The 60,948-nt window shown below is 42.5% G+C and overlaps 1 protein-coding gene and 1 pseudogene across 1 annotated transcript; one reads left to right on the forward strand and one right to left on the reverse strand.

The window, feature by feature from the left end:
• Positions 1 to 12,424: 12,424 nt before the first annotated feature.
• C9 (complement C9) lies at positions 12,425 to 60,142 on the reverse strand. The gene is made up of 11 exons (XM_075542645.1): positions 60,054 to 60,142; positions 51,175 to 51,280; positions 50,056 to 50,200; positions 49,657 to 49,804; positions 36,680 to 36,818; positions 33,752 to 33,919; positions 33,506 to 33,613; positions 32,071 to 32,311; positions 28,810 to 28,935; positions 26,139 to 26,317; positions 12,425 to 12,643 (listed from the first exon to the last, which is right to left on the reverse strand). Exons 1-11 carry the CDS (start codon positions 60,140 to 60,142, stop codon positions 12,425 to 12,427), a joined length of 1,668 nt encoding a protein of 555 aa, XP_075398760.1.
• LOC142440756 (NADH dehydrogenase [ubiquinone] 1 beta subcomplex subunit 3 pseudogene) lies at positions 60,141 to 60,449 on the forward strand (annotated as a pseudogene).
• The last annotated feature ends 499 nt before the right edge of the window (positions 60,450 to 60,948 follow it).

Below are 60,948 nucleotides of genomic sequence, written 5' to 3' on the forward strand. Positions count from 1 at the left end.
CCAACAGCAGAAGACCCACCAGAAAGGCAGCCTTTGGTGGGCAGTCCACCATTAGCCAATATGAGGTCCAGCATTGTGTTTTGCTGGTTTGTTTAGACTAGTTAAGGGCTCTTTGGACTTCTTTTCCCATGCATCCCCGCTTCAATAAACTCGCTCTTTTTGTTCGTATCTTTGGCTGAGGGTCGGGAGAGCAGGAAGAATTTTATGAAAACAATATACAATTTGCTCACATCGTTTCATGTTTATAGCCTCCCTGGAGACCCAGCACCCATTTTAAACCCTTTTCTAAAACATTGCTGAACCTCATAAGATAGTCACGACATTGCTGCTCTTTGATGATGAATTTAAAGAACAAAGTTGTTAAGTGACCCTACCCTTTCAAGTCCCCAGACCAGGAATGAGATAAGCTAAAAACCTCATTATTTTGTAAACTTCTTTCTTTGTACTACAAGCATTTGAACTGCACCAGCAAAGAACTCAGCCTCCCAAAGTCGGTTCATAGAAATTCAAGGGAATTATAGTCTCCCTGCTTGGCTAGATATGGAATAGCCTGGCCTCCTGAAGTCTCTGATGGAAAACAGCAGGAAACAAAGCACAACAAAATTAGGCAATACTGGTGTAGATTTTGCCGCAGGAAATGGGCAGTTCCTTGGCTCGGCGTATTTCTCTTTCACTTTTAATTTTAAAATCAACATGGATTTGTTCACTTTTCATTTTAAAAGCAAAATGGATTTGTTCACTCTGATACTTGTTATTTTTGTTGACAGAAGGCCCTAAGTCCTTCACAATATCCATGCTCTGGAGGAAATAACTTATTAATCAACTTTCGTGAAAAATTAAACCCACCTTTTAGTAGAAAGAGAGTTCTCAAGGTATTCTCAATAGGATGCGTAAATTGTATTTGAACTGGGCTGAGAGCAGTAGTATTTTCCATTTCAACTTAATTGTAACCAAATGTTTACTAAACTCTAAAGGAGGTGTTGTAACACTACAGAGGAAACCCCCCAAACTTCACTTATAGAATCTTCTATCAAAATGAATAACTTGCAGGCCTGGTGGGGAATGATCAAGGGTAAGGTTGCCTAGAGAAGAGGTATAGCTGTAGCCCAGGTGGGGACGGAGCATCGTGGTGGGGCAGGAGGAAAGTCAAGGGAGAGGGAGGAAGGAGCTGGGAGTCAAGAGGGCATTTATGGAGGTCTAGACAAAGACATGTACATGCAAATATATATATATATATATATGAGGGTGGGGAAATAGATCTATGTGTCTATATAGGTTTAGTATTAAGGTGGCGGAGGGACCTTGGCCTCTACTCAAGCACTCCCTCAATGCATGAATACTTTCTTTTATTAAATTTGCACTCTACGATGCTCACCATCCTGACACAACTGCTGAAGCCAAAGTGGGTGAACAAATAAATGTGGTGAAGAAAGCGGATGGTGCCCAACTATCAAAAGAGATAGTTACTGGGGTCTTAAAAGCTTGAAGACAAACAAGCGGCCATCTAGCTCAGAAGCAACAAAGCCCACATCGAAGAACACACCAGCCTGTGTGATCACGTGGTCCTGAAGGGATCAGTTAACAGGCATCAAAGAACAAAAAATCATATCATTGGCAGCACACCTCCATGATACGATCGCCGAAGACAAACGGGTGCATAAGCAAATGTGGCGAAGAAAGCTGATGGTGCCCGGCTATCGAAAGAGATAGTGTCTGGGGTCTTAAAGGCTTGAAGGTGAACAAGCGGCCATCTAGCTTAGAAGCAATAAAGTCCACATGGAAGAAGCACACCAGCCAGTGTGATCACGAGGAGCCAAAGGGACCAGGTATAAGGCATCATGCTAAAAAAAAAAAAGAATATATATATATATATATATATATATATATATATATATATATATATATATACCATAGTGAATGAAGGGGGAAGTACAGAGTGGAGACCCAAGGCCCATGTGTCAGCCATTGGAGATCCCCTCATAGAGTGGTTTAGGAGAGGAGATGGGTCAGTCAGGGTGCGATGTAGTACCAATGAAGAACACAGCTTTCCCCCAGATCCTGGATGCTTCCTCCCCTCAACTACCATAATCCGAATTCTACCTTGCAGGACTGGATAGGGCAGAGGTTGTACACTGGTGCATGTGGGAGCTGGAGGCACAGGGAACCCAGGGTGGATGATACCTTCAGGACCAGGGGTGTGAGGGGCGATGCTGGGAGAGTGGAGGGTGAGTGGGTTGGAAAGGGGGAACTGATTACAAGGATCCACATGTGACCTCCTCCCTGGGAGATGGACGGCAGAGAAGGGGGGGAAGGAAGGCTCCGGATAGGGCAAGATATGACAAAATAACAATCTATAAATTATCAAGGGCTCATGAGGGAGGGGGGAGCAGGGAGGGAGGGGAAAAAAAAGAGGACCTGATGCAAAGGGCTTAAGTGGTGAGCAAATGCTTTGAGAGTGATTAGGGCAAAGAATGTATGGATGTGCTTTATACAATTGATGTATGTATATGTATGGATTGTGATAAGAGTTGTATGAGCCCCTAATAAAATGTAAAAAAAAAAGAGAGAAAAAAGAAACATAGAGAGATGCACAATACATTCTTATCAGTTGAAACTAAAAAAATGAATACCTTAGGGAACAAGCATCAAAGAGCAGAGTTTATCGTACAGTTTTGCTATTTGTTCACTTTTATTGATTATTATTTTGCTATTTTGACTCTCATTTGTATGTTACCGTATCTTTGAGGGCTGGGCATTCATCATGAGGATCTAAAGGATCTGCTGAGTGTCCCTTTTTATTTCTCATGACTTCGAACTGCTTTCAGTCCCGTGTGTTCTTTCCAGAAGCAGAACCCCGGTCTTTAATTCTTTGGTCTCCACCACAAGGAGATTATTTAGCTGACATGATGCAGTGCACACTCTTATTTCATTGGCCAGTGCTCTTGCCAATTCCTAACAATAATCTGCCCTTTGTTTCAGGGGGGAAATACCCTAAGATACAAGTGTATGTGATAGAGGAACTCCCCTTATGAAATCTTAAACAAAACAAAGACTAATCATCTGGATGAGGCAGACTGTTCAGCACGAAACCACCATGGTACCCAAAGGATTCACTGTTAGTGGTTTATGTGTAGAACACAAAGAGAATCACACAAAATCACGGTTGGTGGCTGATCTATTCGTCACTGTTGCATGTGAGGCTAGAAAAGCTGGCAAAGGATCATGGTTAGGATATATATATACCATTGTACATTAGAAAGTCTACAAGATTGATTCTGGGATCCTCTAACCAAGTTGTTTGGGGTATGGTTCATGACCATTCATCCCTGATACCCAATTTCTTGTGAGGGCTTTCCAAGGAAAGTCCTCTGAGGACAAGAATGCCCCTTACTGGGCTGACATATTCACTGCTTTTGAGTTGTTTCTGACTCATGGTAGACATGAGTACTGAGTAGAACTACTCCTTTGAATTTTTGAGACTGCAAATATTTATGGGATCAGAGAGTCTCCTCTTTCTCTAAAGGAGTGATTGGTGGGTTTGAACCGTTGACCTTTAAGTTAGCAGCTCAACACTTATTCCACAGCACCATCAGAATTCCTCTCAGCTGGGGGTAGTCACAATATACTTTTAAACACTCTGCCTGATGATAATATTTTTCACATTGAGTATTGGTCAGAAAGTACTCAAATGGAAGCTGAATTTATGTCAGGACTGAAAATGGAGTTAAAGACCTCACTGTAAATCACAGTTTTGAGCAAATGAAAAGGTTAGAATTTTAGATGTAGTACAACCTGAATGAATGAATGAAATTGTATCACATGAAAAGTTATAATTTCTAATTTTCCCTTTGCTATTCTGTTCTAATTGGTCTTCAGAAAAATTTATTTGATGTATTATCAATGATATTGTTCTAGAATTTATACTTCTATTGGCGACCTTTCTTTGGGATGGGTACAAATATGGATCTCTTTCAGTCAGTGGGCCAAGTAGCGGTCTTCCCAATTTCCTGGCTGAGATGAGTTAATGTTTGCAGTACTTCTTCAACTTGCTGAAACATTTCAGTTGGAATTCTATCAATTCTTAGAGCCTGATTTTTGGCTAATGCTTTCAGTGCTGTTTAAACTTCTTTCTTCAGTACCATAGTTCCTTCTCGTGTGCTACCTCCTGAAGTGGTTGTCTGTGAATTCTTCCCATCATATTTTTATCTTCCTGCATCATTCAATATTTTCCCCACACAATCTTAATTTGATAACTCAGGGTTGAATTTTTTCTCAAGTTCTTTCAGTTTAAGATGTGCTGAGCATGTTCTTCCTGTTTGGTTTTCTAACTCTAGATCTGTGTGTTGATTACAACTTATAGGGTTTCTGAGACTTTGTAAATCTTTATGGGGGTAGACAGCCTTATCTTTCTCCCACATAGTAATTAGTTGTTTTGGACTCATGGTAGACACTATAGGATAAAGTAGAACTGCTTCTCCGGATTCCCGAGACTGCAAATCTTCATGGGAGCAGACAGTCTCATCTTTCTCCCAAGGATGGAGTGGTGGGTTGAATTGTTGACCTTAAGGTTAGCAATCCAACCTTTATTTTAAAAAGCTATCTAGAGTCCATATACACATATAAGATTTCAAATTGAAAGGGTACATAAGCAAATGTGATGAAGAAAGCTGATGGTGCTTGACTTTCAAAAGGATTAGCATCTGGGGTCTTGCAGGCTTGAAGTTAAACAAGTGGCCATCTAGCAGAGAAACAACAAGCTCACATGGAAGAAGCACACCAGCCTGTGCCATCATGAGGTGTTGATGGAATCAGGCAACAGGCACCAGGAGACCCCAAACAAACAAAAAACATAGTTGAGAATGAGGTGGGTTGGAGCAGACACCCCAAATCCATTTGTAGACAATCAGACATCCCTCAGAGAAGGGTCACAGGAAGGGATGAGTCAACCAGGGTGCAGTATAGCACTGATGAAACACAATATTTCTCTGGTCCTTTGAGTCTTCCTCACCCCCCACTATCATGACCCCAGTCCTGCCTTTCAGTTCCGGCTAGACTGGAGCATGTACGCTGGGACAGATAAGAGCTCATGCCACTCAGAATCCAGTCAGATAAACCCCTCAGGAACAGAAATAAGAGTAGTCATACCAGAAGGTTAGGGAAGGTGTGGGGGAGGAAGGGAGGAAGGGGAACCAATTGCAATGATTGATGCATAACCACCTCCTGGGGAACCAACAACAGAAACATGGGTGAAAGGAGACAAGTAGTCAGTGCAAGATATGAATATAATAATAATTTATCAAGACGTCCGAGGGTGGGAGGGGAGGGAAGGAAGGAAAAACCAAGCATGATACCAAGGGTTCAAACAGAAAGTAAAAGTTTGTAAAATGACCATGACAGCATATGTAAAAATATGCTTGATACAATTGATGTATGGAATGTTATAAGAGCTGTTAGAGTCCCCAATAAAAATTTTAAAAACAAAAAAGGATTTCAAATTTACTTTTAATAATCAACTTAAAAAGATGTCCAGATTTTATTCTTTGTGTTTTTCTTCTCTCTTTTTTTTTGATACCTTGGAATCAACTTGTCAGCTTGTTTTGCTCATGGTAAAAGTTATTCATATTTAGTCTTTTTTGTACCTTATTATTCAATTTAGGAAGTTTTAGGCAGGAAGCCTACCTACCTGCCAGATTGCCTGACCTCATACAAAAGTCTTTTCTTCCCTCAAACTCTTTATACCTGGGCAAGGATACTGACTCACACTTCAAACACTCAAATTGGGTGTGACCTAGTGATCATCTCCTTTTGGTCACAGCACAAAAATGCTCTTTCTCTTAATTCTGTAGAACATTTTGAAACTTAATGCTATCAGAATACTAGGAGTACTTGTAATATCATTATGAAAACAAATATATTAGAACCTAAGTTGTGAAATGATTCAATGTCAGGTTTATCTTCTTTTGTGCCTATCTATTCCAGGCTGATTCACTACAGTAAGCTAGCAGACAGTTAAAAAAAACATACACACAATTTTTTGAGTCTATCAGTTATTTAGAGGAAAGTAGTAAGCTACTATCTCAAATACAGTTATTTTTAATTTTCATAGTTAATCTTCTTAGCTGCCTAATCTCAAGTGTTAGAGCCATATTAGGAAGGATTTAACCAATAACCTTGCATAATATTGGTGGTAATAGCTTTCTTTACTTTTCATATGTGTTCGCTCAATTTATCAATATAACAATTCTATGAAAGAGATACTATTATGTCTGAGCATATCTTGGGGCTTAAGGATTTAAAAGTTTGCTTTCCCCTCCTCCCCCTGATAAAACCACCTCATTTACAATTTGCTGCACATAGCACGGTTGTGAGTAATGGGGTTGGAATAGGGGGTTAGGGTTCAGGGGGAAGAATGATAGTTATCTGACTCTTCTGTGATATATGTATGAAAATTGTTTCCTTCCTTTTTAAAAATCCAGATTCATCTGAGCTCAGGTTTATTTACAAGGTTTTGGTTATTTCATAAATAACTACTGGAGACTATTTCCGGAGGCTTTCTTTCTGGGGCCATGGACGTGTCACTCTGCAATGCAATAAAAAGACTTTGTGGGAATCAATGGTATAAAGCCAGGCGAAGATGCTGACTCACACTGCAAGCATCCATTAGCCAACAGGGATATAGTGGCGGACTACTCTGTAATCAGTGGAATGATCATTTATCAGTCTAAGTGTTGAGTCTATAAAGGGGTAGCTAGCAAGATTCTGAAGCTCCCCTCCCATCAATCTCAAGTGAACACAGCTGCCTACCCAGCTTCTCTGTGTCCTTTCAACACTAGTCATGCTTGAACCTGATGACTTGGGTGTACAACTTGAACTTCAAAGCACAATGTCCCTTTAGAAGTAGTGGGTTAGCGCAGTCTGGTGATAGGGTAGTGTGTTACAAGTTGGGTTGCTGGCCACAAGTTCAGCAGTTTGAAACCACCAGCCACTCAAGAAGCAGAGATGAAGCTTACTGCTCCCATAAAGATTGACAGCCTCAGAAACTGGGGCAGTTCTGCTCTGTCCTAGAGGGTCACTATGGGCCAGAATCAACTCGATGGCAATGAGTTTGATTGGGGGTGAGTGGGGTAAGGGTGATGTTTGGTCATATGTTTCCCCAGATAGCGTGCGAAGCTGGGGGAGCAGGTACATGGCACTCTGTCTGCCTGGGCAAAGCTATGACTTTCTTTCTATGAAATTGGCATTGTCCAAACCACGTTCTGACAGAGCCATGTAATTTCTTTTTTCGCCACCAGGAGGTGCTGGTCACATCGCATATCTGGTGGTTCTTAGGCCTATGTATGTCCTTCCAGGTGCTGATCCTCCTAGGCAGCAGCGTCTGGTGTCTCAAGGGTGCACCCTGCTGGAAAGGATCTTCCACAAACACCAACTCTGACAGAAAGTCGGGGCGCGGGGAGGGGGGTGGTGTCTCGCCATCATTAATGGAACCTAAACTGCGTTCCTATTTCCAGTACAAGAACCCAAGTCAGTGATGTCGAGTGGCTGCCACTCAGCGAGCCCCTACAGAGGCTTTCTGCAAGTGTACATCTTTCCAGGGGCAGACAGCCTCAGCCCGCTGCTGGGCAACCCAGTGTCGAGAGTTTTTCATGTAGAGTGTTTTTGATGGATCACTGCTGTAATAACTATTAAGCATTCTATTTACCCTTATGAATTCAAAATGTCAAATCAGATCCCCAAAGATCATCTTAATGATTTATCCAGGTCTAATGGAAGGCACCCAGTGAAACAGACTCTCATCAATCGCTGAGCTCACCGTCGACGGTCTAGGTTGATATTTTCAATTCAGAAGCACGATGAACTTAATAATGACAACAGCAGTAACCCACCTGCTCTCCATGAAAAACTTTCAGTGCTGGGTGGTCTAGAATCAAGGGTTGGCATTTATACACATATAAAAATTCCTAATTCTTTCTGATTTACCAGTATTCCTGGGAACAAGGAACAGCATGTATCTCAACTTCCAAGAGTTTTTAAGATCCTGAAGAGCCTTGGGCCTTATATTTTCAGAGCTCCATCTTCACATTGGGAGAGAGATGGAGCTTTCCGCTCCTGTAAGCAGCTACCGTTCAGGAGTTCACAGGGACAGGTCTCCCCTGTCCCACTAGGTTGCTGTGTGTCGGGATCAACTCTATGGCAGTGAGTTTGTGGTTTACATCGTCCATAGCCTATTACAATGCATCCCATGCCTTTTTCTATTTGTTATTATGAGTTAAAAAAAAAACCTTGAAAAACATTTGTAGAATTTTACTTTTGAAATGCTTTGCCTTTATTTACTTCATGATCCTATGGGTTCTTGAGAATTCCTGTGATGTAAGAAGAACTATTTTAAAATTTGCTTCTCCCATACCAGAATGCTTATTATTAATGAAACTAAGAGTTCATCCAGTTGACATGATTGAACATCTGTTAACTTTGAACTTGCGTGTCTCCCCATTGTATTTTGAGCGCTTTTCTACAGAGAGTTCTGCAAACCTAATATCTGAAACTCACATACCTTCCGCACAATGCGCATAGCACAGGGTGGACGCTAACAGCTGTAGAGCCAGCCCCGTCATCAGCTTCTGAGGTGAGCGCCTCTGCCGCATGCACTCAGGAGGCTAGGTATTAGGTTGGACCGAGCCGTGCTGTTGGATTTTAAAAAGTAATATCTGATGGTATAGAGGCAGTTTCCCATGATTTAACCTAATAGGTTTTGGTTACAATATAGACCATAGACTTTTCCCTTGGACACACACAGTTAAGCTGGAGAGCTAGCAACCAAATGCCAAGCAGTGGGAAATATACAGGGTTTTCCATGAGGATTTGCCTTTTAAATGTGCATATGTATAAAGGGATGCCCAAACAAGACACAACTATGAAAGTCAGAGTAAATTACATGGTACAAGCTTGTGGTAGTGGTTCTGGTGGGATATATTAATTGTACAAAAACCATGTGGCAATTGCTTTAAATTTTTTTAGTCCACATTCTCTTTTTATTTGATTTTCTTATGTTAGCCAAAGATCGGCATTGCCCGTAGGAGAAAGCAGTCCTGGCATATTTCACTGATGAGTCTGCTCATTAGGGAAAGAAAAAAATGGAAACCAAAGAGTACAATGAGAAAAAGAAGGGTAGTGACCTCAGAAGAAGAGGAAACTTTGGAAGTGGGCAGGCTCTGCATCTGCAGTGTTTCGCTTGGCAGCAAGGATGGCTCCAGGGGCACCGCGGGCTTGTTCATGTTTGGCTTTTGGTTTGTGCCCTGCATTCTTTCATTCACGGAGAGCTGAGGGAAGCCAAACATCCAATTTGCTTTTGTGGCAATTCTAGAGAAAACAAAAGATTATCAATCTTCATGCTTAATACGACTTCAACTCTGGCTCTATCCAAGCATCCACCTATCCCATTGTGATGTGCAAGATGATAGGAATAGAATGATGTTTAAAATAGAACCTTTCCTTGTGTGTAGGAAGGGACACCGTGATGAGAAGGGGGAGAGAGGAATGACATTCCTGGAACAATCAGAGAAGGTTTCTTCAAATAAGTGATCATTGAACTGCGTCAACAATAGAGGTTTTCTCAAAACAATGATGCGATATCATCACGCACCCACAATGGTAGGCCACTTTACAAAACAACAAATCAGCTGCTGGACAAGATTTGGAGAGCCTGGAACTCTTATACACTGCTGATGGACTGGTCAATATGTGCACCACTGCAGAGAACAATATGGCATTACCCAAAACCCTGGGCATGGAAATACCACCAAACATTTAAAATAAAACCTCACTGACATCGAGTCCATGCTGATTCGTAGTGACCCTGTCGAACAGAGAAGAACTGTCCCCGTGGGTTTCCCAAACTATAACTCTTTGCAGAGTAGAACGCCCTGTCTTCCTTCTGAGGCTTAGCCCAACCCCTAACCGTTACAGCAGCAGGGTTTTACAGCACAAGGCGTGCCTTTGGTGGGCGCAGACCCAAAGCAGCCAGAGAAAGGAACAGGCGTGTGCTCTTCACAACAGCAAGAAGTGGAAAACAGCCCAAATGTCCATCAACAGAAAAACAGAAGGAGCTGTGGTGGCTCAGTGGTTACAAGTTGGGCTGGTAACGGCAAGGTCAGCAGTTCCAAACCCCCAGCTGCTGCACTGGAGAAAGACAAGGCTTTCCACTCCCAAAGTAGTTATAATCTTGGAAACCGACAAGGCAGTTCTACTCTGTATCTGAAATCCAGGATAGGTAGAGCTATTGAGACCGAAACTGGGCTGATAATTGGCTGGGCGCCTGGCAGGGGAGGATGGGACAAATGAGGCACTAACAATGCGTACTAGAGGAAGGCGTTCTGAAACTGAGCATGGTGGTAACTGCACATATCTTAATGCAATTGAATGATCGATTGTATGATGTATGAAGTATATACCCAAACACTATTATGAAATAAATAAAGAATCGAGATTTTCCACGTGGACCACTGAATCGATTAACTTGGGGGATTATAACAACACTGCAGTGCCCAGGCTCCGCAGTAGTGAGTCTGGCTTACTTGACTTTGGATAGCTATCTTTGTATTTGTATTTAAAACGGTACATCTAAACGTCAAGCAGGGTTGCCAACCAGTGGCCCAGAAGGGGCAAGAGACCCTCAGTGTACGAGGGAGACAGCCTGGGTGGATTGCAGAGGAAGTTAGAAGGCAGTGGAGGCTAAGACAATAATGTGGTGTGTGTGTGGGGTTTGTTTTACGCTGACGTAAAATCTGTGACGTGGTTTATGAATCCGGAGGTTTGATGTGCGGGTTGGAGGGGGGTCTATGAAGCTAGAAAGTCATGCCATCAGAATTCTGCAGAGGGAGTGCCATGCCAACTTCAGGAGCTGGTGCTTCATCAAAAACGTGAAAAGCGGGTGAGTAGCGCCCTCGATTGATGGTTGAGACCCTGGGGTAGTCTGTCTTGGGCACTAACAGCAATCTCTGGACGCTGTGACTATAATTCCCTACGGCCAAAGAGAGTTCGCAGGACGGATGAAACCATGAATTTTGAAATGGGGAGACGAGCCTGGATTCTCTAGGCAGGTGGAGGAGGTCCTCGATCTAATGCCCGGTGTCCTGCTGAAAGGCGGGGAGAGGGCCATGTCGCAAAGAAGAGGCGAAAGGGAAGTGAGGCCAGGGCTCTCCGTGAAGGCGATGGGTGATGGGCAGGGACGAGGACTGCACGCAATGCCGCCCCATAGGCTGCACACGACAGGGAAACGGATTCTCCCCAAAGGCTTTGAGACCTCGCGGACCTGCTGGCAGCGTTCTCAGTCTAGGGAAACCGCGCCTGGACTGCTGGCCTCCGGAATCTTAAGGGAAAGCATTTCTCACGTTTGAAGCCACTGTTTGTGACGGAGGAGCCTTGGTAGCGTGGAGGATTAAACATTCAGCTGCCACCCGAGAGATGGAGGATTTGGATGGAGAAACACGGGGCAGTCGGCTTCCCTCACATTGACGCAGTCCTGGAGACCCCGTGCCATCACTCCACTGGTCCTCCAGGCCTGCTGAGAGTAGGACGTCACTTACCGCAGGCAGGGGTTGTTTTCAATGGTGTCATATCTTGTCGCAGCCATCGTAGCACAAGAGTAAAGATCGAGATTTCAGTCTCAGAAGGCAGGCCTGGTTTGGGTGGCCAGCTGGACTGAGTGTCCTACAGAAATCTGAATGCCTAGAGGAGCTGCCTTAAGGGACAGATTTGGTCTGGAAGATTCCACCCGGATGCAGTGCCGCAGCAGGGAACGGGTGGGGACCACCTCAGGCCAGGTGTTAAACATCACCCCCACTCCCCGCCACACACACACAGAAATCAACCAGCACCTCTGCAGTTGGTTTTCTGTGTTAGGTGCCATCCAGTTGCTTCTGTGACCATAGTGTCTCACTGTGACACTAGGGACAACAGAACAAAACGCCACCTGGTGTCCTGCAAGCGTCCTCACAAGTGTTACGCTTCTGTGCACTGTTGCATTGTTGCAGGCCGGTGCCAGGTCATCTCCTTGAAGGGCTTCCTCCTCTATTTTACCAAACACCACACCCTGTTGCAGGGACTGGTCTCTCCTGACACATCCAAGTCTGCGCTAGGAAGGCTCCCCAGCCTCGAGTCTAAAGAGCATTCTGGCTTCTTCCAAGACAGATGTGCTTGTTCTTCAGGCAGTTCACAGTGATTCAACGTTCCTCCACAACACCACAACTCAAGGGAATCCATTTTTCTCTGGCCTTCCACGGGTAATTTAGAACTTTAACCAAATTAAATGAAGAACTCATCTTCAAATTAAATAACCCAAGGTGTAGATTTTTCCCCCTTAACAATGAATACCAGAAAGAAGTACGAGAAAGAAAAGAAAAAGGCATTTTTTTTTACCTTGAAGAATTTATGATTTCTGCATTTCACAGGCTAGTCCTTTAAATGCCAGTGGGCAGGTGCACAGACATTGCCCATTCAGCAGGACGACCGTGCCGCCATTTTGGCAAGGATGGCATTTGCGCACGCTGAACTCGTTGGTGTAATCTTCGATAGAGCGTTCCAAATTTTGCCTCTTTTGGTGCGCATCTTTCATTTTCACTGGAATCAGATTATATATAGGAGACAGCTGAAAGAGAGGAAGAGATGTCATTTTAGGTTTTTTTTACTCTGTTTCTGAAACTTATAAAATTACCATCCTTCAATAACTTCTTCACCGATTCAGTAAAGATTTATCGAATGATTATTATTATTAGATCTGGCATTAGTTTAACAGACTAAACTGATCATCAAGTCCAGCTGTAATCGTGGCGATCACGTTATGGGGCAAGGCAGTACAATAATTACAGAGAGAAATTTTAAAGGGGAGCTGTGATAGGCGTTACGAAAGACAAGGGATGTGTGTTTGTGCATATGTTGTCATCCGCATTTTCAAAGCATTTTCTTTCTGCTAGAGCCCTTGGTATCAGCTCCTCTCCAGCCTCCCACCCTCCTCCAGCCTCCCACCCTCGTGAACCCTTGATAAATGATTGTTATGTTTATATCTTACACTGTCCGCTGTCTCCCCTCACTCACATTTCTGCTGTTCGTCCCCCTGGAAGTGGGTTATACATTGATCATTAAGATCAGTTCCCCCTTCTCCCCCATCTCTCCCCACCTTCCCCCTACCCTCATGGAATTGCTACTCCCATTACTGTTCCTTGGGGGTTTATCTGGCCTGGATTCCATGTGTCAAGGTCTCTTATCTATACTAGTGCACATGCTCCGGTCTAGCTGGATTTGGAAGGTAGAACTGGATCATGAGAGTGGGGGGCAGGAAGAATTAAAGGACCAGAAGAATGTTGTGTGTTTCATTGGTGCCACACTGCACCCTGGATGAATTGTCCCTTCCCTGTGGCCCTTCTGTGAGGGATGTCCAACTGTCTGCCGGTGGGCTTTAGGTCTCCATACGGACCCTCCTCGTTTGCATCGATATGATCGTTTGGGCTCTTCCAGTGCCTGATTCCTGATTCCTTTGGTATCTCGTGATCACACAGGCAGGTGTGCTTGTTCCATGTGGGCTTTGTTGCTGCCCTGTTAGATGGCCGCTTGTTTACCTTCAAGTCTTTAAGACCCCAGATGCTATATCATCTAATAGGGTTGCAATTCTTGATATTCATCAGCAGGTGCTTCAAGTCCTCCTCACTTTCGCAAGCAAGGTTGTTATCATCTGCATATTGCAAGTTAATAAACTTTTGTCCAATCCTGATGTCACCTTCTTCTGCATAGAAACCCATTTCTCTGATGATTTACTCAGCACACAGTTTGAATAAGTAAGGTGAGAGAATATAACTCTGGTACACACCTTTCCTGATTTTTAAAAATCATTTTATTGGGGGCTTGTACCTTTCCTGATTTTTAACCATGCCATTTTCCCTTGTTCTGTTCATAAAACTGTCTCCCGATCCATGGACGAATTTTACATGAGCACATGAAGTGTTCTGGAATTCCCGTTCTTATGAAGGGTATCTGTAATTTATTATGATCCACACTGTCTAATGCCTTCGCATAGTCTATAGAACACCAGTGGCTATCTTTCAGCTTTCTCTGCTTTGAGTCAAGGTCCACTTGACATCAGTGATGATGTCCTTTACCCCATGTCCTCTTCTGAAACTGGTCTGAACCTCTGGAAGCTCCCTATCAATGTATTGCTGCAACTGTTTTTGAATAATTATCACCAAGAATTAACTTGCATGTGATATCAATGATATTGTTCTATAATTTAAGCATTCTGTTGGGTCACCTTTCTTTCTTTCTTTTTTTTTTTCACTTGCCAAAATCTTTATTTCTCCTGCACAATCACTATCTACCAATGAGGGGTGAACAATGATACCATTTAGGGTGGTCGAAGCGCATCCCAAAATCAGAAAAAAAGGTGCCTGGTGGTGGGGGGCCAAAAATTCCAGTGTCGATAATTCGCACTCCATCTTCGGGGGTTAATATTGTGGGGGTGGCGGTACACAGGTCCACTCCTGCGCTTCCTGGGGTGGCCCAGTACAGGGAGGGTCGGGCTGCCGGCTGTTCCCCGAGGCCGGAACAAAGGGAATGGGTTGAGGGGCCCGGGGCTGGCCCCGCTGGCCGTTTCCGAGAGCGGAGGCAAGGGACGCCCGTTGATATCGGTAATGGAGCGGCAAGCAGTAGCCCAATGCTTCCCCTTTTTACATCAGGGGCAAGGGGTGGCGGGGATGGCGGGGCCGGCGCTCGATTCTGGGGGTGGGAGGGAGATGGTTCTGGTGGCGGAAGAGGCCACGGTAGGGCACTGCCTGGCGAAATGTCCCGGTTGGCCTCACTTAAACCAATTTTTCGAAGAATTATTGACCTGCAAGGCGGTGCCCACTGCAAGATGAATGGCCTGGGAAACCATAGTGGAAAAAGGGTCGACATCCTGGCACATGGGTAACATCTCCTCAAGGGTTTTATCCCTAGCCTTGCTGCGCATAACCGCCCTGCTGGAGGAATTAGCATTTTCATAGGCCAGCTGTTTAATGAGCTTATCACTAGCAGCCTCATGGCCAGGGTCCATTTGGCAGCTTCCAAAAGGTGGCTAACGAACTCATTATATGGCTCCTGTGGGGGTCACCTTTCTTAAGAATGGGTACAAAAAGGGGTCTCCTCCAATCAGTTGGCTAGATAGCTATCTTCAAGTGGCATACTTTGGACACATTATAAGGATAAATTAATTCATGGGTAAAGATATCGTCTTTGGTCAGTACAAAAGTAGAAGATTCTCTTTCTTATGGTTTGATGACTTCCCAAAACCAAAGTCATTGCCATTGTGTCAATTCTGACTTATTGCAACTGTCTGGGACATAATGGAACTGTCTCTAGAGCTTCCTTCAACCCAATCTTAGTTTCTGGGCTTTTCTTGTCTTTCGTGCCCTTGACACTTTTGATGAGTACTGCTCAGATACCTTGCAGAATGTCTCTCAAATTAGGTTTAGATTGGATTCAGATTGAAGTGTTTCCCCCATTGTTTCATCCCCAGTATATTATGTCTAAGTACCTAACCCTTTTCTTGATCTTCACCCCAATGGTTGGTGTAGTTGAAATATGAATGTATGTATGCCAGGGTTGTATTGTCTCTCCATACCTATTCAGTCTGTATGCTGAGCAAATAATCAGAGAAGCTGGATTATATAAAGAAGAATCTGGTATTAGGATTGAAGGAAGGCTTATTAACAACATGTGATATGGAGATGACACAGCCTTGTTTGCTGAGAGTGGGGAGGTGTTGAAGCACTTGATGATTTCAGTAGCTAGATCTTATGTCAACTTGAATGTGTATGTAAGTAAAGGGGTGGAGTCCAAACTACCAACCAGGTCACAGTGCAATTATGCCTCCTGAGAGGTGTGGCTTTTTTTATGAGACAGACACTGGGGACTCCGCTCTCTTTCTACCCCTTCACCTTCCTGCTGATTGGGACTCTGTGCCTGTGTACAGGGGTAGGGCCATATGGTAGGCCCAACCCAGAGAGCTGACAATGTCCTGCCATGTGACCTTGGATCTATGAGACTCTGTATGCACCGATGCGTGATCTTCCTGGATCCTGCTTCACCTTTCTGCATCATTGGCCTGCAACTACCTGAGTCTGGAGGAGGCTCCGGCTAGCATCAAACTCATGGACTTGTGTTGGACTGCACTGGGATGCCTTTTTAATATTGTTACTTTAAAAATATCATTTTCTTAGGGGCTCGTACAATTCTTATCACCATCTATCCATCCATTGTGTCAAGTACATTTGTTGCCATCATAATTTTCAAAACATTTTCTTCCTAATCGAGTCCTTGGCATCAGCTCCTCATTTTTTGTCACTCCTTCCTCCACTCTCCCTTCCCCCTCCCTCCCTTCCCCTTGATAATTTATAAATTATTATGATTTTTCACATCTTACACTGACCAATGTCTCCCTCCACCCCCTTGTCTGTTGTCCATCTGTCTGGGAGGGGGTTATAGGTAGATCATTGTGATCAGTTTCCCCTTTCTCCCCCCACCTTCCCCTTCCCCTCCAGGTATGGCTACTCTCATCATTGGTCCTGAGGGGCTTATCTGTCCTGGATTCCCTGTGTTTCTAGCTCTGATCTGTACCAGTGTACATTCTCTGGTCTAGTTGGATTTGTAAGGTAGAATTGGGGTCATGATAGTGGGGGAGGGGTGGAAGCATTAGAGAATTAGAGGGAAGTTATATGGTTCATCGGTGCTACACTGCACTGGCTTGTCTCCTCCCTGTGACCCTTTTATACATATAGGAGTGCCACTGGTTTTGTTTCTTCAGACAACCAAGTCTAACCTAGTGATGAAATTCAAGGATTATAACCTTCAGTACGGATTACAACTCACTGTAAGTAACACCCAAGTCCTCACAACTGGGTTAATAGCAACATCATGATAAATGGAGAAAAGGTTGAACTTGTCAAGAGTTTTATATTGCTTGGACCCACAATCAGTGCTCATGAAGCAGCACGTGAGAGATAGAACGACACATTGTGTGGGGTAAATCTGCTACACAAGATCTTTCTAAAGTGCTGAAAAGCAAGGCAATTACTTTGAGAACTAAGGTGCACCTGATCCAAGTCATGATATTTTCAATTGCCTCATTTGCATGTGAAACTTGGACGTTGAATAAGGAAAATGAAAGAAGAATCAATGCAATTGGTGCTGGCAAAGAATATTGAAAATACTACAGACTATCAAAGAACAATCAAATCTGCCTTGAAAATACAGCTAGAAAGAAGTAAGAATGATGAGACTTTATCTCAAATACCTCCGGCATGTTATCAGAAGAGACCAGTCTCTGGAGAAAGACATCATGCTTGGTAAAGTGGAGGGACAGTGAAAAAGAGGAAGACTCCCGAAAGATGGGTTGCCCCAGCGACTGCAATAATGGGCTCAGACATAACAGCATACCACGATTGTGAGGCTGCTGCAGGACTGGTGGTGGTGTTGCTTTTTTGCATGTGCATAGAGCAGCTATGGGTCAGAGCTGACTCAAGGGCACTTAACAATAGCAACTCCAACTTCAGAGTAGAGAAAAATAAATCCGGGTCACCTTCAACTCTTATCCTAGTGACCTGTGTTCTTCTCTGAGCCTGCTGAAAATAGAAAACTTGGGAGTGGCAGTAGTCCAAGCATTGGGACAACTAGTTCCTAAAGCTACCAGGATAGCCATCCGTCTGAGCAAGGCCTTCTCACACTTCAAAAGGCCAGATGAAGTTTGCTCCTGTACCACCTCTTTGTCTTCCTTAACATGTACCTTGTCACCCACGCAGCAGAGATGGAATGACACAGTGCTCAAGCTTTAAGGATCGGCTAGCATTGGGCTCAAATTCTATTGGTGAGCAGAGTGACTGTGAGCGAGCTATTGACCCTTGCCAAGATTCTTTTTCCTTTGCTCTAAAAGAGGGATGATTGCGGTAAGTATTTGTCAGGGCTGTTGTGGGTCTCTAATGGGATGGGGCGAGTCAGCATTTCCAAAAGTGAATGGTCATTCTCACTCTCTTCTTGTGTGGCTGGCAACCCTGTTGGCTAAGCTCAGGTCTGTTAGCTGCAAGGTCAATTCCAAGAGTCGTTCTGAGGGAGAACGATAAGGGTGTCTGCCCCTCTAAGGACTCACAGCGTCAGAAACCCTACACAGGGTCATCCTGAGTTCCATTCTTTTTGTGCTGTGGGTTAGGTTTTGGGGTGTCAGGAAGTTATATATTAAGGGTGGCAGGATAGGAAACCACATTCCTGGTGTCTGACATGTACCTGCTCTATGCTATGTGTTCTTTGGATGCTATCAAGGGTCATGGAAGTAGTAGTTAAGAGATGGCATGATGCCTTGCATTGGGTAACTTGGCTACACAAGACCTCTTTAACGTCTTGAAAGGCAAAGAGGTTACTTTGAGGCCTAACCTCAAAGGTTAGGGGTGCCTGGCCCAAGTCAGGGGGAGAAAACAGAGGAAGACCCTCAGGGAGATGGATTGACCATGTGTCTGTTACAATGGGCTCAAACAATTTTGAAGATGACGCAGGACCGGGGAGTGTTTGTCTCTAAGGCTGCTCTGAGACGGAACCGACTCAACTAGCGGCACCTAACTACCACCACAACACCATGGAGGGGCTCCTACCTGAACGGCACACCTGAATTCTCTGTATTCTGTTTCCTCAACCCTATAGTCTGTATTATTGTGTAATTTACTATCAGTCTGGTGTTACTTCAAATAAAAGCAAGAAAGAGGAAAACTGCTAAGATTACAACAGCATTCAAAGCGTGAAAAGCATCAAGTGGGGGAAATTACTCGCAGCACCTTTAAGTGGGCTTAGCCTAGTTCACAGAACATACCAACAACGTCTTCAAGGTCCACACAACTGTCCAGCGGGGGAGTGCTCATGAATCAGTGTGTAGGATTCAGATGGCAACTTTGTCATATTTATTTGGAAGAAAGAAGCCTCTTACCAATGTTGCCACATTGGCATAAACAACATAAGCAAGTGGAGAAGTTATTTTGATTTTTGAGGAAAGAAATTCATGTTGTCTTCCTCTTCAAAGGAAAGCCAAGGCCGGATGATCTCACATACAGGAAGAGGAGGGTCACGGAGAAAGCACAGTTTGGATAAAACGCGTCAACAGTGTTCAAAGACAGAAAGATGAAGGGCAAGGACTGGCAATGGTTTCAGAGGAGCAGCAAACCCAGCACTCAAAAATCCCACAAGAAGATAAAGGACAACAAAAGTGCTTTTTAAACAGGGTGTTAGAAGTTGTGCTAGAGTCACATCACTGTCTTTTTCTGCTGAACTTTGGCTTTCCATTCAATGAGAACCAGTTTCAATTTTTATTGTGTACTAGCAAGCCTATCTTGATTAGGGAAAATGATATAAATATATCATTTACTAAACCTTAACCAGGACAAGGACAACTACAGAGGCATACCAGCCAGATGAGGCAGACCATTAGCACAAGGTCATAAAGAAATCCAAGGGTTTGCTGGGGACACAAGGTCACCGAAAATTTCCACAAACACATGATTGGAGGCAGTTTAATACATCACAGTCACCGGTGGGACTCCTGAATTGGAATCGGGGTCATGATTGGGACATGTACATTATGTTAGACAGGGGCTTCCCTGAGGCATTCCGGCTATGACCCACGACTATGCAACCCCCCAAATAGGTGATCCTCACCAAGACCAGATCCAGGTAATTCCCTAAGGAGATGGCCCTTTGGGCTGCTAAGCAGCTGCTCTGTGGGAGAGAGATGGAGCTTTTTACTCCCATAAAGAGCTGCAGTCTCAGCAACTTACAGGCGCAGTTCTGTCCTGGTCTGTAGGGGTCTTATGAGTTGGCATCAACTTGATGGCAGCGAGTTCAGTGAGGAGTTTCAGGGGGATGGAAACAATCCGTTTTCCAATGCATTCTGTCTGAGTGCAAGACTCTTTATACACTTAATCAATAACCAGAAGGCATTCCAGGAGGCTTCATTCCAGGAGACTTAATCCACTTGGGAATTGTTGGCTTTTCCTGTCATCAGGAACCCTGGAGGTGTAATGATTACATGCTGGGCTGCAAACTGCAAGGTCATTCATTCAAAACCACCAGCCTCTGTGTGGGAGAAAGACGGGCTCTCTACCCCAGGAAACAGGTTCGGAAACTCACAGGATCAGTCTACCCTGTCCTATAGGGTTGTTACGAGTCAGCATTGACTAGAGGGCAGTGAGAGAAAGAGTGGTCCATAGCCTCCTGCAAGCAGGGTGCTCAGAACGAAAGCGCTAATACAGTTCCCTCCTCCGACAAATTCTCTTATCTTTGTGCCATTTATAGATCTATCTTCACTGGATTAAAGAGGCTAAAATACAACAAAGGCAATGTAACTTATTATTTAGTTCTTTTAGGTTTCTTTCAGGTTTCCAAAAATATTTAAAGTATATATACCAAATGTAATTTGTCAATGGGATGAGAGTTACTTTTTATCCCTATATAGGAGGGCTAGAAATGATCTTCATGTTTTGTTGTGATGGTCGTTGCTGGGTGCTATTGAGTAGATTCTGACTCATAGTGACCCTGTGAACCACTCCATTTCACTCCGTGCTGACTCATGGCGACCCGCTGTGGTTTTTTGAGATTGTAACTGTTGATGGGAGTAGAAATCCCAGTCTGACTCCCAAGGAGCTTCTGGTGATTTCAAACTGCTGACCAGGTGAATCGAAGCTCAACACGTAACCACTACACCACCAGGGCTCCATCTATGTAGCACGGAACTACAGAATGAAACATTGACCTGTTCTTTGCCATCTTCATAGTCATTGCTTCTTTTTAGCCTAGCCATTACTATACTGACTATATACTGATATAATAACAGAGAGAACTATTTCTATAGGTCTTTAAGCTACTGTTGATATTAAAAATCTAGTGATTCACTGCTAAGAATTGCAAAATATATTAAAAATAGTATCATATAGCTTAGTATATATCATCAGATCAGTTGATGTTGAATATATTTTGACTTCTGGCTAACCTGTGTTTGACAAGAGTAGAACTATGCTGCATAGGGTATTAAACAGCTGGTTTTTCAGAAATAGATTGTTAGACATATGGGGGAACTTCAATTGCTATCCTTCTGGTTAGCAGCTGAGTATGTTAGTGTATGCCAGTGGTTCTCAACCTGTGGGTCACGACCCCTTTGGGGGTCGAACGACCCTTTCACAGGAGTCACCTAATACATCCTGCATATCGGATATTTACATTATGATTCATAACAGTAGAAAACTTATAGTTAAGAGGTCGCAATGAAAATAATTTGATGGATGGGGTCACCAGATCAGGAGGAACTGCATAAAGGGTTGCATGCGGCATGAGGCAGGTTGAGACCCGCTGGTGTATGCCATCTGGGACACTAGCTTAGCAGACCAGCAGAGGGTTAGGATGGGTCAGTGAAGGGAGGAAAGAGCAACTGAGGGTGGAAAATGCAGTCACGAATGCACAAAATTCATACCACGAGGACCCATTTATTTGGCCAAGCGGAATCACCAATTTGGCGATGTTTTCAAGGAAAACATAAATTCAGACAACAGAGCTGAACTTAGTGATCACACGCACACAAGAAAAAGTCACCTCATTCTCCAGAGAAACTCTCTGTTCTTCAAACTGCATTCAAAAGCAAACTAGTTCCCATAAATGATCATAAATTTAACAGTACGTTGTGGAACATATGGCTTGGAAGAAAGACCTGGAGGTGTATTCCTGAGAGATCAGATCTACTCAGAAAACGTAGTTCTAGTCTGAAACACCTGAGGTCACCTTCAGCTGACTCAATTTGGTGGCAACTGTTTGTTTACCTGTTTTCTTTCCTTACCTCTCTCCTCCCTTCCTTTATTCATTCCCTTTCCCCTGTTTATCTATCTATCTATCTATCTATCTATCTATCTATCTATCTATCTATCTATCATCTATCTATCTATCTATCTATCATCTATCCGTCTATCATCTTAGTAAATAAGCAGTAAGTTACAGAACTTTGTTTCTTATTATTCTAAAACAAATTTTGGGATAAGAAAGAATTTACAGAAAGCCAACATTACAGCTACACCAATCTCTGCTGCTGTGTTTCTGGAGGAATCAGACATTTTTTATCTCTTAGGCACTCCTTAGTAAATGTAAAGTCTTTCAGCGGACATTTTCCTAACTAGTTTGCAGCAGTACATTTAAAAAGACACGACTGTGCAGCTAGTCTGCTGGGACAAATGTAGAACCATTTGTGGTCACATGCAGGGAAGTTGGAAATAAGATTAATATACTTTCATGAGAATTGGAGACTACAACAAAAATAAAGACCCAAAGAGTGGGCCAGCCTGCCTTCTTAGCAAGGTTGGGAAAAACTCTCAGGTAGAGGCAAGACATTTCTCCAAAGCGGTTTGGAATAGGCGGAAGCTCGCAGACAGGGAAGTCGCAAAGCCTCAAGAATGTGGCCACAATCACTTCAGTATGGAAAGCCTATGTATGATCAAGTGTCTTACTTGGAAATCATCAGCAGCACATTCATTAAGCCTACAACTCATAATAACATAGCTTTCTGGTGTTTCTTCCAAGGTTAACTATTTGTAACTTAAAGACCTAGAAATTGACTACAAGGTCAATTTGCTATAAAGGACTAAATAGAAACCAGGTCATATTTTAGAGAGGAGGGGGAAAGATACTGCCAATTCTTTAAATAATTAAATAAAAACTCCAAAAATATCTTACTGCCATTGGGTGCATTCTGATTCGCAGTGACCCTCGGGATAGAGTAGAAGTATTACATTGCGCTTTCTGAGCCTATCCGCGTACTGGAACCTATAACCTTCTATTCATTTTCCTCCTGAAGAGTGGCCAGTGGACTCTAAGTGCTGATCTTGTGGTTACCAACCCAACTCGCGGCTCACTCTCTATGCCACCAGACTCCCAATAATTAAACAGAAGGGGGCCTTGTTTAAAATCATCGCCAGTGTATGAACCTGTCAATTGTGATGGGGGAGTGACTTTGATTTTTGAGAAAGATATTCTCGTCTTACCCTTCAAAGGAAAGACAAGGCCTGATTACCTAAAATACATGAAGGAGGTGTCATGGAGAAAGCACAGCTTAGACTGTATGTGCAAACAATGTTCAAAGAGATAAAAATGAAGGAAGACAATGCTTCAACTTACAAAAGTGTAGGAAGCATCCGGCTGATCAAGGTGTTTACTAATGGGTGACTATTTAGTCCCCTGCGCCTCTGTGTCTCTGCAGATAGAAGCGTTGCAAAATGACTGTTGTTTGTGACTTTACTGCTAAAAACATTGAGAGATGACTCAGTCATTTAAGATCTCTTTGAGGCTCTCTTGAATCCTGCATATCCGTGTGATTGTCCTTGAACCTAGTGCTTTTATTATTCTAAGGTTAAGAAACTGTGACTAGTTAAGTAACATTTGCATAGATAAGAGTTTAGGAATGTTTAGGTTCTTTGGTGTTTGTTTTGTAACCAATTCCCTTGTGTAAGAAAAGTACATATACCAAGCTTCAAATACACTCGAGACTTCAGTCCATCAGATTGGAGTCCTCCCGATCCCATGCTTTGTACATAGCTCTTTCTTTTCCGTTCATCCGCACGCCTCAGTTCGAACCCAGCTTGATGCGGGATAGCTGGTCTAATACACCCCCTCCCCGCACAAAAGAATGACAGAAAGTGATTCTATCTGGTATAATTACATCCTACAAATAATTGCCAATTAACCCAAGGGTCACTTGTACTGGATTGAGGAGAGCAAAATAACTTGGACTGTATCTCAAAGTCAAACTTAGCTACATCTCATGTGTCATCATGAATTTAAAACTATATAAGCCAATATAAACCACAGTCTTTTCTTGTTTTCTAAAGCAGATAAATTTAATTAAGGTGCTTTCAGCACTTCAGTTCCAGGGATGGTACATTTTCAGCACATGCTTTATGTACTATAAGTGGTAGTTACATAACCTGGCGTCAATTTCAGGATTCAGAGTGGACGGGTAGAGCCTAGCCTGTCAATCAGGTAGTCGCTTGCTGACCTGATCTGGAGGTGCTAAGGAGATAAATAGCTCGCCGGAGGTGGGGCACATGCTCACTCCCTGTGAGACATCCCTGTGGAAAACACACATGGAGAGAGACTGATGGAGCCAGATTTCTGGAGCTGAAGGAACCACATGGAGACCCCTGCCAAAGCTGAGATGCTTACAACGCCACTGGATCCACAAGACTTCCCACCCACGGGCCTGTGATCTTCCTGTATTTGGCATCATTACATGTGCTTCATGAGTCTAGAGAGGACTTTATAGATTGGTGTTGGACATAGGGGCTAACATCGCACTTACGGACTTGATCTGGACTGGGCTGGGATGCTTTCTCAGTGTTCAACTGCTCTGGTATATCAAGTTCTTTCTTATACTCATATGAGTGTCTATGAATTTGTTTCTCTAGTCTACCCAGACTAACACATTATATGTGTGTATCATATGTGTCCCTATTACTGTACAAATGGACTATTACTAAGATCTCCTCAGAGGACGATCTTACATTCATATAGTTCTGAACAGTTGAACTTACTTTGTAGAGATGAGAAGATACATTAGGTGTCCATTTGGATATCATTATTCATGTAAATCACCATTTTTTCCTTTAAGACAGTACTACAAATATTTATTTCACTAATTTTAAGAAAATGAATCTTAAATAAAATTTAAATTTAATCAAGTAAATGGGGAATCTTCTGATTTTAATTTAATTTCACAAACCTATTTTTGGACAAAATATCAGATCCTCATGAGGATGTTTTCATACTTATATCCATAACTATATTGCCATGCTGAAAAGGAAAAGCACATTAAAGTTTCTAAGTTCTCAGGAAATTATGCAGCCTTTACTCCTTCTTATAGACAAAATAAGAATGAAGAAGCAAGAATCCTACAATAACAAGTGTTATCCTAAACACTCAACTTGTCTGTTATTCAAGGTAGCTAAACTGAAATAGGGAGCTCAGAGATAAATTTAGACGGGGCTAAGAAAATTGTGAACCATAGATAGAAAGTAGAAAATGGAAAAAAAGTTGTAAGCCTATCAGGAAAAGAAGTAAAGAAAAGCTAACATACTTTTAAATTTGGGGAGAGTAAGAGGAGGCTAGATAACATAGACACATCTTTACAAATATGCAGTTTCTGTCCTAAGAGTAAGCACTAGAGTGTGGAGAGACAAAAGATTTAAATGTAATAACAAAGGCACAGAAAGGAATTTCCTGATCACGTGACTTGCTTGTCCTTGGTCATATTTTCTTAGAGACCCCATGGACTTCCCATAGAGTTCCTACAGATTTTCTTTCTACACCAGATGGAGCAGTTACCTGCTCGTTTGGTTCACAGTAGAGCACCATCCCCTAGGGTTTTCAGTGGTTGTGATTTTTCTGAAGTCGCCTACCAGTCCTTTCTTCCAAGGAGCCTAGGTGTGGACCAGCACCTGTGATCTGTTGCTTATTAGCTGAGTGCTCATCTCCTTGCATTACCAAGGGGCTTCCGCCATTGTATCATGGCTCTCAGTAAACAAATTGTCCTGTGTCTAACGAGTTGGCATGAGGCTATGTGAAGGGAAGAGAGAACCAACGTAAGGGAGCTCACAACTTCTGAACACCGATTTTATGCCATTTGGTACTGTAGTCTTTATTTTCCCCCAAAGATGAGTGGGTGGAGGCAGGGGGCATCATGGGGTTTCAAAGGGGAGTGGACAGAGACAAGGGGAGTCTTGACATTCCAAAGATGAGTGGGCAGAGGCCAGGGGCATCATGGAATTCCCAGTACTATAGTCTTTATATAAGAGAATTCCTAGCCCTTAGAATAAAGGCTGAGTCCCAGAGAATCAGATATTGAAGAAGTCATACAATGTCATAATCTAGTGATGGTTAACAACTTATTCTGGGCTGGTCTGACCCCCCACTCCATCCTTTTTGCTATGTCAACCAGGGGTGAGTAGGGAGTGCATTTGAATGCTCCGTCATCTCCTCCAGATGAAAGGAATTGGTTATCTGAACTGAACCCACTGTGACATTTTCTAAGAAAATTACCTAATCTTCCTTACCTTTTGGTTTATGAGAGCAGGAGCATCGCTTAATGAATTGGCCCAATTTATGAAGTCGGTCACATCAACGGCGCTAGATCTTTTGCGACGTGTTTCTTTTCCTTTCGGTGCAAATGTTCTGGTCCCTCCTCTTACGAAGGAAATAACATCTTCTATGAATTTATCTTGATTGATGTTCACTGAGAAAAGGAAACATGTGTGAAGTATTTATAAAGGTGTGGTCAGCCATCAAGAGGATGTTTCAAAATGTGCTCGACACAGGGGATGGGTGGATGGATTGTGATGAGAGTTGTATGAGCCCCCAATAAAATGATTTAAAAATAAATACATAAAAGATGGTGTTTCATAAACATTTATTGATTCCCTGTAGTAAATATAATCTGACATATTAATTGAATTTGGTAGTAAATTCAATTGTTAATACATTTTTCCACATCTGTAGGGGCAGTTGTTACTGGCCCTAAACTTGAAGGTCATCTAAAACTATCCAATTGAAGAGTGTAGTCATTATTTTAAAAATAAAAGTGGTATTTGCAAGCTAGCTACATCGACAATTAAAATCCAACATGTATACACGAACATGGCTTTGACTGTATTATATACTTTTGTTACATGCTTGGCATCATAGTTATATTTCATATAAATTTGTTATAGACTTAAAAGTAAAGCAATGTTATAAAACAAGAGCATAACAAGTAAAAATTTCCCACCTCAAATCCTTACCTATTCCCTGTTAGCGCTCCCCTTTCCAGACTGAATCACTTTTATTAAAATTTTGTTAGTCATTTAGAGTTAAGACATCTTAGAACTGGAAAGATATTGTATGGCAATTTTTGTTTATCTTTTCTCATTTTTATGCATAAGATCCTTGAGACTTAAAGAGATTAAGAGGTAGCCTGAATTTGCGACTAAGGGTTAACTATAGAAATGGTAAGTCCACTTTTCATTTGTTAGTGGTTTCTAATCATGGCAACATGTGATGCTTTAGAAATATCAACACCCTGACATGTTTCTCAGAGATCTTGTATTGCATCCTAATTTGGTGAGTAGTGACTGGAGTTGAAGAGCTTGTGAGGAGCCTGCTCAGGTGCAGCTGTTCATCTCTTCCCGTCCAAAGGAGAGCAAATGACAAACATGGAAAGACCCATAGAAACCATTAGCCCAATGGAATAGCGGACCACCCAAACATCAATCTCTACAACGCTGTGGCCAGAACGAGACAGTGTCTGGCTCCACTACCAACTGTTCTGAAAAGATCACCTTAAACGGCCATGTATAAAGAGAAAGGAAAAATGTGGAACAGAACTTAAAATCATGAATCAGAACTTCAGAGCAAGACTTATAGGTCAGATAGAAATAGGAGGGACTTGGGTGGGACTCGCATGAGGACGGCCCTTATCCTTTAGGTCTAGTACGGAACTCACCTCCAAGCCAGAGCGCACAATCATTTACAAGCAAAGGGCAGCATTTACTCACGGGCAAGGTTCCAAAGGGCAGGCAGAGAGAATTAGAAACTGGAAACAGGGAGGAGGTAGGACCATGATAGCACATTGAGGGGATTTTAATGGACGAGTTGAATTTGGATAGGTACGGATTGTTAAAAGTAAAACTATGATTTTACATTCTGTAAAGCCCACTTTGTAAACCTTCACCTAATTCACAATAACAAGTAAAAAAAAAAAGCAATGCCCAAGGTTCTCCCACGCCCGATTGCCTTCTTACTATCAGCAGGCTCCTTAAGGAGTGAACGTGAGCATTTGCATTTTCAAAAATTATCTCAGGGATTTCACTCTCATCTATTGAGAGTAAAAGCTGAGAAGTATAGAACTAGTTCATGTTCATAAATCTGCTAAGGATTAATGGTTGAAAGGAATATTTGTGCCAAAGTTACTTACATTAAACAAGTAAGGTTCTGCATTGACTTAATATCAAAGGTGGATTAGGGATATCAAAGTGAGGTGGTCTTAGGTTGGGGAGTTGTGTTTGGTCTTCTCATCCCTGGATGGACAGTACTACCACTACCCCATTCAGTTCTCTCTTGAGAATTAGGAGATAAAAGAAGCCTTTTCCTCAAGACATTTTTCTTCCACTGGTCAGCATAGTGCACTAACAAGTGCATGTGCACAGATGGTTGGTGTGTGTAGTACTAAGAACACCGCCATATGGATAAAATTGCTTTTTATCACTTTCCTTTTTTTTTTTTTTAAATGAAGAAGCTAGGCAATACTTAGGGCTGATAGTAAAATGGAAGTTCTCATGTACCGGAACCGACCCAATGGCAGTGAATCTGGATTTTTAAACTTCCTTTTAAAAAAAAATTATTTTATTAGGGGCTCATACAACTCTTATTGCAATCCATACACACATCCATTGTGTATCAAGCACATTTGTACATTGGTTGCCATCATTATTCTCAAAACATTTGCTTTCTATTTAAGCCCTTGGTATCAGCTCCTCATTTCCCCCCTCCCTCCCCAATTCCCCCTCCCTCATGAACCCTTGATAATTTATAAATTATTATTATTTTGTCATATCTTACACTGTCCTATGTCTCCCTTCACCCACTTTTCTGTTGTCCGACCCCAGGGAGGATATATGTAGATCCTTATAATCGGTTCCCCCTTCCAACCCCCTTAAATGTTTTAAACCAAAAATGTTGGGACATACTTACCAATTCTATTTTCCTTCCTCTTTAAGCAATTCGTTTTATCAAGGTGTCCCGTGAGTTCAGCCCCAACATTTATAGAAAAATCCAGATTAAGCCCAAGGCATTTCTGTATATCTTTTAGTTCAATATCTGTTTAATATATTTATTTGAAAGGTGTTAGAAAAGTTCTGTCACTAACATATTCAAGTAAATAAAAATTTTGCTCTTTTACAAGATACGTATTTAGAATTTAAGACATCCTTACCTAACTCCAATGCAAGGTCATGCCTATCCTTCCCGTTTCTTTTACTAGAATCGAGCGGCTTCACTTTAATTTTATTTGTCAACTTAATGTAATGAATGGCAAACAAATACTACATTTTCCACTCAGAAGGAATAGAGGTTTTAATGAAGCCCCCTACTTTCTTTTTTTTAAAAATCATTTTACTGGGGGCTCTTATAGCTCTTATCACAATCCATCCATCCATCCATCCATCCATCCATCCATCCATCCATCCATCCATCCATTGTGTCAAGCACATTTGTACATTCGTTGCCATCATCATTCTCAAAACATTTGCTTTCTACTTGAGCCCTTGGTATCAGCTCCTCATTTCCCCCCCTCTTCCCTGTCTTCCCCCCTCAAGAACTTTTGATAATTTATAATTTTTTTCATGTCTTGCACTGTCTGACATCTCCCTTCTCCCACTTTTCTGTTGTCCATCCCCCCAGGAGGGGGTATATGTAGATCATTGTGATCAGATCCCCCTTTCTACCCGACCTCTCATCCACCCTTCTAGTATCGCCACTCACACCACTGGTCCTGAAGGGATCATCTGTCCTGGATTCCCTGTGTTTCCAGTTCCTATCTGTACCAGTGTGCATCCTCTGGTCTAGCTGGATTTGTAAGGTAGAATTGAAAGCCCCTGAATTTCTAATGTTATCATAATTATACATATGTAAAGGTTTGTGAAAAATAGACTTAAAAGACAATGGATTTCTCCATAGACATTTTGAAGTCTCTTGTGTGGTATGCGACCACACAAAACAACAACCCAGTTTCATTTCCGCCAAATCTGTTCCTATTCATGGCGACCGCAGAGGTGCGAAGAACAGAAGCGCACGGTGTGTCAGAGCTGTGATCTTGGGGAAGCAGATCACCAGCCTTTTCTTCCAAGGTGCCTCTGGGTGTGCTTTCAGCATTTAACTGCAGCACACAGGAACTCCACAGGTAAGAAAGGAAGGGCTAATTTTTATTGAACGCCCATCATTTTGCTAAACATTTTGTAAATGTTAGGACATCCATTGTTCTAAACCTTTTGTATAAATTCACCAATTTCATCCTCACGTTAACTAGCGGTACAATTGTTCTCTTCATTTGACAGAAGAAGACACAGAATCCCGGCCGAGTTAGTAACGTGCTGATGGCACTCAGCCAGTAAGGAGCCAAGTTGGGATTTGAACCCATCATTCTGTCACGGGCATACCAACACCTTCTGTTGCGTGTGGAAAGACTCCGTTCACCATTTGGGAACTTTTGGGGACATTTCAGATATAGGAGAGCCTGTTTTTGTCCTGTAAGTGTTACTCAGTTGACGTCACTGTTAGAAATGGACACATTGTGGTGCGCTGATGCCTTAAACCAGGCGTCCTCAAACTATGGCCCGTGGGCCACACGCGGCCCGCCGAGGACATTTATCCAGCCCGCCGGCGGTTTTTGCCCCATTTGCTTTTTTACTTCAAAATAAGATATGCGCAGTGTGCATAGGGATTTGTTCATAGTTTTTTTTAAAACTATAGTCCTGTCCTCTAACAGGTCTGAGGGACAGTGAACTGGCCCCCAGTTAAAAAAGTTTGAGGACCCCTACCCTAAACAGTTATTAAGGGAAAAAAAGTCTAACATTTCTTAAAAATCTATACGTTGGGGGTAAAGAGCCAAATCAATGTTCAGCTTAATTAAGCGTGTCAATTTTTTATCTTATATTTCATTTCACACACACATACACACACACACGGGGTTGTTTGTTTCAGGCAGGTTGCCAGTGAGATTTAGAAGAGATCTGCAATCCTTTTGGCAATTATTCATTCACCAAATATTTCTATGTATCCACAAATAGCGAGACCTCCAGACTTATCAGAAGGGATAAAAAGGACGCTGTCTACACCTGTAAAGATTTAACATCTTGGAAGCCTAAGGGAGCACTTCTACTTTATTCTGCAGGATTGCTATGAGTTCGAATGAGAACAGTAGGTTTGGTTTTGAGTTTTCCATCCCCAAGAAATGTACTCAAATCTTCCAGTAGAATGGGGCAAAAGGCTGGTATCCATTATCTAAGTAAAGACTAATTATAAGTAGCAGGCTTTGCTACCAAAATACATGATTAAAATGTACTCATGTCACACTACCTACAGGTTAACCTTAAGGGGGTTAAACGAAGTCTTCAGCCCGAGATGGTCAGTCTGTTCACGCAGACTAATGCTATAGCCATGGCAGACATTGCTGATCAACCGTGAGCCTTTTACCTGTGATTTACATGTGGCCAGGAATCTCTTCAACATGGCCTCAGTTCAACCCCTGCTAATGGATCAGAATTGGGACGTGAGGTCGTACTAATTTCCCACCCTTGTTTGAGAAGGCAAAGCTCATTGCTTTGCACACCCTACCACCAAAGGAAGAATGTTTTCTTTCCAACACTGAAGAAAATTTGGGAGATTAAGATAATTGACCGATAAGTAATTGAACTAGTCTACTGATTAAGAGATATGCAAATATGTCTCTTGTATCTTCCTTCTTTTTAAAATAGCATTTCACTTAATGTAGAATTACCATATAACAGAAACTGAATCACTGTATGACTTGAGGGGGTTTCTCAGCAATATGGCTGTGTAGTGTGTAATCTAGTCAGTTTGTTCATGATAGAAAAATAATTTTGCTATTGAGTAGAATTTTAGGGGCCTGAAAATAGGAAGAGAGTTCTTTTCTCAAATGAGTATACAAGATAACTCTTAATTATAAAGCCTTTAACCACTGAAGGAGTTTAAACTAAACCCACTGCTCTCAAGTTGATTACATCTCACAGGGTCTCCATTTAGAGTTCTGAGACTGTAAATGTCCATGGAAGCAGACAGCTTCTTCCTTTTGTAGTGTGGGAGCTGGTCAGGTGTGAACTGCTGACTTTGTGGTTAGCAGCAACCCCAACTCACAGAGCCTGAGGTAAAGGAATACTGATTACTCCAAATGGTGTTCTCCCCACCCCACCCTGACCCACCCCCGACCCGGCATACCATTCTCCTTCATGGATGCTTTATCCAAAACATATACTAATTCATAAAGTCCTCCTAAAGACCCAGAGCTACTGTAGTGGGTTCCATAGGTTTCCAAAAATGCGAAATATTCCCCCTTCTCATAGCTGGTTGGCAGAGCTTTTACGTCATCCAAGAAAGTTGTTGATAGCATGACATCCCGATTTCTCATCAAAAATCTTCCTATATGAACCAATCCTTTCACATGCAGAAACATTTTCTCCTTTGTTGTAGAGCAGGAAGAAAGAAAAATAGGCGTTTATAGTTAGTCCTTCAAATTTTTAGAAAAATCACAAAATTCAGACTTTCTCCAGCTATTCCATTTTTTAGCATTGCCCAGAAGATACTACACCCTCCCAGGCCTGGCTGAAATGCAATGGGGTCGATACCAAGGGTTGCCAAGGATTTTAGCAGCTTGGATGTTCCTAGCTTGCCAATGGGCGCGTCAAATGAGAGAGCCGCCTTGGAGAACCGGGAGGCAGGCTTGTACAAAGTGCAGCGCACATCTGCTCTCCATCCCGCAATTCCCCTTTTATGCATTTGCTCAAGATCAATAAAATACTGTGTACAAAGAGATCTGTTCGCGAATGTTCCAGAAGCTACTTAAGGGACTCATTTAGTCAGGAGAGTTTAAAACTAGAAAGGACTGAAATCCCTACATCTAGTTTCCATGTTAAAAATGAGCACATTTTTAAGCTATGATAAAATAATAATAATTTATAAATTATCAAGGGCTCATGTGGGAGGGGATATCGGGGAGGAAGGTGAAAAAATGAAAAATGAGGAGCTGATTCCAAGAGCCCAAGTGGAAAGCAAATGTTCTGAGTATGATGAGGGCAACGAATGCACAAGTGTGCTTGACACAATGGATGGATGGATGGAGTGTGATTAAGAGTTGTATGAGCCCCCAGTAAAATGATTTAAGAAACAAAACAAAACCAAAAAACCAAGCACGTTTCCAAAGTGTGACGTGAAAGACACGAGGGCAACGTCTGCAGGCCAATCCCGCGGGCCACAGCGACAATTTCACGGGATCGTTGCTTCTCAGGGCCGCTTTACAGCCCAGCAGGAAATGACAGGATTTGTGGTGATTGTGAAGACAATATGAAGCAAAGAGCTTGTTTTATTGTCGTTGCCATAATTGCAAATTTTAAAAACATGGTTTGCTCTGAATTCTTCATTCTCTTGCCCCCTCCCCCCTCAAATATCTAGTGCACTCACTGCTACCCATCTCCCATTGTATTTTCCTCCGGTTACCATTCTCCTGCCTGCCATTCTTATAGCTTTGAAGATTTGCTGGGTATTACTTGCTTTCTCTTAGGAGTTTTACCCCTTCTTGACCTTTAACTTCGAAGAAGCCATTTGGTTAGTGTGACGCACGCGCTCTCGTATTCTCTGGGTGGAGTCTTCGTCTTACCTTTTGGGAAGAATATGACAAAAATCGTCGGTAAGATTCCGTTTTGGCATAATTAAGCCCGAAGCGAATGTTCTCACGGTTATTACTTGGGGTACTGTCTCCCTTAGCCTGTTTGTCTCCATCAGCCTGTTCGTTTCCATTAGCCTGTTTGTCTCCATCAGCCTGTTCGTTTCCATTAGCCTGTTTGTCTCCATCAGCCTGTTCGTTTCCATTAGCCTGTTTGTCTCCATCAGCCTGTTCATTAACATTAGCCTGTTCTTTAGGCTGACTTGTCTGCCTTTCAGTAATTTCAGTGGGCATGAATTTTAGAGAGAGCTCTGCATTGAAAGAGGAGGCCCTATCTTGAAGGATCGTTGTGAAAGCTTGATATTGTTCTTCAAAATGTTCGGTTCTGAAATTCTTATCAGCTTTGACCTAAACAGAAGAGCAAAGAGTTGTTAAAAAACCACACACACACACATAAAACAAAAAAGAAGAGAAACAAAAACTTAAAGAACCCTTTGAAGTGTAGCCAAGCAAAAGGAACAAAGAGTGAAGACGTTGGAGTCGCTCTGCTGGGGATGGAGTCCCGGCTCCACCATACTAAGTCTGAGACGTGATCCAATCTCTTGTGCCTGAAGCTCCTCATCCATCGGACATCAGCAATGATATCCCTTGGTCCAAGTCCTCTTCTGAATCTGTGCTGAGCCTCTGGCAGCTCCCTATCAATGCGCACTGCTGCAACCGTTGTTGGATGATCTTCCGCAACATTTTACTTGCGTGAGACACTAGTGACATCGTACTATAAGTTGAGTATTCTGTTAGGCACTTTTCTCTGGAATGGGTGCAGCTATGGATTTCTTTTAGTCACTTGGCCAAGGAGCTGTCTTGCAAATGTCCTGACATAGAGGAGTGAGTGCTTCCAGTGCCTCGCAGCTTGTTGAAACCTTTCAACAGGGATCCCGTCAATTTCGGAGCCTTGTTTTTGGCTAATGCTTTCAGTGCAGCTTGGACTTGTTTCAGCACCATTGATTCTTGCCCATATGCTACCTCCTGGAATGGTGGTATGTTGACTCGTCTTGTTGGTACAAACAATGGACTGGATGTAGAAAATTATGAGGCAACAAGAACTCACTGTCAATTCACATCTCATACAAATCACCCAGGAGAGAATAATTATTACCTGGGTGCATTTTTCTAACTTTGGTTGGTATCCTAAAACGTTTTCACAGGGACCAAGGGTTAAGGAAAATAACTGTGAGTCAGAGTCAGAATATACTTGAAGGCAACTGATACAAGCACTGGAAACTTTAATTTAGGACTATGAATCACTGCTTTGAGCAACAAAGTATGGGCGGTGCTAAAAAAATAGGAAGAAAAGGATCAACTTTGTAAATACAATCATATAGCCTTCTGGCCCCTATATTTATAGACTTTGGTTGTTCTTGGTCACTGCTTTTGACTGATAAAGCAGCCAGTAAAAGCTGATCTACTACATAGCCACTAATGACATGTCTAAACTTAGTGAAGTCTCTTCTTGCTTAGTATACTCTAAAAAAGAATAACAGTTAATTTTTACTGAGTGTTTACTATGTGCCAGAAAACTTTCTAAATGCCTTGCATGTTTTAACTCCTACAAACATACCAGAGCGGGGATTGTGTCTTATGCAGCGTGACTCTAGAGCAAGAGCCTCCTTGGAGAGGGGATAGAATATGAGATAAGTGTTATCAGCGTGAGCTGTCATCGTAAAAGCAGACTCTCATGTAATGGCAGGCCAGTAGAATTCTCTCAAAAACTAAAAGACTAATTATTGCCAATAACTAAAACAAAACTTAAATAATTTATCCAACAACAATGTGTTGAGTGCCTAATGTACATATATCTTGAGTTGGGTGTTGGTAATGGAGAAAGAGAAACAACCCCAAATAGTCTTTGAGATTTGTGAGAAATAGGTTTCCTTCTGCACTTACAGGTAGGTATAAGAAATAGGATGATGTTATCACTTGCCAAAAAGACTCAAAAGATGAAAAACTCTGGGCCGCGGAGTCGATTCCAACTCATAGCAGCCCTATAGGCCAGAGTAGAACTGCCCCTGTAGGTTTCCCACATTGTCCCATTTTATAGGAGTAGACAGCCACCACAGTCATGGTCCAAAGGGAAGAAACAAAACAAAACAAAACAAAACAAAAAAAACTCACTGCCATGGAGTGAATGCTGACTAATAGTGACCCCTGTTGGTTTCTAAGAATGTAACTGTTTATGAGAGTAGAAAGCCCAGTCTTTTTCCTTCAGAGCTGCCAGTGGTTTTGAACTGCTGATCATGTGGCTCAAAGCTCAACATGTAACCACCGCATTAGGTTATTTCAACTTGCATAAGGACTAACTTTTAATATTGCTATAGACAAAAATAAGATAAACTAAACATATATGTGTACATATACATACACTGGTGGGACTTACAGCAATAATACTTTTGTAATAACTGAATAAAATGCATATTATGCATCTTCTTCAGCAATAGGACCATTTCAAGAAATAAATCATTGTAGCTCCTGAGTGTGATTAAGCCAATTATTAATCTTTATGATTCCTTGCTTCGATCAGAGGAGACTTCTCTAAAGGCAATAACAGCCCTTTAAATGGAGGATCCAATTTGTGGATAGTTCTAGAAATTCAGGTGACTTCAAGGAAGGATGTAAGTTTGGGAGGGTCATGTGTCCTGGAAAATTCACTTTTCAGAAATAGTTGCAAAAGAACCAGAAGCGCTTGGGGTGAGTGAAAATAACCATTACACGAGTTAAACAGGCTCTATCATGGTGGTGCGGAAGGAAAACAAACGGAAATTGGGATTTCATTGGCAGGCTAGCAAGAAAGCCCACTCAAATAGCACAGAAACTGTGCAATCACCTCTCTAATCAGCACCATTCCTATTTTTACTTCTCTGAGTTTTAAATAATTTATTTTACAGAGTCTACGTATTTTCCAAAATTACACTGCCGGGTAAATGTTACTAAATATTGTGCACCCCTGCATATTGTGTGAAGAGAAAAACGCTATCCCTCTTTTTCTTAAACATCACTCTCATCTTCACATTAAATCTTTAGTGTACTGCTTGCCTCCCATTATAAATCACTAGATTTATTGAAGCAACTCTTCAGCTGAAGACAGTTGCATTGTCTTCTGGGCAGACTTACTTCATAGGCCAAAGTCGCCACATTCCAGGGTTTGCGATAGTAAGTCAAGGTGTTTCCATCCCTGACCCGGTCACAGAGGCCATTGTAGAACTCATTGTCGAAAGGAGTGTTCAGGGGATCCATTCCCAAAATGTTGATCCTGAAAATGAGCAGAGTAGTCTTAGGCGTGGAAGCCCCACCAGAAGGCAGCCCTCTGTCGCTAGGCAAAGGGAGACTGCTTTAGCTCTTCCCCCGGTCGCCCAGAATGGACACTGTGTCATCAAAAACAGAGAGCCTGCTCGCCAGAGCACAATCTCTGGCAGGAAGCATACCTTAGCGAGGCCTTATAAACGCTCTCAAGCAAGCAGGGTACTGTGTAGAGCCAAATGAAAGAAATACAGTAAATAGGGCACAAGGGACCTTCTGGCACCAGGAGTCTTGATTCCACTCCTGTAAGTCTTACCTAATCTCTCTTAGAGCGGATGCTGTAATACCCACCATTCAAATTATTTGAGAACAGAACATCTCAGGGGGCAGCATAACATATGCATATCATTTTTCATTTATGAATCAAAGCGGGGCTCCTCTCTCCCCACAGTCCCTGGAAATATAAGGCTTTCTCTCCAGGCATCGCATTTCTTGTCAAGCACCTTGTTCCCTCCAGGCTCAGATTCCTCTCGTCTTTTCCAAGGGGAGCAACCAAGCTTCAGCAAAACCCCTTTAAAACTTTTACTGTTTTTCTGCTCAGCAAATTGTTTTCACTTGGCAAGCTTTTATTCAGAAGTAGAAATCTTGTTCAGCTGTACAAACGTAGAGTATTGATTTGCAGTCTTAAAAATAAGATGTGGCCCACCAACCTAGGACCGCACAAACAAGCTGTAGGGAAATGCAGCTTGGATACAGACTGCAAGCTGGACGAACCTGGAAAACATGCTACGTACAACAAGTCCGGCGCAAGAAGGTGAATATTGCAGGACTCTGTACCCACCCCCTTTCTGACATAGCGAGCACTCTCCTTTTCTGTATCTGCACTGATAGACTCGCCACTCTCAGTGACAGTGACATTCACCTTTGTTCATTACGATGACTATTAGAGACCTACTTTGTATAAATGTCCAGTATACGGTTTATAGCCGGTGGCTTGTGCTACGATGAGAAATGTACAATCTTTGCTCTCAAGAAAATCACATTCGGGTTAAGTAGTTTTTATGGCTTTCATAGTGTCCCTCTTAACTGATGAGCTGCTCTGGCATTTGGTACCCATGAACGTGCCCTTGTCTGGGAAGTAAGGTGCTTGAAAATGTTGTCAGTTAAGTCAGTAGGATGAGTCCCATCCCAGTCGGAGTGGTGTCCTTATACAGACAGGGAAGAAAGACAGCGATGTGGCAGTGCAGTGCAGCCGCAGCTGCAAAGCCAAGGAACATCTGGGGGCGCACAGCAGCTGGAAGAGACACAACCTTCCCCCAGAGCCTTCAGGAAATATGTTCCCCTGACAATACGCTTGTATGCAGACTTGTAGCTTCCAAAATTGCGAGAAAATACATTTCTATCATCGTAAGCCCTCTTATTTGTGCTATCTTTTCCCACAGCAGTCGTAAATGTTAAAGTTTAATATAGAGGAAGTAAGGGATGGGGTGGGGGTGAGTTCAAGGAAGAACCCAAACAAACAAACAAACAGAAACCCCAAACTGGTTGCCATTCAGTCAATGCTGACTCCTAGTCACCTCCCTGCGTGTGTCCAAGGCTGTAACTGTTGACGGGAGCACCAAGTCTAGGGAGCTGCTGGTGGTATCGAGCTGTCGATGCCGAACCTCCACACCAGGAGGACTCACAAGGAAGGATCAACTATTGCTATAGATTTATTCGGTACAATTTCCAAAGCGGAAGACATCTGGATGATGAGAGAATCATAAAGAGAGTGTAGAAGAGTAGGATTTGATTTGGGTTTTGAAGGAGAGGTAAGGTTGGGAAGAGACTGAAGGAAGGGGGGCAGTGGAGATAGATGGTGTTGTCTGAGCAGGAGAAATCGTGTGGGCAAAGGACAGAGGTGGTAATGGCTCGGGGCCTTTTGGGGGTAGTTAGTGTTATGCGCCCTCAAGTCTGACACGCAGCCATCTGATGTCCAACAGAAGAAAACTCCGCTCCTTCCCGGGCCACCCTCACAATCGTTCTTATGTTTGAGCTCATTGTTGCACCCCCTCTGTCCATTCATCTTGTGAAGGGACTTCCTCTTATTCTGCTTGTACTCTTTGGGAGAGAACTTTGATAGACTAAGTTTTCCTTCACAATTTGAGCTTGAGCTTAAACTTTTAAAAAGAGCAAATTTAAATGACCTTAAAGGACATACTTTTCCAGCATCTTGTATTTGCACTTTAAAATACAATTATTTTATCACATTGGGAAATGAAATCCGATAGAGCCTAAATGCTGGTGATTTCGAACTGCTGACCCTGCAGTTCCCAGCCCACTGTTCCACCAGGGTTAGCAATGTATACTTGATCTAGACAATGTCACTCTATTGAATATTTAAAAATACTCATTTCATATGAAATTCATTGTAGGCATACTTTTTGATACTATGGATGAAACTTCTTTCTGAAATTAATTCATTAACTCCAGCATCCATAAATGCCATAAAGAGGTAGACCTCTCAACATCGATTTTATCTTATTATCTTTTTAAATAGATGTAAATGCTAAGAAGCTGTATTCACAGAAATAATGTCACTCAATACTTTGGCTTTCTCTTTAGTTATGTCGGAATATTACAGCCTTTCAGCAAAAATTGTTTAATAGTCTGCTATCTGACAAATTTATTAGGAAATCTTACAATGCTGTTGAAAAATGGAATTGGAGAGCACCGTATTGGTTTCCCATGGTGTGTTAGTCTGGGTACTTTAGAGAAACAAGTCCACAGAAACATATGTATTAGAGAGTGTTTTATATTAAGAGTAAGTGCACATCAAGAAAACATCCCAACCCAGTGCTGCCTAAGCCCACAAGTTCAAAGTTAGTCCATATGTCTGACACCAATCCACAAAGTCCTCCTCCATCTCACAAAACACACACACACACAATGAAGCCAACTGCAAGAGAAAAGTCAAATCAGTGAGTGTGTAAGCATCTCAGCACTGGCAGGGGTCTCCACAGGGCTGCGCCAGCACCCATGGCTGCATCAGGATAGGTCCATGTGGCTTCTCTTTAGGGATGTCTTGCAGGAAGTGAGCCTTGCCAGCTGAAGGAGGGAACTGGCTAAGGCAGTTGTACCCTGGTCCCACCATTAGAAAGCAAATGACCCAAGAACTAGAAAGGTGAGACTCACTAAGTCATTTATCTGTCTGCTCTTCAATTAATCCCTCAAGTGCTTAGCGGCCAGGTTGGCACAATACACGTTAACTGTCTCACATGGCTTCTGTCAAGTTCACTCTGACTCACGATAGCAACACACATACAAGAAGTGCAAACATTGCCTAGTCCTGCACCATCTTCAGTCATTGCTATTCCTAAATCCATCACTGCTGCTGTAGAGTCCATGTTGACTCATCATGATGCTGTCCACAACAGAAGAAAACACTGTCAAGTCTTGTGTCATCTTCACAATTGTTGTCATATGTGTGAGCCCATTGTTGCAGCCAATATGTCGATCTATCTTGTGGAGAGCCGTCTTCTTTTCTGATGACCCCTTACTTATCAAGCATGATGCGCCTTTCCAAGGACGTGTCTCTCCTGATAACCTGTCCAAGCATGTGAGAGGTAACATCACCATCCTTGCGTCTAAAGAACATTCTGGTTGTACTTCTTTCAAGACTGTTTAATCCATTGGCAGTCCACGGTAATTCAATAGTCGTTGCCAACGCCTTCGCTCAAATGCATCAATGTTCCTCTAGTCTTCCCTATTCATCCTCTAGCTTTCACGAAGTGATTGGAAAGACCATGACTTGGGTCAGACACCCCTTAGTCCTCAAAGTGACATCTTGACTCTTTCACACTTTCAAGGTCGTGTGTAGCAGATTTGTCTAATGAAATACGTTGTTTGCTTTATTGACTGTTGCTTCCACAAGAATTGATTCTAAATCCAAGTGAAATAAAACAATCAACTGCTTCCATCTCTTCTCCATTGATCACGATGATTTCTATTGGTTTGGATATGAGAATTTTGTTCTCTTTACGTTGACTTACAATCCATCAGGAAGTATATGGTCTTAGATTTTCATTAGCATGTGCTTTAAATCGCCCTTGCTTTCAACAAGCAAGGTTGTGCATTCTGCACACGGAAGGTCAATAAGTCTTCCTCTAAGCCTGATGCTGCACTCTTCTTCCCATAGTCCCGTTGCTTGGTTTATATGCTCACCATGCAGAATGAATAAGTACAGGAATACTTCGGCCATCAAGCTCAACTTGTTCCAAATTTGTGTTCTAACACTAAAAAGTTGAAGAATGGAACATAGGTTTTCCACAGGAATCATGGAAAACCAACTAAATGGTTCTGAGTCCCCAAAATTACACTGATAAATCCATATGGAGGTTTTTACCTTTCTCTCCTATCACTGTCTTAGATATGCTATTGCCATCGAGTTATTTCTGATTTATCCAAATTAACAATAATTTTTCAATCTCTTCGATGGTCTGGGTTCTTTGTTTCATTATTAATGTTTTCACACCTTGTGCTACATTAACTGCTTTCTTTTAAAAAGAAACCAAATTTTTATTTTGCATATTTGTCAAAGAGAAGAGAGAGTTGGGAAATGGACTGATATATTGCCCCCCCAAAAAAAATGTTGATCGTATTCATTCAGCCATGTTGTATTAGCTGCCAAGTCAGACAGCGGTGACCTGATTCAATTTTTGCAATTTCTCCCCCTCTTTATCATGGTTCTCATTGTTGTCCTGTTATCTTTACTGCTGCCATCACTAATTTCCTTGGGAGACGTGGTTACAATATTTTACGCAAATACAATGGGGGGGGAACACAATGACAACTATTTTAACTCAGTAACACGAGCAGTATGTTGTCAGAGTGAGGGCAACGCTTAGACCAAAGCATCTCTCCTTTCTGTCTGCAGGGAACATGAGACACGTGACTCACTCTGGGCCTGAACAGGATTTTGCAAGTTGGATTTTCAGTTCGCCTATTATGCAGTTATGAACAACAGGCAGATTATTGTTTTGATTATTTTACAGTTCAAGTAGCAGAGCGTTCAAGCCTGGACTCACTTGACAGCTGAGTTATCATTATGTAATGAAAGGATACCATCCAGGCGCACACTTTGCCTTATTTTAAACCATGCAGTATTCTCATATTCTGTTTGAATAACCACCTCTTGGTCTACGTACAGGTTCAGGATGAGCACAATGAAATCCCATTGTTTTCAATGCTACCCAGTTTATTTAAATGCACATGGTTGAACACTTTTGCATAGTAAATAAACACAACTAAACATTTTAATGATATTCCTTGCTTTTAGTCAAGATCCATCTACACTTGCTCTTAGCCAAAAGGTCATGAAGCAATCAGCTACAATCCATCTGATGTCAGGAATGATATCCTTCATTTCACAATTTTTCTGAATCTGGTTCAATTTGCCATCCCCCTGCTGATGGGTTGCTGAAAGCATGTTTAAATGGTCTTCAACAGCATTTTATTCGCACGTGATATTAGTGATATTGCTTGATATTTTTGGCATCCTGTTGGGTCACCTTTCTTTGGAATGAGCGTGACTACTGCTCTCCTCTAGTCAGTTATTGGCACAGAGTAGTGAGTGCATCCCGTGCTACATCAGTTTGCAGAAACATTTCAACTAAAATTGAATCAATTCCCGGAGACTTGTTTTTGGCTAACACTTTCAGTACAGTTAAGTTAAAAAAAAAGAGGATGGGCTATTTGGTCCCCCTCTCTCTTATAATGACATCAAGAGCCACCCAGATAGTTCAGGATAATTTTATCATCTAAAAATTTAATTATATCAGCAATTACCCACCCTTCACCACCCCCCCTCCCCCGAAAATTAAAATCCACAGATTTTCTGGGGATAGAAAGTGGACATATCTTTGGGAATCATAGCCTACCACACCACCTACTCTACAAGGCATTACTGCCCAGTTGATGGAGTCATGGTGGTACAGTGGTCACAAAGCGGGCTGCGAGCAGAAAGGACCGCAGTGCAAAGTCACCAGTCTTTCTCCTCTGGGAGTCACACTCTGGGAAACCCACTGGGTCACTAAGAGTCAGAGTCAACTCAATGACAGCAAGCTTGGTTTTGGGGGAGTCCAATGGAGTACTAATGCTTGGGATTATTTCTAGGTTTTTCCACCCCTCAGTAGGATGGGAGAGGTGTGAGGGGTGGATTCTTCTTCTGGAAAGTGCTAGGTAGGTGATTGTAAAAGGGAAGGTCAGAAACGAGAAAGGGCTTCTCAACTTGAATGTCACGAAGCTCCCAGGCACTTACATTTCTCCCTTGCTTGTTTTAGTAATTCATTTGATTGTTGTGGTTGTTGAAAACATGCACAGCAAAGCCTACAGCAATTCAATAATTTCTACAGGCACGACTCAGAGTCATGGTTGAACTGCTCCAACCGTGAAAGCATTCTCACCTCCCTCATCGAATCCTTCCTCCACTGTTCATGTAAGTCCATTGCTCCCCAACCTTTCAATTCAGCCTTTTGAGTGGGTGTTATTCATTGGTTCCCATGGAGATAGTCATGTCAAAGATAGACTGGTCAATTTGATGAAAAACTATGTTTACTTGGAAGCTGAGGGTTTAGAAGTGACTCTTAAAATTGTACCTTTACCTCACCTTGGGCAACCCCTGATATGCGTACCGAGATAAAAAAGTTATTGGTTAGCAGAACCATAGATGGACCCCTTGGTAAGAGCCAGCAGGAAAGCTACAACGAATCAGACCCGCAACGAAGCACAACGAAGGGAGAAATGTTTCAAAACTCTTGATTTGGTTCCACTACTATGGAGACAGACAGTCTAGCCTAGAATGAGCCAACTTTTTGGGCCAAGAAACATGAAAACTTCTCCTGGATAGAATTTCATCGCCTGGGACATTTGAAAAAAAAGAAAGAAAATCTATGTGTTCTTTGGTAGTACTTGGAGATGAGTGTTTTCACACCTGCACCTAGAACCACAAGCAGTTCCAATGTATCAGGTGAACTGGGGAGAAAGTGCTCTCCACGGAAGTGGTGTTAAGCTTGGATCCTGAGAGAGTAATTCCTTGCATATTGTATCTCATTTTCATCTGGTTTGGATTTGTGTTTGTTCAATGAACTGAAGACGGGTAGGGGATTTCCCTAAAACACTTATGGAAAACCTCAGAAGTCTGCAAGACAAAACGCTGAAGCATTTGTTACATAAATGAATTTTCCAAGAGAAAAAATTAAAATGCATCTCTCATGAAGGAAAAATCTTACCCTCATCGTGAGTGTCTGTGGGCTTTCATACGTGAAAGAAACTGATCGTGTGTGACTGTTGATGAAAGGTTTTTGAGATGGAATTATGTAGAGGCAGTGTTTATTCATGTTGCTCTGATTATGACGTTTCGATCCGTATTAAGAATAGTAAATAGATGTTGCTGTTAGGTGCCACCAAATACTAACCTATACACTTCACACAATAGAACTAAACATTGCCTGTTGTTAAGCCATCCTCGCAATTGTTCCTACACCCAGCCTATTGTTGCAGCCACTGTGTCAATCCATCTAATTGAGGGCCTTCCTCTTTTTCACTGCCCCTCCACTTTACCAAATCTGATGTCCTTCTCCAGGGACCAGTTCTCCTGTCCATATGTCCAAATATGAAATCTTGACATCCTGGCGTCTAAGGAGCACTCTGGCCACACTTCTTCCCGGACAAATTTCCTTGTCCCTTGAGCTTTCGATATTCTTCTCCAGCCCCACATTTCAAATGCATTGATTGCTCTGTGATGTTCTCTATTTAGGGTCTGACCTTCGTAGGCATATGCGGCAATTGAAAGTACCATGGCTTGGGTCAGGGAACCTTAGTCCTTACAGGACCGTCCTTGCTTTACAGAACTCTAAAGAAGGCTGGTGCAGCAGATTTACCTAATGCAACCCAGGCTTTGATCTCATGACCGCTGCTTCCATGACCACTGACTGTGGATCCCAGCAAGACAAAATCCTCGACAACTTCACCCTTTCCTCAATTTATCATGATCTTCCCTACTGGTCCAGTTGTAAGGATTGTGGTCTTCCTTATATTCAGTTATAATCCATGCGACGATCCTTGATCTTCATCAGCAAGTGTTTCAAGTCCTCTTCACTGTCAGCAAGCAAGATTGTGTCATCTGCACACCACAGTTGTTAATTAGCCTTCCTCCAATTCTGATACCACATGCTTCTTCATATAAACCAGCTTCTCTATTACTTGCTCAGCATACAGATGGAATAATTATGGTGAGATCTTGCAACCCTGTCACACACCTTTTCTGATTTTAATCCATGCAGTATTCCTGTGTTCATTTACACAACTACCTCTTAATCCCTGTATAAGTTCCTCATGAGCACAATGAACTGTTCTGAAATTCCCATTCTTCTCAAGGTTATCCACAGCTTGTTATGATCCACAGAGTTGAATATCTCACCATAGTCAATAAGACACAAGGAAACATCTTTCTGGTATTCTCTGCCCCTTTTAGCCATGGTCCATCTGATAGGAGCACTGATATATCTCTTGTTCCGTGTCCTCCTCTGAATCAAGACTGACCCTTTAGCAGTTCCCTGTCCGTGTACGGCTATAACCTTTTTTGGATGTCCTTCAGAAAAATGTTACTTGCATTTGATAGCAATGATATTGTTCTATAGCTTGAACATTATTTGGGGCCACCTCTCTTGGCAATGGGTACAAATGTGGATCTCTTCAAGTCAGTTGGCCAAGTAGCTGGCTTCAAAGTTTCCAGGCATAGTCGGGCAAGTACTTCCAGGGCTTCATCATCTTCTTGAAACATCTCGGTTAGTATTTCATTAGTACTGGGAGCCTTGTTTTTGCCTAATTCTTTTATCAACACTGGTTCTCGCTCAGATGCTGCCTCCTGAAATGGTGGACTACTGACACAATGACTTTGTGTATTCTTTCCAATTTCCTCTGATGATTCCTGCACCATTCGATATTTTGCCCCAAAGACTCTTTGAATATTGTAACTAAAGACTAGAATTGTTTCCTGAGTTCTTTCAGTTTCAGGTAGGCTGAGTGTATTCTTCACTTTTAGTTTTCTAACGTGATGTCTTTGCACATTTCATTATGATCTTTGACTTTATCTTCTCATGCTGCTGTTTGAAATTTCTGTTCACCCCTTTGTCTTCCTCCTTCCTCACATTTCCTTTAGCTACTCTATGATCAAGAGCACATTTCAGTGTCTCTTTTGACATCCACTTTGATATTTTTTCCTTTCCTGCCTTTTTAATGGCCTTTTGCTTTTTTAACGAACACTGGTCTTGATGTCCTCCCACAGTTCATTGCATCTTCTATCAGTGCTCAGTGCCTCAAATCTGTTCTTGAGATGTCTTCAAGATTCAGGTGATATATATATATATATATAGAAAGTTGTATTTTGGTTCTTGTGGACTTTTCCTAATTTTCTTCAACTTTGACCTGAACTTACATATGAGCTACTGATAGCCTGTTGCAGTCAGCCCCTGGTCTCCATTGAGTTGCTGATATTGAGCTTATCCATCTTCTCTTTCCACAGATACAGTCGATTTGATTTCTGTGTATTTCACATGAAAAATCCATATGTATTGTGTTATATTGTTCAACAACTTTTTGTGTTGTTGAAAAGATATTTGCTATGAACAAGGAGTTGGTCCTGCAAATAACAGGCGTGTTGATTGGATTTCCTTGAAGGCAGATAGATATAATTTGACCATAGACAGCATGGACTTCACGTTTGGCTTTGCTATGTCCATTTTGAAAATGAATGTCACCCTATTGCCCTTGATTGTGTTATTTTTCAGCACAGTAAATCACATTATTTTCTGATTCAAAATGGCCAATATCAGTCCGTTTCAGACCACCAATGTCTAGGGTATTGATTGTTATGTGTTTCATTTCTTTGATGACTTCCAATTTTTCTAAATTCATATTTGGTGCATTCTAAGTTCTGGTCATTAGCAGGCTTTCGCAGCTGTTTCCCTTTACCTTGAGTTGTGCTCCGTCAGCATAAAAAGATCCTGAAATTTCCACTCCCACAGGCTTACATCGTTCTTGTCACCATGGTGACTCCACTCTGAGAAATCAGTTTTTCTCAGTCACACTTCCAGTTCTCTTGGACCCAAGAGGCCCCTCTCTGACACTATCTCCCACAGAGCAGTATCTGATGATGTTTGACAGCAATGTGCACATTTCCCAGCAGCAACTTCCTCCAACGTGGGCAGTTTTTCTCCTGTGCTTAGTCTAGAATCTCTGCTAAAATCTGTTCACTTTGAGTGACGCTGTTAGCCTTTGAACTACCAGTGACATAGCTTCCACTAACACGCAAGTCTCCACAGCACCACAAACGGGCGGACAAGTCATGGAGGAAATAGATAACCAACAGTAATGTTGCAAATAATATAGATAATTAAAAAAATGCTTTACAACCTCTACTCACTATTTAATCATACTATTATTCTATCCACCAATTTTCAAATGGCTGCATCATAAGAGAGACATTCAATTTTTCATTATTTTAAAGATTCATTATGCTTTGAACTTAAAGTGTTGATTGTTAGACTTTTATTATTGTGGAAGTGATATTGGAGTTGAGGGGCAAGAGGAAAGATAGGTGGCATGGTGGGAAAAATGTCCTTCTCATAGAAGATTGATTTGACTTCTGTAACAAACAAGTAACAGAACCTTATTTATTTCACACAGTGCATATGTCTGAAATGCATATCACACTTCACTCTTGCTCCTGGGTCATGCAAATGATTTGTATACTTGTACTTGGCTCATCATGGAAAGGTTGTCCGAAAACCACTCTCTCTAAGTCTCTGTTATGGAGTGATTTGTGTTGCACTAAAAATATAGCTTTTGGTCCTAATCCTTGTACCTGGGCATGTGACCCTGTTTGGAAACAGAATCTTTGAACAACATGCCAAAATGGAGTGGAGTGGGTCACAATCCTCCCTGGCTATTCTTTAGAAAAGAGAAGAGATAGAGAGCTGGGGAGACAGAGGAAACATGTCATGTGCCCTGACAGCTTTAAGCCAAGGAATGCCTATACCTCCCAGCAACTAGGTCAGCGGCACAGGACAAAGTCTCCCTCAGAGCCTCGGGAGTACCAGTATGGCCAGCAGACCAGCTTTCAGAAGTGAAAGACAATAAACTTCTGTTCTTCTCGACCCCCAGTTTGTGGCATTTTGTTATGGCAGCCCTAGCAAATGAATACTGTCTGTCCGCCTTGTTCATACTATCCCCCTCATCTTCTTTCTCTTCTCCAATCCCAACCCTGCCCCTGAATTTCTTTCCAGACACTTAATAATGATCTTAACTGAAATGGATTCATAGTGTTTTCCATATCCTAACTGATGTGAATCGGCAGTGTTTTATAGTCACAGAAAACATTTATTAAACATAGAAAACATCCTCATTTTGATGGTTGTGATATTGTGCCATCCAGTCAATGCTGACTTATTGAGTCCCATCAGAACAGACGGGAACTTCCTCCAAGGCTTTCCAAGCTTGCGGTGTTTACAGGAGTAGATTGCCAGGCCTTTTGTCCCAAAGAACAGCTGGTAGGTTTGAACTGCTGACCTTTGGGTTAGCAGCCAAGGGATTTACCATGGTGTTCCTAAGGCTCCCTACATGCTCATGAACCAATTTGTTAATTTATTCACTGATTTATAAATATAAATAGATACCAAGGAAGTATTGAACATGAATTATGAATTGGAGACACAGGACCTGAGAATGAAGAAACACATGGCATTATAAGTGATGAAATACACCCATGTGCCATCTCTGCCAATATAGCACCAGATAGAGGAACAGCTAGAGCTCTGCTGAGCCAATTTGCCACTTGGCCACGATCTCTACATTTTGTAAGGAAGATGAGTGAAACTTCAGCTTTCAAAACCATCATCTTCAACAGCACAACTGCTTCCCCTGATTCCATTCTCTGGGATCAACTCTAAAAAGCTGGAACTTATAACAAGATATGCCAAACTTCAGCCAAACTCACTGCCATCGTGCCAATTATGATGCCTAGTGACCATATAGAACAGGGTAGAACTGCCCCTGTGAGTTTCTGAGACCATACTGTTTACAGGAGTAGAAAGCCCTGACTTTCTCCCTCAGATCATGGGCTGGATTCAAACTTCTAACCTTGCAGTTAGCACCCCAGTGCAAAACTACTATGCCACCAGGGCTCCTATAACACGGTCTAAACCAAACCAAACTCACTTCCATTGAATCAGTGCTCACTCATAGCAACCACCTATGGGTTTCTAAGACTGCAACTTTATGGGAGTAGAAAGCCTGGTCTTTCTTCTGCAGAGCTGCTGGTGATTGGTAACTGCTAACCGTACTGATCACAGCCCAACATGTAAGTACGACACCACCAGGGCTCCCCAGATAATATAGTATAGATCCAGCGGAGGGGTCCCTAGAAGATAGTCTTCCTACTAACTTAAGCATTTGGGTTGAATTGCTGGTCCTGTTACTGACAATTCAATGTCAAATGTTATCATGTCATTTTAGCATTGCTATTATCATTTAAAAGGTCCTAAGTGAGAGGTGTCATCTCCTACTGGCCTCAGATGCATTTGCCATATCTTCTAACAGTCTATTACCCCAAGCTCTACTGAAGCCCGCCAATTGGTCCTGATCACCCTGAGATAGCTAAGCAGCGTGAATTCTCTTTCAAATTCAGAGGCAAGTCAAACAGAATGCAGACCCACAGGCCGCTTTCTGTGCCAGCTCAAAGTCTATAGCCATGGGAGAAATAGAGGTAATTGATTCCTCATTTTCCTCTAGAAACATTCATATGGCATACCGACCCAAAGCCTGCTGTGCGTGCCAGCTCAGACTCTTCCACCGCTCTGTTGCGGCAAGGGAGACGGGGATCGTTTTCACAATCATCTTCATCTGAAAAGTCTCCGCAGTCATTGTCACCGTTACACAGAAGCCGTCTCTTTATGCACCTGCCTGCAACGACAATCAGGAGAGTCACAGCGTGGCTACATCATATGCTCTGTTTCTCTTTCTAAAGCAAAGATGGGAAGGCTCAGGTAGATACATAACAATTATTTTGAGAGCATATGTACAGGGCTTTTTGGGGGGAGGTGGACAGACCCATTCCCCACTTGGTAATATGAGTGTCTACATGCATATTTATTTATTCTTGTTCACGTGTTCAAAGAAAGACCCAAGAGGAACCAGGTGATTGCAAGTCTTACCTGTGCCACACTTAAAGTCATTTCCACAGTCATCCTCAGCATCTTCACAGGGCTCCGTGGGCACACATTGTCTTCTGTCTCCCACAGAATCCAAGCAACTCTTCCCATTAAACTGGCCAAAGACCTCGATGCTCCTTGAACGGAACTGCATAAGACCAGCTGGAAAGATTAGTGTTTCTAACGCCAAACACGGATCACGATGGAAAATTGCATGCATGCCACCCAAACCCAAATAGCGCAAAGGTTTTCTCAGATGGCAGCGGGAAAAGTAACCCCTCGTCTTGTTGGCAAGTGGAGATCGATTTGTGGTGATCCCATCCGTGCCAGAGTGGAACTGTGTCTGGTAGGCTTTCCAATGGCCAGAGTCTAATGCTGAAGGGCTTAGCTGCCAACCTAAAGGCTCGTGACTTAAACCCACCTAGTGATCTGCTCCCACGGAGGTGACAGCCAAGAAAACGCTGCAATTAAAAACAGACTTGACAGCATCTGACAATAGCAATAATACGGAGGTAGACGGTCTCTTTCCAAATAAGCAGTTCTTTCACTGCATTCCTGCGGATTTTAATGGTCAATCATTTACTTAAAAGCCAAGCAGAACTTTTCGTTGGGTCTCCCTGAACCAGAGACGACTGACTGGATGACAGCTATCAATAACAACAACAGTGAATGCTGCTTTAAGTGATGCTTCACAACCCACGCTTTGCCGTCACCTCATACAGAAACTGGTTACTACTGACACGCGTACTCTATTTCTTGCCACATTCAGATTTCCCTACACTTAGATGTTTCTCTCTGGGCTTGGAGTCATTGGGAGGACTCACTGCCTCATAATCATCTCCCTGTTGTGCAGAAGCCTCCACAATGCAGTTTCCACTTGGAAACCAAAAAACCATCCCCAATCCACTGCTATCCAGCTGACTTAGACTCATGGTAACCGTATGTGGGGTTTCTGAGACTCTGTGAACTGATTTTACAGGTGTAGACAGCCAAGTTCAGGAAGACTCCACTCTCCCTTGGATGACTAGTGGGTTTGAATCACTGACCTTGTGGCTAGCAGTCCAAATCTTCCCCAACAGCACCACCAGGGAAGGGTCAAGGGGACTGGAGGTGAAGACTTACCATTTGTTTGAGGCAAGGGTCACATGGTGACCATTCACTCCAGTCGCTCATTCTGCAGTCTATGGAGGACAGAGTCTCACTTCCTTGGATTGTCTCTGAGGAGTAACTAAGAGGACAAAGGATACCTTTGTGATGGTTGTACTGTGTGCTTATCTCTGAGAAGTCTTTGTAAATCAATTTCATTTATTTACCACCTTTCACTTCCCAAGTTATTCCTTTTCTACTACATCTCTCCTGTGAGACTTGGTCACATGTCATTCTGTATTCTCAACCTGTCCCGTTTAATTCTTATTCTATTGTTACTTAAATTCAGCAAAGGAACAGCAACACCAACGTTGATGAGGAAAAGGAGCACAACATGCTGCTAGGTGTCCACACTGACTGATCTTACATCTCGAATCGGCTTCCGAGCAAGCTGAACCTAAAAACTGTGTAGATTTTGCTAGAAAGTCACACCAAGCCTCGAGCCACCCGGTTCTGCGGCAAATTCAAGCCATCCATCTCAGCCTTTCCGTCCTCAAACACCAGTTCCTGTGGAGCTGATTTCAACTCACGTCGATCCCAAGTGGCAGATAGAAGTGTGCTTAGTTGAGTTTTTGTTGTTGGACGCAGTGGACTCGGCTCTGATTGACAATAACATAACACGGTACACGGGAAGCAGACACAGCCCAGGGCTGTGCTATTCTCACTATAGTTGCTGTGTTCGGGCCCCTTGCCATTGTGTCAGCCCCTGTGTCCATCCGTCTTGTTGAGGACCTTCTCCTTTGTTATTGACTCTCTACCAAGCACGATGCTCTTTCCCAGGGATTGATTGGTCTGATCCACTTTCTCTTCCAAAGGGCGTCTGGGTGGGCTTGAGCCACTGCCCTCTGAGGTGAGCACATGAACTGTCTGTTCCACCCAGAGACTTCTAGGCGCAAACACCTCATAAACCCAGCTTTCCAACTGATGCCTCTTAATTCCTAAACCGAGTGCCTTTCCACTCCCCACTTCACTTTGGGGCTAATTCCAGATCTTTCTGAATTTTCATGCCACAGATCTGGCACTTATGACTCCTCTCCTTCCCCAGACTTAAGGTTCAACGGGACCTGTCTAGCTTTGAATGATTGTTCCCTTCCAGGATCATCCTTTGGCTTCAATGTCACCTTTGATAATTTATTCAATATCAGGGGGGAAAAAGAACAGAATCACCACGTGCACATCCTATAAAATTTCTTCTTCCGTGTATCTGAACTTGTATCTATCGATCCCTTTCACAGTGAAGGCATTCACACAGGAGGCACTACTAGGCAAAATGAATCCTGAGCTCAAGCTCTAGACCCCAGTTCCTCTTTTGGACTATGGCCAAATAGATATTTCCTTTACTGAAACGCTGCTTCAGAACCACTTCCTTTCCATTTGTAACCAAATGGACTGCAATCTCTGACATCAGATATAAAGAAACAAAAAAAACCCCACTCTTCTTGGAATCCGTATTTTCTTCCTATGACTCTTATCTCCCTCCTTCTCTTAAAAACCCTTACTAAAATAATTTTATTAACAGATTGTTTCTCTCTCATCAAAAAGAAAACACCTGAACTCTTGCAACTCTTCTCTCAAGACTACTTGTTGCAGATGCTCTCGCCTTTTGACTCAGGTTTCTTGGAAAAAAAGTATTTTTTTTGCCATTGGTTTCCCTTCCTGACTTCCTAACCCTGGCTTATGGCTCCTGTCCGACCATCAGTGTCTTGACAAAGCCAACTGATGACTTCCATGTCACTCACCACCTTTGGCTCCTCCTTTTCTTGTTGGCTTCTTCATAATGGTTTACATGGTTGGCTGGCTTTGCTTTTAAAAGCCCTCTTTTCCCTTGGTCTGCATATATTAGTCTTCCTTCATTTTATGTGTCTTCTCGGCCCAGTCCTTCCTCATGTCCTGTACAAGTCCCTCTTCTGATAGTCTCTAAAATGCTATTTATCCTCAACATCAGCCATTGGATATATTTCTTCCCCACAAAGTTCCCCACACAGGAATTTAATTTTTATGTATATGCTAATGATTAAGCTCCAGTCCAGATGCTGCTCCAGCATTTTAAACTCTTGGACACAATTCTCAATGGAACATCTGCCCTAGGATGTCTTCATGACTTGCTGAACTAAAGGCATTAAAAAAAACATGCAAAAATTGCCCTCCTAAATTATTTTTTCTCTTCTTATGAACTTTCTCTTCTCTCTGTCTTTAATATTATGGCTGCCCTAACTAGAAGCCTGGAATCTGTATATCCATAGCTCTTAAAGCCATCTATCACTTTTCACCTCTTGCAAACATTTCTCTGATCCATGGTATCATTTTACCACTCCTAGATAACAAACAATATTTCTTTCTAATCCACTTTCTATAAGACCCCCTTAATGCATTATTATGTTGGGGTAGCTTGTGGCAATCTAGCTCATCAAGACTCTTGGGAGTGGTGGGGTAAAAGGCGATGTCAAGGAGTCCAGGAAGGAAAAGAATATTTGGACACAGATTGTAGAAACAATTGTACAATACTGCCTGACGTGAGTGAACTGTGAAATGGTATGACATATGTATTAACTCCAAATTAATAATCAATTAAAAGAAAGATACTGATAGTGTAAGGTGAAAAAGATTATTAAGTAGTGCAAATTTGTTCACATGAATATGTACATTTATATTCACCGAATTAAAATATATAGAAATGTAAAAATTAATACTCAATTAAAATAAAACAATAAACATAGTTTTTAGTTCTTATAAAAGACTCTTCTCTGAAGACAGCCGTGTGTGTAAGCAAATGTGGTGAAGAAAGCTGATGGTGCCCGGCTATCAAAAAAAGATATAGCGTCTGGGGTCTTAAAGGCTTGAAGGCAAATAAGCGGCCATCTAGCTCAGAAGCAACAAAGCCCACAGAGAAGAAGCACACGGCCTAAGCGAATACAAGGTGTTGAATGGACCATGTAGCAGATACAAAGGAACAAAAACAATCATTGTGTGATCACCTTCCTCACATAATTGCTGAAGACGAAAGTGTGCATAAGCAAGTGTGGTGAAGAAGGCTGATGGTGCCAGGCTACTGAGAGATATAGCGTCTGGGGACTTAAAGGCTTGAAAGCAAACAAGTGGCCATCTAGCCCAGAAGCAACCGAGCCCACACGGAAGCAGCACACCAACATAGGTGACCATGAAGGACAGAGGAGACCAGGTCTCCAACAACAAAGGTGGGGTGGTGGTGAGAATCACATCACCGTGAAAGAGGGAGAGTGCATGATGGGGACCCAATGCCCACCTGTAGACAGCTGGACACCCCTTCCAGAGGGGTAGTGAGGAGGAGATGGGCCACTCAGGGTTCAGTGTAGCAACAATGAAACTCAAAACCTTCCTCTAGTTCCTGAACGCTTCCTCCCCTCCCAATCATCATGACCCCAATTCTACCTTGCCTTGCGGACCTGGTTATACCAGAGGATGTACAGCGGTGCAGTGGGGATATGGAGGCACAGGGAATCTAGGACAGACGAACCCCTCAACACCAGTGGTGGGAGTGGTGACACCAGGAGGGAAGGGCATGTAGAAAGGGAGAACCGATCTCGGAGATCTATGTGTAACCTCCTCTCTGGGAGATTGGCAAGGGGGAGGCGGGTGAGGGGAGACGCCGGGGAGTGTAAGATAAGATATAATAATTATTTATAAACTATCAAGGGACCAGGGGTGGGATCAGGGAGGGAGGGGGATGGGGGGAAAAAAAGGGAAACCGAGCTGATTCCAGGAACCCAAGTGGAAGGTGAATTATGAGAGTGACGAGTGCAACGAATGTATAAGGGTGCTTTGCTCAATTGATGTATGTACAGATTGTGATAAGAGCCTTATGAGCCCCAATAAAAAGATTAAAAAAAAAAAAGACTCTTCTCTTACTTTAGTGTAATTTCTCCTCCAAAACTGCCTATTTTTCCAGCTCATATCTTAGTTGAAATAAGCTAAAAGGTCACATTTTATTCTATAATCTCTACATGTAATAACTTCATGTTTGGCTATTTTGAGGGATTTTTCATAGTTGATGCACGTCAATTGGACAACATAGTTTTGACCCACATCTATTTAAAGCTTATCATATCGTGCTGAGATGTCAAACTAGGCAAGCACTAACTGAGATTGTCTTCTAATATCTGGCCGTTTTAGCTCCATTGTGCTAGGAATCTGGCACAGGTACACCAAAGCCAGTATTCGTGAGCATCATTAGGTGCAAAGAACAAGTTCCGTGGTTTCGAATGAGCGCGCTACATTCCTACGAAGAAAGAACATTGCCCTTGGATGTCGCCTTCTCTCTTTCCTTCACCCTCAGCGACCAGCCGTTCCCAGGCCCTGCAACTCCCCAGGCAGATCATCGTTTCTAACTCAGGGGAGGCCTATGTAGGACATTGGCCACCAGCCTCTCACCCTGCTGAGCCATTAGGTGGAAGGTGAAGTGTTTGTAAAGCACTTTCTGGATTCTTAGTTAAAATGTGTGGATCAAGTAAAATATATCACCAAGGGTTTTAGTCGTAGCTTGAGGGTCACTACCCGGATCAAAAGGATGTCCATCAACACAGCAGGAGGCCCAACTCGAGCCAGAAGCCCATTAACTGGAGGGCCACTGATGCATGCCTTGTCCCGCCACCCCGCCATGAGGAGAAGTGTCCGGCCTTCAAACTGAAACCCAGAGAGCAGCTCACACGCCAGGACACTTTTGGGGCAGGCCCAGGCAGGAAAACACCTGCTGCAGGATGGAATTCTTTTGTCAATAAATAAGACAACATGGCTCCTTTGAGTGGAGAAATATAAGCTCATGAGGCCTGTATTCTTAACCCATGGACCAGCCAGTTTATTTAGATCACAGAATTCATCAAGAGAGAAAGATGATATAATAGCAGTGCCCAATACTGTACTTTTTTTTTTGCAAGACCTTTCCTGATTTCCCATGCAGGAGCCCAGGGACCATAATTGAAAGTCAGCAATTAGAACCACCCGCTAGTCTGTGGGAGAAAAGACCTGGAAAATTTTTCTGTAGTGATTCCCTGTTGAGTTGATTCTGTTTTGTAGCAATCCTACAGGACAGATTAGAACTGCCTCATAGGGGTTTTGGAAGAAGTACATCTAGAATGGATACATCTAGAAAGGCAAGGACGGTGAGATTTTTATCTCACGTACTGTGGACATGTTGTCAGGAGAGGCCGGTCCCTGGAGAAGGACATCCTGTTCAGTAAAATAGAAACTCCAAACCAAACTCACTGCCATTGAGTCAATTGTGGCTTATAGCAATCCTAACGGTCAAGGTAGAACTGCCCCTGCATTTCCAAGACTGTAACTGTTTACATGAGTAGAAAGTCCCATCTTTCTCCCACAGAGCAGATGGTGGTTTTGAACTTTTGACCTTGAGGGTCACAGTCCAACATGTAACCACTATGCTGCCAAGGTCCCTGGTAAAATAGAAGGACAGCGAAAAAGAGGAAGGACTTCTACAAGATGAATTGACATAATGGGCTGCAACAATGTGCTCAAACTTACGAACAATGGTGAGTTTGGGGCAATATGCTGTTGTGTTGTGCATAAGATCGCTATGAGTTGGAAATGACGTGGCACCCAATGACAACGGGGTTTTTAAGGCTGTGAATCTTTGCAGAAGCAGATCCTCACAGCATTCTTCCCAGGATCAGCAGGTGGATTGGAACCACCAACCTTTTGGTTATCAATTGAGTGTTTAACCACTGCACACCACCAGGGTAATTCTACATAAGTCTTAAAACCCAGATGGCCCACAGGGCAGTTCTTCTCTCTGTCAAATAGGGTTACTAAGAGTTGAGACTCACCCATCAGGACACAAAAGCCCCCATGATGTCCCAAATCCTAAGAGCATCTTTCATGTGCCTCCAGTGAGCTGACATTTGACAACATCTGTTGTGCTAGAAACTGTTCTGGTAGTTGAGGTAATTCCTTCACCAAATTTCAGTGCATGAAGCCAATGCATAAATGGAAAGATTGGGCTTTGTTTGTGCATGTCTCTATCAGTATAGCAGGTTTCTGTTTAGACTACTGTTCACTTATTTGCATTTCTCATTTGACTGTAAGCCCATTGAGGACAGGATCCTTAGTGTCAAGGTCAGCATTATATTGCAGCTGTTCTACATTGCCTAACTCAGGTTACAAACTCAGTATGTGTTGGCTGTATTCAACCTATGACTCAACAAAAAAATTACTTATAATCATTGATAAGTAAATAGTTGTTAAATTACACGATTGTTGTAGTTGTTGTTGTTGTTGTTGTTGTTGTTAGGTGCCATCCAGTAACCCATGTCAACCCTATGCACAACAGAATGAGACCCCTCCCTGTCCTCAGACATCCTCATAGTTGTTCGTGTGTCTGAGCCCATTGTTGCAGTCACGGTGTCAATCCATCTCCTCCAGGGCCTTCCTCGATATTGCTGCACTTCCATTTTACCAAGCATGATGCCCTTCTCCAGGGACTGGTCTCTTTTGACAACATGTCCAAAGTATTGAATGTAGAAAGCAAAAATATATGAACACAAAACCAAGGAAGGAGGAGAAACAATGACACTGTGGCTATCTTTGTTTAATACCTCAAGTCAGCTTTTTGATGAATAAATTTGAGTTTTATTTCAGATTTCCGAGTTACATTTAATTAATATAGATTGAATAAACTAGCTCCCTATAAGTAGATTCTAACTCATGATGATTCCATGTGTATCAACATAGAAATGTACTTCATAGAATTTTCAATGGCTGATTTCTGGGAAATAAATTGCCAGTACTTTTTTTCCCAAGAATCCTCTGGGTGGTCCTGAACCTCCAGACTTTTGGTTAACAGCTGAGTGAGTTTGCACCACAAACCAAAAAATCCCATAGTCATTGAGTCATTTGTGACTTACAGTAACCTTATAGGATACCGTAGAATTGTACATTACTGAGACTGCAAATCTTTATAGAAACAAATCTAGTGACATTCATGTATGTGTAAGAAACAGCTTTATATCAAGAAGTAATTGTATATCAGGAAAACATCCAAGCCCAGTTCAACTAAAGTCCATAAGTCCAATACTAGTCCCTAAGTCCCTCTTCAGACTCACACAGCCACAAGCAATGGTACAAAATGCAGGAAGATCCCAGGCAGTGGTGAACGGTCTTGTGGATCCAATAACAGTGGCAGCATCAAAGGCTGGTGCAGGTCTCAGCGTGGCTCTTCAACAGGAAGGTGCAGGCAAAGCGAGGAAGGGGCCTGCCTTCAGAGATCCATTTATCTCAGTGGCACTTCCAAATAAGGCCATGAAGCTGAGACCTGATTGGCAAGCTAAACTCTGCCTGTATCTTCTTACAGGTGCCATGTTGGCACCAATGAAAACTAAGACACAAAAACTGTCACAGTCCACACCTTGCCAATTAGGCATTTGTAGATAATTCTTTAGCCATGTATCATTTTTAGGGAAAGGGAAATAGTAGAGTCATATTTTGCATAAAACAAAAATGCATACAACTAAAAATGCGCCAGCCCCATTTAAACACACTATTCTATAAGTGAACTAAACCAGAGTATTCTATGCCTAACATTGCAGTTATGCGAACACCTACACCTTAATCCTGTAATCCTATGAACATATTCACCCACCCGTGAACATTTGTAAGCCAGCCACTCCATTGCCATCTAATTTTGACCCTGCCCATTTATATCAGCCCAGTGCTTTGAGGAGACAAGCATGTTCTTTGATGTGGAAAACCTTCATATCAAAGTCCATGGATGTGGACCTTGTGAGTCTGCATCCATAAGTAAAGTCAAATGAGGACAGGCCATCCATAACATCAGAAGCAATATACACCAGTTCACAGGCTCAAAAATGTTATCTTCATTTGCTTGGGTTCTGGGCAACTCAATGTGGGCCACCTCACTTAACCTCTCCAGGGTGACCATTGGTCACTTCACCTTTCAACCTTGTAGAACCAATGGCGGTGGAAGCATCATAGCACTGGTACAGGTCTCAACATGGCCTGTCAACAGGAAGGCCCAGGCAGAGAGAGAGTGGTCTGCTACCACAGAGCCATTTATCTCAGTGGCACCTCAAAACGAGGTCATCTGCAACCTGATTGACAGGCTAACCTCAACCCATATCTTCTTACAGGTCGTGTCAGCACAAGAAAACCTAACCATCACAAACAGATAGCCTTCTCCTTCTCCCTCAAAGTGGTTGGTGGGTTCGAACTACCAACCTGGTGTTGAACAACCTAACAATTAACCCACTGAGCCACCAGAACTGCTTGAACCTCATAGAAATAAAATAATATGAGTGCTTAGTTTGTGTCTTCCAGAACTGAACCATTAGACAATGTCATGATAAATGAGAAAATATTGAAGTTGTCAAGGATTCCATTCGACTTGAATTGATGATCATTGCTCACAAAAGCAGAGGTGAAGGGGTAAAACATAATGTTGTATGGTGACAGCTAAGCAAACGGGGAAGTAAATAAGGAAGACCAGAGAAAAGTTGATGCATTTAAATTATAATGTTGATGAAAAGTAAGGAAAATCATGTGGGCTGTCAGAATAACAAACAATTCTATTTTGAAAGAAATACAACCAGAATGCTCTTTAGGAGCAAGTGTTGGGAGACTTGGTCTCATACTTTGGTTAGGTTATTGGGAGGGACAAGCCCCTGGAAAAGGACATCACTCTTGATGAAGTAGAGGAATATGGGCCTAAACAGTGGCTGTAACTGTGGACTCAAACAGAGTACCAATTGGGAAGATGGTCCAGGACGAGGCAAAATTTTATTCTGTTGTATGTAGGACCGCTGGGTCAGAACTGACTCCAAAGCACCTAAAAACAACAACAACATGACAACTTCCGCTTCCGGTTGGGTTCTCGCTGGAAGATTAAATTTTGAATATCCTGAGAGGTCAGATTGCCGTCAGTATCTCTTCCTGTAGACATGGCCCCTGGACATGGACATGGACATGGACATGAACATGGCCATCATAAAATGGAACTTCCAGATTATAGACAGTGGAAGATAGAAGGGACACCATTAGAAATTGTCCAGGAGAAGCTGGCTGCACAGGGACTAAGAGATCCATGGGACTGCAATGAAGCTTGGAGATACATGGGTGGATTTGCAAACAATGTTTCCTTTCTTGGTGCAATATTAAAAGGATTCAAATGGGGATTTGCTGCCTTCGTGATAGTTGCAGGGGCTGAATATTTCCTGGAGTCCCCGCATAAAGATAAGAAGGATCACTGAAGCTAGTTCCTGGAAATCGATTAGTGACTTCTTAATCTATTATAGAAATAAGATACCTATACCATAACCTCCTTCTCAGTGTGTTTGTTCACTAAATAAAACAAGTAAGATGCCATAAAATTACCCAAAAAAAACCACCACAGCAGTTTATGTCAGTAACATTTTTAAGTCTTCACACACGTTATCTTTTCTTGCATTAGCTCTGTGAGTTATCTACTAGTATTTTAGTACAAGTTTAAAGATGAAGACAAGATACAGAGAGGGTAGGTAATTTTTCTCAGGCTACATTACAAGTAGTCAGTGGCAAGATTGGGATTCAAACGCAGGCAATGTCTTTTCAGAACACCAAACCAAACCTACTGTCATGTAATAGATTGAGAGAGCAGAAATCTTCATGAGGGCAGTCTGTCTTTCTCCCACGGAGCAGTTGGTGGATTTTGAAAAACACGCCAGTTGGTGGATATATGAAAAACACGCCATGTATGTTGTTGTTCTTAAT

This window comes from Tenrec ecaudatus, chromosome 2, assembly GCF_050624435.1.
Source record: "Tenrec ecaudatus isolate mTenEca1 chromosome 2, mTenEca1.hap1, whole genome shotgun sequence".
NCBI classification, from domain to species: domain Eukaryota; kingdom Metazoa; phylum Chordata; class Mammalia; order Afrosoricida; family Tenrecidae; genus Tenrec; species Tenrec ecaudatus.

What these genes read in the sequence shown, in the direction of transcription:
- C9 (XM_075542645.1), bottom strand. Translation starts at nt 60,142, where the DNA reads ATGTCTACAGGAAGAGATACTGACGGCAATCTGACCTCTCAGGATATT. An exon ending in GAACCCAACCGGAAGCGGAA is followed by an intron (nt 51,281 to 60,053) that starts GTTGTCATGTTG and finishes TTGTCCTCTTAG; the next exon opens with TTACTCCTCAGAGACAATCC. An exon ending in TGACTTTAAGTGTGGCACAG is followed by an intron (nt 49,805 to 50,055) that starts GTAAGACTTGCA and finishes TTGTCGTTGCAG; the next exon opens with GCAGGTGCATAAAGAGACGG.